At 41.0% G+C, this 60,948-nt stretch overlaps 3 protein-coding genes across 7 annotated transcripts; 1 reads left to right on the top strand and 2 right to left on the bottom strand.

The window, feature by feature from the left end:
• Positions 1 to 671: 671 nt before the first annotated feature.
• Positions 672 to 12,078, bottom strand: GTSE1 (G2 and S-phase expressed 1). 4 transcript variants are annotated; one of them, XM_027793789.2, is made up of 12 exons: positions 12,018 to 12,078; positions 11,019 to 11,088; positions 10,216 to 10,273; positions 9,520 to 10,135; positions 8,134 to 8,304; positions 6,600 to 6,747; positions 5,015 to 5,392; positions 4,770 to 4,827; positions 4,107 to 4,355; positions 2,724 to 2,904; positions 1,978 to 2,118; positions 672 to 1,084 (listed from the first exon to the last, which is right to left on the bottom strand). In XM_027793789.2, exons 2-12 carry the CDS (start codon positions 11,077 to 11,079, stop codon positions 1,001 to 1,003), a joined length of 2,145 nt encoding a protein of 714 aa, XP_027649590.2. In that variant the 5' UTR covers positions 11,080 to 11,088; positions 12,018 to 12,078; the 3' UTR covers positions 672 to 1,000. The 4 variants fall into 4 exon arrangements, with proteins under 4 accessions (XP_027649590.2, XP_027649587.2, XP_027649591.2 ...); XM_027793786.2 differs by having other exon boundaries at positions 11,001 to 11,088; positions 12,018 to 12,039; XM_027793790.2 differs by lacking the exon at positions 12,018 to 12,078 and adding an exon at positions 11,856 to 11,878.
• An 11,031-nt stretch (positions 12,079 to 23,109) lies between these two features.
• Positions 23,110 to 25,959, bottom strand: TPRKB (TP53RK binding protein). Its single transcript, XM_055808320.1, has 5 exons — positions 25,848 to 25,959; positions 25,400 to 25,630; positions 24,554 to 24,676; positions 24,093 to 24,269; positions 23,110 to 23,253 (listed from the first exon to the last, which is right to left on the bottom strand). Exons 2-5 carry the CDS (start codon positions 25,538 to 25,540, stop codon positions 23,167 to 23,169), a joined length of 528 nt encoding a protein of 175 aa, XP_055664295.1. The 5' UTR covers positions 25,541 to 25,630; positions 25,848 to 25,959; the 3' UTR covers positions 23,110 to 23,166.
• On the top strand, positions 25,903 to 31,280 carry ALG10 (ALG10 alpha-1,2-glucosyltransferase). 2 transcript variants are annotated; one of them, XM_055808319.1, is made up of 4 exons: positions 25,903 to 26,123; positions 26,970 to 27,167; positions 28,650 to 28,762; positions 29,594 to 29,696. In XM_055808319.1, the coding sequence occupies exons 1-3, from the start codon at positions 25,959 to 25,961 to the stop codon at positions 28,665 to 28,667; spliced, it is 381 nt and encodes a 126-aa protein (XP_055664294.1). In that variant the 5' UTR covers positions 25,903 to 25,958; the 3' UTR covers positions 28,668 to 28,762; positions 29,594 to 29,696. The 2 variants fall into 2 exon arrangements, with proteins under 2 accessions (XP_055664294.1, XP_055664293.1); XM_055808318.1 differs by lacking the exon at positions 28,650 to 28,762 and having other exon boundaries at positions 25,920 to 26,123; positions 29,594 to 31,280.
• The last annotated feature ends 29,668 nt before the right edge of the window (positions 31,281 to 60,948 follow it).

The raw sequence follows: 60,948 nt of genomic DNA, 5'->3' as shown, positions 1-60,948 counted from the left end.
CAGAACAGTCTGACACTGCAGTAAACTACAGAAAAGGCAACTGTGCTGGCAAAGAAAGCAAGTGCCTTCAGATAAAGCCAAGGCAGCAGCCTTGTTCAGCATCAAAATGTTTGACAAACTCATCTGAACACTTCTTCCTACTTAACACCAACAACCAAGCATCTCCAACAACCACCACTTTTTGAATTAAACAGCTGAAAATCCATTTCCCTTTCTTGATAAACTTTCATAAATATATTATGCTAGAAGTCTCTGCTCTCCAAGACATGCTTGTTGCTTCCACATTTATGGACTACTACTGTGTGCCTTTTCATTTCCATTAACTTCCATGTATTATCTATGCGTGGCAGTCAGGTAAGAAAGTGGTTTTCTGTTCTTTGACAGTGAGAAAGGATGAATCTAACCTTCAAATATCAACACTAACAAGCTGTTTCTCCTTTGAATCACATGTTCAGCTCTTGCTGTTAAGTGTGTTCCACTAGCATTCAACAATGGAACGTTATTATTCCAACAATGGAATAAAACATTTATTTCCAAACTTGCTACATTTTTACGTACCAAAACTAGCCCAAAAGTCTACCAGCCTTTACCTGCATCTTAACATTTGGAAGTGAAATGCTAAAATAGGCTAACCAAAGCCTGTAAAAAAAAGTTGCTATTTTGTACAACAGTTTGTTAAACAACTAATTTATTTTAAATTAAATCTTTGTTGCACACAGGGGATACAGAATCAAAACACAATTGGTAGGAAGGTTCCATTACAGAGAACATACCTTTCTGCCCTAGAGCAACACAGTTTAAGTACATCCATTGCAGCACATCCATAGACAGAACCATTAATCAGACTCTGCTTGACTATATCAAGACTTAGAATTCTATTGTATTAATGCAGCTCATCAGATAATGAATAGCCATCTTAAAAAAAACTGTATGCGAGAAGAGTAGCACCTAAACACTTTACAGATCACAGATGCCAAGCATTCTTCATTTCATCTCTAGTTCAGAACTTGAGTAGAGGGGAATCCTGATTTTCTTTGTTCACATCAGGACTCAGAGTGATAAGAGGCGAACTGAAATCGATCAGCTGAAAGAAAAACATTAAAATTTAGGTATTGTAGCCAGCCATTGTACATAACTACTATAATAACATATTACCACTGCTAGCCTTCAAGTACCTTTTTTGTTTAGGATTCCTATTAGTATCCAGAAGACAGATACAAGCACCACACTCAAACTTTTAGTTTCAGGTTTTTAAACATTTAGCTCATTCTTAGACAAGCGCAAGCTTCTCACAAGGTATCGCCCGTACCCACCTTAAAAGCCTAAAAGCCTTTTCTAAATTTCACTACTATGCATATTCAAGTGACAGTGTCATCCAGGCAGAGCAGAGTACTTCTGAACATCTCTGAACATGCCCCCACAAGCCAGACTTCTGTGATCCTCTTTTGAGGAACTTTGAAGGACCCGATACTAAATTGATCCCAGCTACACCTAATGTCATCAAAGGCTACATCCTCATCATTATCACCATTCATCTGACAACATCTAAAGGCATCTACCTTCAACCCACTAGTGTACAAAAAACACTTGCCCAGAAATGCTTGTCAAACTTAGAACTGAAAATTTGCAAGAAAACAAAAACAAGAGTCAGCATGCCTACTCTACCGAAGACAGCATTCGCTTCCTTCTTCAGAAGAGTTTCATTCTTTAAGAACTGCTTTAAACATTAGGTTCTTTCTTCATCCTCCTCCTCTTCCTATTTGCAGATTCACTGAGCTCCAGTTTAGAACACACTGATTTGAAACATCATGTTCTCTTTCCTTACAAGCACCTTAGTATGTAGTATCATACTGAACATATTGAGCTAATAGTAAATAATTCTCACAGCATTGGGAGCTGCTTTGCAGGCAAGTTATGTGGAGCCAGTTGACTTTTTCTGCTAGCCTATTTGCACCAGAAGATTTGAATATAACTTACCTTTACTTGCCCTGAGAGTGTAGGCTTTAAAGGAGTAATCTTATTCACTTCGGGAGTATTGGAAAGGTCAATCAGAGGTCTACATTCACATTCTAGAGCATGTGGGAGAGATTTGTCTACTCCAATATCTACCAGTAAGGCCTCAAAAAAAAAACAACATAGTTACGGTTTTCCCCCCTGTTCTCCATGTTTCCTTCATAAACATTTAGGCAGTCAGTCAGTTTAGCTTATACAGCTGTAATAACTACAGGAAAGGCTTAATGTATAGGTTGGGTATTTTTCATGCAGGATTGTTTGCAAACAGTGTAAAAACCTCAGCTCTTGCTCTGCCAATGGAGAACATCACAAATAGGGAAAATATAGCAAGACAAAGAAAAAAGCTCCTTGAGGCATAAAACAATTTTTCACTTAAAGTAAAATTTAAAAACCTTTAATATTTAAATGACTACAGTTATTATGTCATGTTACTTTTCTAATCAAATCCACAAGGATTTCACAGCACTTACCCAGAAGTGGAAATTTAATATGAAATCTGCAAATACTTGACCATTCATCTTTGATATAGGAACAAACTTAATGGAAACAGTTCAGTGCTAAAAAAGACACTAGAGGGTGCCCATGCTTAATCCATTTTTAACTTCAGGTGTACTGAACTGGTCTTCCTACTTCCCCCTCATCTTGAAATAATTCTGTTTTCAAACAGTTTACACTTTTCTACAGAACTACTAAGTAATGTTAGCTCTTACCTCAGTCTGTTTCTCTTCAGCCAGCTGCTTTTGTATTTCAACCTCTTTTAATTCATTTTCTACTAGTTCTGTAGCAGTTTTGTCTGGTGAGAAGTTAAGCACAAGAGGTAGCACAGGTGGAGGAGATACATCATCTTCTGAAGACAACATCTGTGTCTTACTCTCCTTTGTCTGTTTAGAGCTAGGGAAAAGAGCATTGGCAATGGTAGTTCACACTGATTAAAGAACTCTGTTAGAAGACACACAAGCTAATACCCTAGCATCATTTTCTCCTTTTTACCCTAAGTTTTAGTGACCAAAAGGCTTCCCATATTTTCATCCCAAAGTATACTAGTTACCTACAAAATACAAGATATTTTATGCTGCAATAAATTTATAGCCCACTCATGCAAAAAAACCCAAGAGCTAATGATTTCGGGATGACGAAGATTTTAATCTTAAGTGAAATATGCATGCAGCCCAAGGTTCACACACAGGATTTTGGATTTTTTTAGACTTTTAAGGAACAAATAGCAAACAAGTACTGATACTGCATATCACTGAGCAACCCACTTGAGTCCCTGCGGAGAGGAAATACTGACGCTGGCTGGAGGACCAGGCATTGTAATGTGATATATGATAAATCATTGTAAAGTTGAGTCTTTCCTTGGCAGAAAACACTATGTTGGATACTTAGCCTAAGTAACATGACATACAGGAAGAGCTTTCTAGCCATGAATCATTCCTACTTTCATATTGTTGTTCTTCACCAACCATGAAGCAAGCCTGCATACATATATATGGTACCTGTGAGAAGCTGTTGTGCTGATGATATGAAGGCAACATTATTTTCACAGAAAACAAATGTAACTAACAGTGTAGGATTCACCCATTCTGCAAGCAATTAATTCAAATGAAATGTAGGTAAGCCTGCTGAGAAACTAAACTTCAGTTGACTATCCTTAGCTTTTTGACTGATGCTTTAAAGCATAATTTTGCAGAAGCATTGGCAACAGTCTAAGACAAAGTTAACAGTAATACGTATTTTAACCAGTTACTTCCTTCATCAGGAGGCAATAGCAAAACAACACAAACACCAAATCTGATTTCAGTCAGAGCAACAGATACAAGTTTTAGGCTGTCTGCTAGCTCAATAAATACAAATAACATCCCGTTAGAGGTTATAATTCTTTAATGTTAGATATCAACTTATCTCAGTAAGGCTTACAGTATTTTACTAGTCATAAAAATATAAATATTTATTAGTCCTATACAACATCTATGTTCAAATGCTGTATTCTAACATTTAGCAGAGGTCCTTGAAACCTGAAAGCCATCATTAAAACTCATTTAGAAGTAGTTGGCCTACAATACTAATTTCATATATGAAGGTTTCTGTCTTACCCAGCCATAAGCATCTTTTTGGTAGAAAAGCTGCTACTTCGGTGAACAGATACAGTATGTGGAGAAAACACCATTCTTGGTGCAGTTTTAGGAGTCACTGCTGGAAATCCTGAGATACGATGAACAGGTGTAGGTAAGCCAGACTGTTTCAGACTGGCAGGAGTCACAGAGGCAGAACTCTCCAGAAAACAAGAATTCTGAAAGATGTCATCTCCTGAGGCTTTCACAGGAGTGCTAACTGCCATGGCACTAAGAAAGGAACATGCATTAGCCAAAAGCTTCTAGAAACAGTTCTATTCAAACTATTCTAATAAAAAAAAAGAGATCAGTTTCCCTTTGGTCAGTAAGAGAACTGTAATCATCATAAAGTTTTAAACACAGCATAGCAAGAGCTTTTATTTCACAATAATTCTTTTATGAATGGCTCTAGTCTATTTAGCACTGCAAAGAAACCCCTCTTCTTCTGAAGAGAGTTGGGGTGTTGTGTGTTCCATTTACTTTTGAGGTTTTGTTTTAAATCCATTCCAATAAGCATTAACGCAGCTCACCTGGAGAGACTCAAGGGACTAGATAATGAAGTTAGAACTTCTAAAAACTGTTACAACACCCAACCACATTGCATTCAAAGAAGTATGCCATGTTCAATTTTCAGTTAAGCCCTACCTTCCAAGTGTGCCACAAAATGTTAATCCAAGAGATGATGTTGCTTTTGGTGCTGTATCTAAAGAGAAGAGTTTTGTTAATTGCTAGCCAGATTATATTTTTTTTAGTAACATACCTTGCACTTACAATACTAATTCTTTTCAAGAGATGGAAAAGAGTGTAATGAAACAAATAAAAAGCATTCAAAGTAACATTTACTTTTAACAGCCAGGCTAGAACACAGGTCATGCAAAGTATGCACCTACCTCCAGTCTTCACTGGAACCTTAGTCTGACTTGTAGGAAAGGACAAAACTGTAGCCTTGGCCTTTGGACATTGACTTCCTTTTGCTGCACTTCCATCTTTATTCTGCAGACGTAACTTCTGCAGACTGGGAACAGAGCTTAGCCTCTGAGTTCCACTGCCTACAGCCTCAGATGATATTGCAGAAGCTGAAGATTTAGACAAGCTTACAGGTCTAGATATTCTGGGAGCACTAACAGATCTTGCTTGCTTCCTGGATTTCTCAGTGTTGGCAGCCTGCAGAGATGACACGCTGGTAGGTCTGACAAGGGCCAGCCTGTTTGTACTGGATGAAATCTTAGAACCATTCACACTAGCTTTTGAAGACGTGCTTGATTTTCCTGAAATAGAAAGTTAAGTTTTATTTCCGAATCATCACTTATTGCTAAGGTTTTGACTAGAGGAATTATGCTCACATAGGAAAAAAACCCAGCAAATTACAGCATTTAAATTCTTGTTCAAACAAAAAATTTAAGAACACAAATAACTACTGAAAACTTAGTCCCTGAATTGCCCACCAGTTTTGTCTGTTTTAGAAAGCCTCCTCACCAAATTTCTGAATCACTGCAATCAGTGAAAAGAATATTCTTCAAGGAATGCCAGAACAGCTTGCAGATTCAAGTTACATTTTCAACATTTTCCCCCAGCATAGTTTCACTCTGTTCCCTTAAAAAGGCATTCAAGAAGGTAATAGTTCAAGTTATGGGGATTAACACCACGGGCTGAAATACTCCACGCATGCTTTTCTGTTTTCTGTATGGTTCTTGCTTTTATTCTGTATGTTACTTCCATTAATAGGATGAATCCTGATGCTTCTAATCATATAAAATAATTCTTATTAAGCTTTAACTTTTACTAATACATTATCCATCCAGAAACAAAGCACAAAATAAAAGTTTGTATCAACTTGGTATCTTGATACATCTACAAGAACTGTGATGCTTACATCTCTCAGTATTTTTAGGAGACTATTTTTCTGATCCTTTCATGCTTACTGAGAGGGTCAAATTGATGTCCTCCTCATAGTATAAGCCTCTTGGTTGTATTCAGTTATTTCCCCAGAGGTTTTTTCCAGTCTGCTTGAGTAAGTCACATAATTTTATTAGGCTTACAGAAACTTCAGACTAGGACTTCCACCTCCCTTCTCCATTTCAGTTGTTTTGGTGGTGGTCGTTTGTTGTGGGTTTTTTTTTAATTCAAGTTAGACAAGTTTGCAGCACTCAGCTCACACGCTTGGCTATAACAGAGATCATGTGCAAGAAGAACAGGTTTCATGAGGCATTGCTTACTTTCTAGTTGTGTCAGACCCTCCCACACAGGCATCAGGCTTACAGGAATCTAGTTTCTACAAATCATAGAATTCTAAGATTTATCTTTAGTCCACAGGGGTTTATTGGGCTAGCCTACAAAATCTTACTCCCCATACAAAGCATTTCTTACTGCTTCTATATACTGGACACCATTAAAACATATCCAAACCCACAGTCCAAGATATGCTTAGCAATTCAAAATGGATTTGTGGCACAAATCGGTATTAAGAGTGGTTACCATTTTTTCCTATGGGAGAAAAGGGTAAACTTGAATCCAGACTCGAGTTCATGCTGAAAACTGATGATGAAGAAGATGAAGTAGTCTTTGTTGTGAGACCACTGGCAACACCAGGAAGTTTCATATGTGTTATCTTCTTCAAGCCAGGCTGAGTCAGAGAATATAGTTTATTCAAAAGCAAAAGCACTATTTAACATAATACTTTGATATGCTTTTTCTTGATATTTTAGCTTTTTATTTGTGAATTTTAGAGAATCTCCCTCCTCAGATTAAAGTTTAAAAAGTAGATTTTCTTAGTTCCATTACATCTGGGTTATTATACAGACTGGAACATCAGATCTAAGAGGTAGACTGTTATTTTTATTCTTGCCACAAACTTGAGTATGGACTTAAAAGATTAAAGAATAAAAGGAGTAACCCCAGGCACCTGTGTACACTAGGCACTAACCAGCTGGAAACCAGCTTTGCAGAAAAGGCCCTTGAGAGTGCTGGCGGACAAGCTGGACCTGAGGCAGCAATGTGCTCTTGCAGCAAAGAATGCTAACAGTATCCTGGGCTGCATTAGGAAGAGTGTTGCCAGCAGGCTGAGGGAGGTGACCCTTCCCCTCTGCTCAGCACTGGGGAGGCCACACATGAAGATGTGTCTACCTTTCAGGCACCCCAGTATAAGAACTATTTGGAGCTACTGGAAAGAGTCCAGCAAAGGGCCACTAAGATGATAATGATTAAGGGACCAAAGCATCTGCCATTTGAGGAAATGGTTTAGAGCGCTGGGACTGTTCAGCCTAAAGAAAAGAAGGCTCAAGGTGAGTCTCATCAATATAAACAAGTATCTGAAAGGGCAGTGCCCGGTGGCACCCAGTGACAGAACCAGAGGTAACTGGTACAGACTGAGACACAGAAAGTTCTGCCTCTGAACATCAAGAAACACTTTTTACTGTGAGGGTCACCAAGCACTGTGCACAGGTTGCCCAGAGAGGTTGAGCCGCCTCATCCTTAGATATATTCAGGGTCTGTCTGGACATGATCCTGGGCAACCAACACTAGGTGGCTGTGCTTGAGCAGAGGGTTGGACCAAACCAAGAGGTTCCTTCCAACCAGTCACCATCCTGTGGTTCACTGAAGTGGCACGCAGCATGGAAGCAGGTTTCTAATGCTTCAAAACAACTCCTGACAGCTACAGGTATTCTACCTTCATACAAGTTATGGCAGCTTTTTCATATGCTTTAGTTACCTACACACATCAAAAGCTTTGTTCCCCACAGAAAACTGCTGATCACTGACCTTCAGCTAGCGCTTTAAAAACAAAGGTAATGCTTATTAATCCAGTACATTTATAGTTGCTCTTAATTATGTTCATTCTATTATAGACGTGGAACACATTCAAGAACAGCAATTATAGAACAGAAACTACTTTTTCTTAAAACCATTATACACAGAGATATAGCTTTAAATTATAAGGTAAACTATATTCAGTTTCTTTTTATTGGAACACCACAACAATTATTTCCCTATTAATAATGCTTGCCATTACCTTACTTGGTGCAGGAAGGGCTTTTTTGCCTTGCACTGAGGAACTGCCACTGAATGAAGACTCAAAGACATCTGAAGCAGCACTAGATTTATCAGAAATTAGATCTTCAGATGATCCCATGCTGTTCAAGTCTCTTTTTGTAGAAATACTACTATGTTTCCCTGGTTTGGGCTGCAAATTTCAACGCAACAGTTTAAAAATTACTAGTGTTTCTAGAAAATGCTATCAAGCTTTTTTACACAAGTTAATTTTGTTAAGAAACAACAGTCAATGAAGAAGCCTTTGAACCCAGACAAGTCCTTAGTCTTTACACTAATATAGTTTAAGGTTAGTCTAGCGAGTATATTTGTGAAGTACTAGAACATACTTGAACCCAGATATTGAGCATCAACCTAAGGACAGCACTGCAACAATTCATCAGCACAGATTTCATACAATCATGTTTATCTACATACTGTAACCGCTGTTCCTTACAACTATGAGATCATAGTTTAATTCATATTCTTCTGCTTCACTTTAGCTTTCCAAACTATGAGATGTTACAATAGCAGACTGAATCATCCAAGCTGTCTATTTAGACAGTGGGCTACAATTTGTCTAGTTAAAACATTAAGACTGCCTTTTCTTATAGCACCCAAAAAATCAGGAGATTTATGTCATACAGGAATCAGAGGGTCCTCTATTTTCTGTAGGTGATAAGTTTCCAAGGAGCTAATATCACATTTCCAGTAACGCCTGCAGTACATACTGGACCCTAAGCCATAAGATGTAGAGCAACAAAATCCAGAAGATATCTAGAGACTGGGATTTGAGTACACAAGGTCACTAACAACCGTGTCCTTGCTATCCTAGGATAACATTTCCAGCTGGTCACATAGCCACATCTTAAATGTAACACCATTAATCAGTGCTTTTCATGATTGAGACAAGTCACAGACAGAACTAGAGTTAAAAGATTCTCCTGTCCTATTGAAATAATTGTGGGTTTCCCCCCACCACCACCTCCATTGACAAGGGTTAACAGTAAACAAAGCCATTTTTGCACATGAAGTCACTAAGAATAGTGCAGTAATTTTAGCAGCAACAAATCAGTGTTTAAACTGAAGCCGGAATGATGGTATTCGCAAAACCAGAATGCAGTGGAAAAGAAATTTGCCTGCAGATGCTCTTCATTGTCTTAACAGTTAAACAAGTTGGCTACTATACCATAGTATCTACCCTGTCTTTTCTTTTTTATATACAATAATGTTTGCTGCCTAAGGATCTTATGACACAGATAAGCATCAGAAGATTAAGTTCACTTTTAAAAATAAAAGCATGTAGACAGTTTAAAACACACAAAGGCCATGTTTAAAGAAAACACTGTTGCCCAGAAGCTATCTTTACCTTTCCAATAGTCAAATTGCTTTTGTCAAGAGTAGATGAAGGTTTTGCCATTGACAGTTCACCAGTTGTCTTCATATTTCTTTCCTTAGTTTTCTGTTCGTGTGTCAGAGGTGAATCAGTTATTTTTATAGGAGATACACAATTTTTAACAGGGCTTCTGTTTGGAGGAGTATAAGGAACATATGTATTGTCACCTGACAAAAGTTTATCTGATTCCTTCTGAAAACAAGGTGGCAGCTGACATGCTGGGCTATCCTGCACACAGTATGTCTCCCTTTTAACAGCCCTGGGACTTTTCGCTATATTTTGATTTCTCAGCATTTTCAATTTTGACTTTGAGTCCTCCACAAATTTTTCTATAATCTTGTTTTCTCGTTCTTCTGACTGGCTTATTTTAGTCTGTTCATTCTTGCTTCCAGTCTCTATTTGCAGTGCTAATAAATGAGCTTCTTTGAAAATTTCCACAAATTTCTCGCCTGTAAGTGGGCTCCACGCGAGTTTATCATCAGAAGCAGACGCATTCTCTTTTTTAGCAATTTGATTTGCTTCAATATTGACAGCAACACATTTTTCTTTGTGTCTCAAAGGTCCAAAAAAAACTTCATCTTCACTTCCACTAAAAAGAAAAACATGTCAGCCCAGCACCTTACATGTGTCCATTTTAAAGGTAGGTTTACCTGTAAACCCTTCACTTACCTTGCTGGAGACAGTGAAAGGTCAAAATCAAACTTTTCATCAGACAGAAGAGGAAAATCTGAAATTGTAACAAGGATTTTGTCACAGCAGGGATTTGCAATAAAAACAACTGCACTATACTTTGACAATTTGGTGAAGCTAACGTCAGATGGCAAAAAAAGTTTAACTAATTAGTTTAAATAATTAAAGCAATAAAAACATGTCTTAGGTCAAGCAAATTGAAGGTAAACTATGACTGACCATAATTTTGATAGATGCTCAAATATCATGAAAGATCTTAATGCTAATTTCTATGCATCTGTAATAGGAACATGGGATCTGACTGTGGGAAAGCCTCCAATGAAGAAAAGTGAGACTATATAATCTAGACCTATATGACAATGCAGCTGTCCTATAAGTCAGTTCTTTTCTGGTTCAGATTACCAGAGGACAGTAACAGGAGTCAGTGAGAAAGGTTAGTTTTCCTGTTAACCAATGTATACACCAAATATTAATCAAATCTGCAGCAGACAAATAAGGAAAAGGGATGAGCTCAGATTAGATATACAGAAGAGAGGCTGATGACATCATGATGCTGCTAGGCATGCTCTCTAACACCAGTGCTCCACAAGCACTCGAGGAGGCTAGGCTTGTAAGTCTGAGAGTGGCAACATCAGCCCATCCAAGGAAACCAGTACACAGAACAAGATATAAAGCAGATACAGAATGCCTACTGATCTGAACTGTCTTAACATTTAATAAGGGATACACCAGGTAGAGAGTATCCCAGCATGTTCTCCACCTACCATTGCTCACGCAAATACCTGTTTTTTCTTCAATCACATGACTCAGAGAATGTGTTGCCATTTCTTTCCCTTCCTCCATCTGGAGTGTCTGGAAAATATATTATTAGCTATGCAGTAGGTTTAAAATACAACAATAAGGTCAGAGTTTTCAGATACTGCCAAATTAGCAAGGTGGTAAACATTGCCTTTGAAGGCTTACATTTAGGGACAGCTATGCAAACATGGTCTATGGGATGTCACGCATCTCACCATCCTTTCTCGAAACATGCCATCAAATTACCTGAGATTATGTATATGTGAGGCATTACAACCTCTGTAAAAAGCCTTCAAATAAAACAGTGATGCCTAGGATTTCTTAAATTCCTTAACACAAACTCTGTGTTCAGCAACTAAATTCATCATATGAGCATAGCTGCAATGGGCAACACAGCTAGCCATTTGCAGCAGAACACTGCCACCCCCAACTTTTCACAGCTCTAATTCGAGACTGGCGTCCTCCGGCAGAGCAAATACGCACCGTGCTTAAAGGCAGGGCCTTTCACTTGCGGACAGAAACCCATCACACCCGATCTTCTGTACCTTAACACGACCCGCCCAGGCTTTGCCATGAGGTTGCCAGCAGACCCTCAGTAGCGCCTGCGGGGCCGCTAGGCTAGAAAGATTATTAATGCGGAGCACGGGCCCACCAGAACTGGTCCCTCGCGGGACAGCTCAGCAGAGCCCACCGGGGCCAAAAGGGCCGCTCCCCACCCCCCCCCAGACTCCCGGGGGAGAGGCGGCCCGGCGTGCGCGGAACCGCCCACAAACCACCCAGAGCCCCGCGAGCAGCCGCCCGCCGACCTCCCGCTAACCCACCTCAGGCGGGTTCGCCTAGACCTCCCCCGACCGCCACGGCCCCCCTGCAGCCGGACCTTGAGGGAAGGCCTCCGAACACCACACCGCAGCGCGGGGGAAGCGGCTGGGACCACCAGAGGCCCAGGCCAGTAGCCACCACCCCACGCCGCTTACCTGCATTACCTGCACGGGGCCGCAGAGCGCAGAGCCGCGCGGTGATGCCGCCGGGACGTTTGAAATCGCGCCCCGCTCACGTGACGCACCCCGCACGCCCTCATTGGCAGGTTCGAACGATACCCCTCACGCGCCTGCCCCGGGGCATGCTGGGGCTTGTAGTGGGCCGGGTCTCCCCAAGGGCCGCCGGGTGAGGCTGGGTCTCCCCAAGGACCGCCGGCCCCAAGAGGCCTCACTCGCGAACCGTGGCCGGTTTTTTGATATATTAAATATATGTGGTTACTCGCGGTCTGGTAGGAGCTGAGCCTCCGGAGCATCGCAGCACCCAGGGCCATCGGAGGCTGCCGCAGGCGGCCTGGGTGGCTGCCGGTGGCCGTGGGGGGGGTCACGGCCCTCCCGCGCCCTCGGGTTCCTCCGGCGCTTTCCGCGCCTCAAGGGAGGGTTCCAGCCTGGCTGTTTCATTCCCCGCTGCTTGGCGCCGCGGAGCCGGGATTGCCTGGCAGACCTGGGTGCCGCGGTGGGGGCAGCAGTGGAAGGGAAAGGCAGCTGGAGCGCCTGGACATTGCCCTGGGGTTCGGGGCCCTGCCAGTGTGCAGGCCCCGCGGGGACTGCTGGCACGGCTCCGTTTGGTTCCTCCACTCCTTCTCTGGGTGTGATTGTCAATAGTAACTCAGCTGCACCGAAAGGGGTATGTAGTGGTTCCTCAGCTGACACATTTAATAGCAAGATTCTTGGATGTCAGTCCCAGCTACTGATATTGTATGAATTCACTTTTGGATGGAATAAACCTTATAGTTCAAATATAATGAATATAAGAAATATCTTCAAATGAAACTAGTAGTTGCACAACAAAAGCTACTATGAAATTCTCCGTACAGCCCTGTACCAAGGCTAGGAACTTATATTTACTCAAAGGATGTAGGTATAGTAATTGGGTTATGTGACCATAGTTTGAAAGAAATAATTAATGAAATAACTGATGAAAGAAGGAGTCTGTTTCTCTTTCTTTAACTTTCTCTAACAAGGGGCCTGTTTATAAGTTATCCAGAGGGAGCGACTAAAAGAAACAAGCAGAAGAAACAGATGGTCGACAAGGTCATAAATTAGCTCAGACTGATAAGAACACTGCAAACTTGCAAGATCATCACATACCAGACAAAAGGTGAAAAGTACACCATGACATGGAAGACCTACGGCCTTCCTCCCAGAGACCACGGCCCACGTGTCCCCCACTGCCCACGTCCTGAAGACCCCTGCCCACAATTCTTGGAGGAATTTGCGCAAGCACAAAGGACTGAAAAGTTAATTAACATATGAAGCGAGAGTAGGCGGGGTTGTGTAATGAATATGTATAGGCATTAATTGAATATTAATTGTTTCATTGTATAAATATAAGATAATTAGTTACTTTAGACATGCACGTTAGGTGGAAGGATCCCCCGTGCATCCAGCGCTGCCAATAAAGGATACTCAGTCACTAAGAAATTTTGACTACGTTCTTTAAATCACTACTGTGAATTAATAAGGACTGACTGATAGATATTAAAGTAGACCCATGGCAGTAAGCAACAACAGCAAAACACTACTCCTCTACGTTTCTTCTGACATTTAATGCTGGGCAGTGCTTAGGTTTCCATTTAATTGATGCGTGGCCTTAGAAACTGCAGTTGAGTGATGTATTGTGGGTATTTTGGGATGATTTAACAATCACTGGATTGGAATTTAGCCACTGGATAAGAATCGTTAAAAATGACCTGTCTATTTTCGTATAGACAAAATATTTTGTAACCCTTTCTCTACTTGGCCACATATTATGGTACCTGTCATGGGGCTATGCAAGCAGTATATATGCAACTTGAGTATATAGCAGGTATCCCATTTATTGGCTAATATGCACAGTAAATGGCTGGGACAAATAGGCTACTAGGCTGAATATTAACATGCTCACCTCCCACCTTTCCTCCCTCACCATCACGCCAGGTGTCCCTCCTGGCTGGAAGTGGTCAGTCCAGTGGGGAAGCGTCAGACTTCATTGCTGGAAAAACAGGCCAACTGTCATTGTTACAGGGTGTCTATCTTCCAGCTTTTTATCTCAGGATTTTAAAGCTGTTCTCTTCTGTGTTTTTCTCATGGATCCTTCAATTACTATTACTGATGTAAAAATTTCAATTCTATACTTTTACTGCTCTTTTCTAGCATGGCTTTATCCTATAGAATGTCCCACTAATAGCTCAACAGCAATTTTTTTTCAGTAAGATGAGCAAGGGTCCATGTGCATGATAAAGGATCATATTCCACAAAGAAAATAATGCTAGAAGAATAAAAGTTGGGAGATCTCAAGAGTGTATTATATGACCAAAAATCTACAATCTCATACTTTTGAGATCAGGCTTGCACATACCTCCTTTTGCTTAGTTCAGTCAAAAAGTAAAAGTGTCTGTAAGAAACAGAAAAACAAGATGAAACTAATGGGGAAAGGAGCAAACAGGCCGTAAGTGCTACAGATCCTAGGACTGAAACAGAAGAGTTGTATAAAGAAAACTAAAAAAATACAGGAAAAAGACACTGGACAGCTTTTATTGCACCACCTACCACTCTGTAGATGTTATTTAAGAAAACAGAATCCAAAAGTTGTAGCTGCCTATATTCTAAGGATTAGGTCTGAAAAAGCTAGAAGTGATTCAAGTCAGTAATTCTTTACTGATGTCCAAATTTCTTCCTCCAGGTCATTGTAATATTTCTATTATTCTTTACTGATGTCCAAATTTCTTCCTCCAGGTCATTGTAATATTTCTATTTTTCTATATTTAATATATTACTAATAATGAAGAATGGTATCACGTCCTCAGTAGCTCCACTGATTTCATTGACACAGTTTTACTTAGCCATTAGAAGTAAACAGCAAGTGCAGTTCTACTGAAATGCATACTGACGTACTAGACTTAGAACCAGTTTGCTTAATGGAAATGGAGACTCAAATCAGTTTCTGTAAAACAGTCATGATGTTGATGAAATTAAAAGACTGCTGAGAGTATAAGTAAACAAGCTTAGTCTTCAGTCTTAATTTTCCGGAGTGTAAGTGATATCCCAAGGCACATTTGGAAATTGCTAATTGTTTTACTAAACTAAAGGAACCAAATGTATTTATATAAAAACATAATGGTATGTGAAGAAAAGGCAAAATGCACCAGGACTACAAGTTCAGGTTTATCTTAACAGCAATTATATGTGACAATAACTTTAAAGTAACAATTAAATGAGAAATAATGTTGGGTTTGGGGTTAGGTTTTTTGACAGTTTAAAGATGATGCAAGTATGTTTTTGTTTTGGGAAAGAAGGGCTTTGGCCTGTTTTTCTAAACTACAAATATGTTTATTTACGAGCCCTACAAATAGTTACTGGACCATTGAAATTATTATACTAAAACCACCATTAACCCAGCTAATCATGCAATGCCCAACTTGTGAGAGAACTTCTGCATTGGCACAACCTCTTGTTAATTAATGGCTCCAGATGGTCAGGGAAGAATAGGATAGATGTGACTTTCTTACTAACCCTAAATGTCCAAATGCTTTCTTTTGTGCTGATATACTGCTTATTGAATATGATTTATGTTATAAAATTCAACATATTATTGCAGAAGTCATCTACTTTTTCATAGAAATGTTGGAACATTAGAGCTCGTTTAAGTGATGGTGGCTTGAAATTTCACTCCAGGCAAGTTAAACGAATTTCAATTGTAGAAAGGAACTAAGTTTTATGCCAAAATAGCCTGTGATCTAATAGAAAGTAGTTCTGAGTTACAGCTCATCCTGCATTTTTCATCACTAGCACCCTCCATCTGTGCATTACTTGTGTTGCTATGAATTTGGCAACACTTTAGCAGTGAGCTACTGTTTATAAGAAGGGATCCCAGCATCTAAAAGAAGCCAGTCATTGGGATTACTCATTACTTGCCTTGTGAGCTGCTCCAGGGAATTTCTTGAAGAACTACGTCAAAATCAGCTTTAGAAAACCAGTAATTTGAGAACTTTGATTGACACATATCAAGTGCTGCCAGATAGCGTTGGTCAAGTTGGTGGGCTTGGAAGAAAGATGATTTTTGTTGGTACTGAGTGAAGATTTTCCTCTTTTGTGCACAGAAACGAGGATAAAAAAGGAGTTTTTCCTCTCTGCAAGAAGAAATTTGACGCATTGGGAACCCAATCACCAAAACACCATGAATGCTTCCAGGAGGTAAGCTGCACATACTGCATTCCCCTCAGGTAGCAACAGGAAAGGAAACTACTGACAGAATATTCCTGTCATGGTCTTCACATGGTGCTGCCAGATGACCATGAACTGCATTACTTGATTTGCAGTTACACTAGATAGAAGGTAGCCCTTGTCCTGATACGAATGTTAAATGTGTATTTGTAATTCTGCAACTACTTTCTGTAAAATCTCAGCTGCAGAACTTCTGTTTTATTAATTCCCTTTTGCAGAGTGCACTTCGTAGTCTTTCATTTTTAATGAATTGGTTTTGACAGCTCTATTCCAAATGTTCATAAGTATATAAATATAATTTGTGTTTAAAAGCTCTTTACTTCTAAGCTGTATCTGTGGTAACATTTTTGGTAACTCTTACTCTTCTGTGATAATAACAGCAGGAATATGTATGAACCAGGCTGTAATACATCTAATACTTCTCAGACCTTTTCCTAAGCTACATGAAAATCACAAGCTGATTGATTTCCTTTTGGCATTCCAGTCCAGATGAAATTGTGGACATTCAACAATTTTTTCTCTTCAAAAAAAAAAGCAGCAGGCCCAGTGGGGCTTAGGAGGCAATTTTCAGTGGAGCTAACAGTAACTGGAGGTCAGTTACCACAGGCTTACACTTCTACTCTCAAACCATTTGGGAAAGGTGGCAAAGCAATGTAAAATGTTACTCCAGAGAATTCTGCAGATACACTTTGTGTAGTTACTCCTGATTGTTATCTTTGGATAATGAATTTCACCTTGACACAGAATGCCGAGGGAAGTCCCCTCTGAAGAGCAGAGATATAAACACATTATCGGAGCAGGATGCGAAGTTCATATAGCATATACTGTGCTTATTCCCATGGGTTAAAGCTTTGGAAACTACTAATTTTTTTAAAACCCTGCCACTTTCATAATATGTGAAATGAAAGGGTATGTTTTTTCTCATACAACTGATCTGTATCAACAGTGAAGAGTAAGAGCACTGTGCGTCCTCTAACAAGCCCATACCCAGTCTCTCTGCCTGTCAGTGGGAGAGAAATACCAAATGGCTGGTAGATGTTTTGCATTTCCAATTATGGAAATTACTTGATTAGCCCCATCCAGTTTGAAGAGCTTTTTCCCAAATCTAGTCAATGGTACAAGGCACACTCAGGACTTCATTATAAACACTATTGAAATGTTAATAAAAAAGAATAAATTTTAATCTTGATCTTGCTTGTTGTTATGGCAGGATACATTCTCTCCGTGCTCACAGACAGAAAACCCATGGGAACAAAAGTGAGAACTGGCACAGCACCTCTGCGTTCAAGCACCAGCACGGAGATGATCTTGCTACAGTCCATACCCTTTACACAGTGATTGTCATGATCCTTCTAACGGCAATTTGGGGAGCCTGGTCAAGAAAGGATTTGTCCTTCTAGCAGCAACGTGCTTTCTTTGTCAAATATTTAAAGGAATATTTGTGTCGATTATCTATACTCAGGAGGTAAAAAAAATAATGGTCTCAGCATATTGCAGTGTCCTTAACTGCTTAAACTATTGCTACTTGTGGAACTGAATCTGTGAAGTAATTTAATAGGGAATGTACAGAACATGAATATACCTGTTTGCACTGTACACGTGTTTAGATTACCCTTCGCATGTATATGAAACTTTAAGCACAATATGCTAGTAAGAAGAGTTCAACTTATGTTTTTATTGGTCAGTGTTTTGTATATCCACCCCAGCTTTCCATTTTTGAACTGAAGTTGTCCAGTCTCTACCTCTGCTAAGATCACCTGTCCGTGGTAAAACACACACTGTAAGCAGGCAAATAATCTGCCATGTCACAACAACATAGGAAGAAGAAAGTCAATAAAAGCAGCTGTCCTTCAGGCAAAGGAAGACCTCCGAACAAGTCAAATTCTCATCTCTGTTGCTGAAGAGAGTTTATGTGGGACTGGCATCTGTGTATTTTTAACTTACAGTAATGCTTTTATAAACTCAGGAATAAAACCATGAAATAAACTGTATTTGTAAGCATCCTTTGTTGCAGAACCACCTGGCTCAGTCTTCAATCTTGTACCAATATATTTAATTCATCCTCAAGTGCTGCTTGCTTTTCCGTAATTCATTAATACCTCATGGCAGTAACAACCTCTACATACACCAGCCCAACCTTGATGGGCGACATTCCATACTCTCACTTTTTCAGGGAAGTAACTCCAATCAGAAAACCTGCAAACTTGCTGGAAATACTGCCAGTTGGCAGTCTCTGTTAAACTCTTTGTTAATTATATGGTTGTCTACTCCTGATGAGCTTGGGTTAATGGACTGGCAACTCTTGAGGGGCAGTGGCCATTGGGAAGAGTCGTCCAAGCCTTTGGAGCTTAAACTCAGCTTAAACCCAAATTTCATCATTGCCTAAACTAAAACCCAATGTCCAACAGAGAAGAGCTGCAAGACATTTTGAACACTTAGGAACAGACAGATATATGTTTGTAGTTACAAAGTACCTGTGGGCAACACAATCCTTGTAAGTGTCGTGTACCCCATTTTGGTATCCATCCATAATCAGGAGGGCTACATAAACGGAAATGTTTCTGGAAAGACCTACGTGGCATACCTCAAGGAGTGTTTACAAAGCACAGGGTAGCACCAGAGATGCCTGTGTCAGCTCTCCATGGGCAGGTGTGGGTGCTGGAATCAGCGTTCCGGTACCTGTGCAGCACTCTGCCAGTGTTACCTGACTTGGGCAAACACCCTTGCTAAGATACCTCCTCGTCATGCTTTAACATGGGAGCAAAGCTTTGATGATGCTCTCTGAAGAACAGCATACAAAGGAATAATAATTAAAAAATGGATGATTAGCACATTAAATACGTTGTCATAGGAGGTAGGGACCCCAGTCATAAACCATATAGCATGAACTAATACTGCAAGTGAAAGCAAAAGGATGGTCCCTCCCTTGTAACGTATCATTGAAGTGCACAACAAGAGAAAGGGATTTAGACATTCTGACAGTAGTACGAAAAACCCCAGGCAATTGGGGCTGCATGATAGGCAATGTCCTCAGCATGCTGGAAACTTACAGTCATCAAAACTTTTGCAGGAGAGAGGGAATTTTGACAATGGATCAAAGAGCGGTACTGAATAATCACTCATTTTGAAAAGGGTAAAGGGAGATTGCCCTAGCTGAAGTAGGCACAGAAGGAGGCCTGCAGGTGCTGCTCTGAAAACACAAGGCAAAAGGGTAAGCTGAGGCTATAGGAGACCAATGTGAACTGTGAAGGGCTTTGGAAGTAAAAGCAGACAGGTAAAAGCATCTCAGGATGACAGAAGGAAGGAAGCCAGTGAACAGAGCTGGGGAGGGAGGCACACTTAACAGTGAGGGGAATTCACTCCTGCAACAGGTGCTAACGTGGACTTTGCCTTTGCTTAAGATTTTGTAGATCGGACTGGCTCTTGTTCTAACGTACATAGCTTTTAGAAACACATATTTCACTAATACTAAACACACAGCTCAGAGATGCACAGGCTACAGCTCATAAATTGAGCTGCCAGATCAGTGAACTTGCATCGCTTCTGCTGCCACCTTCGTCATGGTGGCCTGCAGATGTGGCAGCAGAGCACTCAGGACTCATCCTGATGCCAGGCAGCCTACCCTCTGCTTCTCTTTTTCCCTGCAGAACCTCTGACTGTCCCTTTCACATCACCATAGAGATTTGCCATGTGCCAAACATATACTCCCCCAACCGGGAGACACGCACCAGCCCGCAGTTGAGGGCTGCTGGCAAATCCTGGTGTGCTACTGGATGTCCACCCCGAGGGAAGGATGACTGCCTCCATCATGACAGGGTGGGCAAGTTTTCCTTGAGTACATTTCCCCATTCCTGCGGCACGCCCAGAGGGATACCTGTTCTGTGATGGACAGGCCAGCAGTTTGGACATGCATCAGAACTACCTGAGCTGAAAGCTTGCAGACTGTCTTTGACTCAAACAGCAACAGCCTGCTGGCTTTACTCCATATTACAAAGTCCATTGTAAAAGATAGCTTTGTACAGTCTCTTCCTTGCTGACCTGGTCTCTTTTTTTTTGGAGTGTTTTTTTTGTTTGTTTGTTTGTGGCTTTTTTCATAAGAAACTAATGTACTGCAAACTATTCAAGCAGGAGAGCGAGTTCTGTGGTGGACGAGGTTTTTGTCATTGGCTTTCAGAAGCACAGGCTGCTGGTTTTGCTCAATTTTTGTCATATACACAATGTTAAAAAGGCATCACAGGCAAAAAACCCCCAAATATATGACCCCATCTAAAAATAAAAAAAACCCCAACAACCAAAAAAGAGCTAGAACAACTGACCACACATCATACTTTTGGACTTGGTTGTTAAATTTATAAATCCTGCAGGTATAATCAAGCCTCTGAAGCACTGGAGATCCAAATAAGGTATTGAAAATGCTTCAGCTTCCACTCTTCCACCTTGTGATAGAGGAGATGAGGTATGAAAGCTCAGAGGAGACAGCAGCAGAACAAATTTATTGAAAAACCTGTCTTTTTGCCCTAAACTTTTGCTTTGCTGGGAAACAATGGTGGTTGATTTAACAGTAACCTTGTAGGTCCACATTTACTATTTTTTAATGTGTTCAGAAAGACAAGCATAACTTTGGAGGGTCAAAAAAATCTACATTTATTACCATTTTTTTGTAAATAATTTGTTTAACTTAAGATGATGCAACTAGGACTATGGGAAAACTGTGGTCTGGCAGGGCAATGGCATAGTCTTCACTGTCAACGGACCCAAATCATCTGCCTGACTGAATGATACTATGGAGGCTTCAGCTCCCGAAACAATTTCCAGTAACAGTACCCATGAAAACAGCTCATTTGGGTGGCACAGTAAATCACAATTTCATAATTTAACTCCTGTCAACAGTAACAAACTATTTACTGTCTCTACACTGATGAAACAGACTATTTCTGTTTGTAACTTCTGTACCAACTGTTACACAGTGATCTTTTTATTATTCTCCTATATTAAACAGAACAGACTGATGTTTTACTCATGTTCAAAAAAGGCTGTGGTTTAAGCATACCCGTCTGCTGTTATTTTAAGCTACCAAAACTAACGTCAGCAGTTCAGCCAACAAATCTGATGATATTCTCCATGTACCGAATGGACTATCAGAAAAGGAAAGCAAGTCTTTTATTTTCCATGGTCATTCTCACATGTTGATGTTACACATTATATTTCAAAAGGCTCACGCCCTTCCAAGCTCCATTTTTTACTACTGCTTCATGTTTCCCTTCGGAGAGGATGATACATTCTGTAAAACCACCTTTAAAACAAGAAATCAGCACAGCCATTTCTCCTGAACAATTTCTTTTGATAAACCTTGTAAATGCCTTTGGTACTTGGCAAGTATTTTGCCATTGATTTGGTTGTTTAGAAAAGGACGGTATTTGTACTACTATGCTTTAATGAAGGGAAAGGACGGTATTTGTACTACTGTGTTTTAATCAAGGGAAAATACAACCAAAATCAAAATGCAAAACAAAAGCTAGGGATTTCCATATTAAACACAGAAACACAGACAATACTAGGTCTATGTATCAGTTTGCTGGTCTGTTTGCTGTAGCGGAGAACATTTCAACTCTAACTCAGACTTGCCTCTCCCCCAAAATCTATTTTGTGTTCCCAAACACTATGTGTAAGAATCTGGGGCGTACTCTTCCAAATATCTTTTAAGTACACAAATCGTAATAGCTCAGAGAACATTAGGGAAAAAACCACCAAAAATGGGCACAGATACACAGTTTTACACAAGTACCAGAAAAACAATACCGCATAACAGTAACAATCAGTATGGATTTCTACCTAATTAGGACAGTAATTTTTCTTAAACAAGATGCCTGCATGTGATTAAATGATACTCACGCAGGGCTGTTGGACCTGGTGACTATTAGAAATCAATATTCTTTTTAGTTCCCTTTGATGGCCTTTCCTGACACTGCTTTAACGACTGCAATGATCCTTTCAGAATGCTATGTAAGCTTTATCAACAATTTAAGCGAACAGATCTATGGTGCAAATTTCTCTGTGAATTTTGTACCTGGAACACGGTCCTAGGAAGTCAACATCATCATGCATAACTCAGTGTTACAAAGTAAAAGCACTTCTCATTATCCCTTAATGCCAATACTGAAGCACCACAACAAAACACCAGTACCCCAGCAGTACACTGTACTGATGATATCGGACTGTCAGGTGCTACCACCACCAGAGCATCGTCTCATACACGCTGACCTTGTTCATTGTTCTACACATCCCAGCTCCACTCTGCCTGCACCTGGCTGTCATGGTGACCCTCCCGCCCCTCCCAGTTCCCAAAGGGTGGGCAGTGACTATCCCATTGGCAGGAAGAGGGAGGCACTGCTGATAGTTTATGGAAACTTTCCTTTTTGTAGTCCATCAGCAATACTTCATGCCACAGAGACACCTTTTTCGGCAGTAGTATCGTCAGTAGTATTCATCAGGGGTGCCAAACAAAACAAATCAAGGCAAGGTTAGTAAAAATGACTTACAATGTTTGAATCCTGTCTGGGACTAGCAAGACATGGGATGCAGGAGCAACATAAGTACACATTTCCAAGCCTTCTGTTTATGGTCAACTTAAGGTACTGGCAAAAGTTCTTGTTAAGAAATTGGACAGAAATTCCAATGGCAAATTCTGCTTTGCACAGCAGAGTTGCTCTCTTGTGCTTAGAACACTGCTCAGATTGCCCCCATATCAAAGCCTGCTCATTTATGGTTAAAGCTCAGATGTCATCAAACTACTCAGTACCACTTTCTCTGAAACACAAGACGAACTGCAATGAAGTGTTTTTACATCTTAAAAAGCCCTCTTTTTCCTTTAAAAGAATTTATTTCCACATTTTCATAAAACATCTTTAGTTGACATTCTGCAAACAATACTATCCAATAAGGTGCCAATTTTTTCTTCTTGTGGAGTAATTTTGTACATCTGCAGAAAAAAAGAACAAGAAAAAAATAAAAGCTATATAAGGAAGAAAAAAGTGATCACGTATCTTCCAAAATCGTGTACACAAGAAAAGATTTCCCCCTCTCCCCCACTTTTTAAATTGGAAATTCCTGTCTTGGCATGACTGCAAGAGAAAATTGGGACTAAGGAACGAAGCAAGTTCTGAAACTGCAAGACATAAAGGAAAGCTAAGAAACTGAATGAAAGCAGCCTTTTTAGCTCCACATGTAATATGCTATGATTTGTCCAATTTGATTGTCTCCCATCATTACTTTGAAGGACATGATCAAGATGACTGAAGTTACTTGAACTTTACCAAGTGAAACACATATGCTTCAAGATACCTAACTAGCATATGGTAATCTATTAAAAGCACACATTCCCTAACACACTCCTAGCAGCTAATCAACACATTTTTATTTTAGCCACCCATGCTGGGACTATTTCTGTGCTTAAGATTATGAAACTGTTCAGGACTAAAAATGTTATTTTTAATTAAATTGATATTCACTTGAGAAAACAGGAAGCAGAAGTGCCTGAATGGCAGGCAGCAATCTGGAATTTATTTTGATGCTCTGACTTCCTGACAATGTTAAGAATTTGAAGACTTAAAATTTGTGATGTCAGGGTGTGGCAACTAGAACTTTTTTCAAGTAAAAAAAAATATTTAAGAAAGAAATAATCAAGGTTCACTTAAAACAAGTTTCCGGTTGTATTAAAGAAATACAGACCCTAAGTTTCTTATGTCCATTGATATTTCATCAGACAACTAAATAAACTATCTGTTTTCTCTACGCCAGTCATTTCTTTTGGCTACATACCTTTTTAACTTTGGCAGTGTCTGTTAGCTGGGGGAGTTCATCTAGAGAAACCTGTTGGCCTTCTACCTGAGATGCAATATCTTCCAGATTTACAGGTTTTTCTCTGTCCACAACCAGAACAATGAGTACTGCTGTGTCACTGTCTGAAATGCCAAACTTTTTAAATGCATCTGAAATCTAATAAAAGATGGAAAACATCAGAATATTACAAAACACTTTCTCACTACATATAAGCAACCTTTTCAGTTACTGGATCAAAATAAAGCAGGAGTATAAACTGACACATGTTCTACATTAATGGAATTCTGACAAGCTACAAGAGAGAACAGCATGTTAGTGCTATTAAACTAACAGTAGCTTCTGTTAGTAGCCACGTAAAGTGAATGCATGTATTTAGTTTGGCTGCATGGATGTTAATAAGCTTCTCTGGCAAAAAAAGACATTTAATCAGTAAATCTTACATTGTTGTTTGGTGAAAGGCTGAAAATAATTTCTGCATAGAGAGTTCTGGTCTTCATTTTACCTATCTTGTATAGATGAACTGCTTTGTTGGCCGCCACAAGAACTTGAAAAGGATCTACAACCTGTAAAACACAACAGAGTAAGTTAAATGGAAATTTAACATACTATTTTGAACTCTGAAAAAATTGTGACCCCATAATTTTGATAGCCCAAGTCTGCAATCGTAGAAGTGAGCAAAACAGTATTCTGCTAGCTATTCTAGCAATTCTTGCTCTTCCAAAGTCAATGTGATTATTTCCTGCATGGGGTAAAACGTGACATAAAGATTACACTCTCTCAATCAGGTTACTGAAATCTTTGAAAAAAGAATCATTTTAATGAATCCTCTGTCTGATCAGATTATTTTCCCCCCTCTTCCTGCATTACCGCTTTGCTGATTCTAACAAAATAAGACTACATTCAAAAACTAGTTACGGGTTTAAACCAGAACAAAGGCTCCAAATAGTATATTTTGGACAGCATTAAGCAATTAGTACTACGTTTTACAGGTGGAAGCTCCAAACAGCTCCACCAAGTAGGGCGTGAAGGCAATCAAGGTGACAGTTGTTCTGGCCAACCTTGCCAAGGCTCCTTCCCTTGCATAGAGGAAGGAGCCCTCGCCTTGTGGACACCGTAATGCAGTCGAAGCAGGGGCATTTGTGCAGAGAAAGCGAAGCAGGTGTATGGCAGCTGCTGTGAGGGGATTGCGCGCCGTTTTTCGCAGGGTCCCTCAGCGGAGGATTTCCACGCCGCCTCCGCCGCGGTACCGCAGCACCGCAGACCGGCCGGCACAGGCACTCGCTCACCATGGCGGGGTTTATTAACGCGCCTTCAATGGACCCGTCCATGGCTCCTTTCCTCAGCGCAGCGGCGTTTTTCACGTGGTTGAAGAGGAGGAGGGTCACGCTGCAGCCCGGGAACAGCTCCAGCCGGTGCGTGAGGTCCATGGCGCCGCGCCGGGCCCGCGGCCTCCGCCGCAGCGGCGCTCACACAGGCGCACCCGCCCCTCGCCCGCACAAGGCACGACCGCGGTGACCCTGCACAGGGGGATTTCAACGCCTCCTGAGGGGGAACCCGCACACGGCGGCCCCAGGCAGCCCGGCCCTCCGCCCGCGCCGCCGCGCCGCTCGCCCCTCCGCGCCGCCAGGAGCCACCGCCGCCGCCTGGCTCCTCCCGCCCGGCCCGGCCCGGCCCTCACCGCCGCCGCGCCCCCCCCCGGCCCTCACCGCCGCCGCGCCCCCCCCCGGCCCTCACCGCCGCCGCTCGGCGAGCGCCTCCGCCGCGGCCCCGCGCTGCCAGGCCCCGCCTCCCTGCGCCCAGCCTTTCCCGGAAGGGCGGGCCCTTCCCGGCCGGCGCGGCGGCGGCATGGATCGCTCCGAGGCCTACGGCTTCTCCGCCGCCATGAGCGGCGCCTTCCTGCTTTCGTGTCTGCTCTTCGCGGCCATCAACCGCCGCCAGCGCGGGCCCTACATGGACGAGGCCTTCCACGTCCCCCAGGCGCAGGCCTACTGCCACGGCCGCTTCCTCCAGGTGCTGCGCGGGAGCCGGCCCGGCTCGCGTTTGCCGGTCAGGGTCGGCGATTTCTGTGAACGGCCTGGGCGCTTTGGAAAGATAACTCAGTTTTGGGCCCCTCAGTGCAAGACAGACATTGAGGCACTGGAGTGTGTCCAGAGAGGGGCAGCAAGGCTGGTGAAGGTTCTGGGGCACAAGCCCTGTGAGGAGCAGCTGAGGGAGCTGGGGTGGTTCAGCCTGGAGAGGAGGAGGCTCAGGGGGGACCTCACTGCTCTCTGCAACTCCCTGACAGGGGCTGTAGGCAGGGGGGGTCGGTCTCTTCTCCCAGATAACAAGCAACAGGACAAGAGGACACTGCCTCAAGCTGTGCCACAGGAGGTTTATGTTGGATATTAGGAAAAATTTCTTCCCTGAAAGGGTGGTCAGGTATTGGAACAGGCTGCCCGGGGAGGTGGTGGAATCACCATCCTTGGAGGTGCTTAAAAAATGTGTAGATGCAGTGCTTGGCAATATGGTTTAGTGTTGGACTTGGCAGTCCTGGGTTAGCAGTTGGACTTGATAATCTTAAAGTCCTTTCTAACCTAAATGATTCTATGGTTTGTGGTTCTTGTTGTACAAAGTGCTTTCTTTGAAAACACCTTGTACACTGAAAGCAGTGGTTTCTGCTTTCCATTACTTGGTGGCTCAGGGGTGCACTGGGCAGATTGCAAAGTGTTCAAAATCTTCCGCCAAAGGCCAGAAATTCGCTAAACATCCAAGCTAACAAAAAGGGGCATGGATAGGGATGGTGTATTGTAACCCACTGCTGGTCCCTTTTTTGTGTGGTAGGACCTCCATAACCTTGTTTCTCTCTCCGTTTTCCAGTGGGACCCCATGATCACCACGCTCCCGGGCTTGTACCTGGTCTCAGTGGGAGTAGTGAAGCCCGCGGCATGGCTCTTCGGGTGGACGGGAAGCGTGGTGTGCTCTGCGGGGATGCTTAGGTTTATTAACCTCCTTTTCAGTGCTGGGAACTTCTATTTACTGTATTTACTTCTGTTCAAGATCCATCAGAGAAATAAGGTACGATAAAAGGAGAATAATTGTATGTGCTTGTACAAGCAATTTTGATGGCTCAGTGTATGTTCACTTCACTACATATGTGATCTGTCCGCAGTTTTATTTAGCTGCAAGTACTACTCCCAGTTTGTCCAAGGAGTCGCGTTCCTTTTCTCTAAATTTTTTTTATGTCTTTTTTTTTTTTTCTCAGGGTGCAATTATCTAAAAACACTCTTGTTCACAGCTATAACTAGTCCCATTGAAAATTAGTACGCATATAGACTTACTGTCCAAAGGTCTGAATGCTCATCTTGTTGGAATTGCTTAACACTCTCCACAGAATTTCAACCACTGAATCCTGAGTGAAGCCCTGTGAGCAGTGTTTAAACTAAAATCTGTTCTTTGGAAATGTACCAGGTTTGATGTCAATATTTAGAACTGGAGAGTAATTCAAGCTGGAAAGAATTGGAGAATGGTTCAGGCTGGAAGGGACCTTAGGAGGTCCACCTTCCAACCCAGGCCAGCCTGGATGTCAGATCAGGTTGGTCAGGGTTGGGGCCACCTATTGGGGGTTGGCCCCTTCAAGCCATCCATTTTCCAGACGGAACAAGGCCAGCTCCCTCAGCCTCTCAGGGCATGCGCTTCAGCCCCCAGCTCTCTTGGTGGCCCTCTGCCATTGCTCCAGTTGACTAATGCTTTTTTTTGTATCACAGGGCACAAAATTGGACGTGCTATTCTAGGTGCAGCCTAACAAATAGAGTTAACAGGGATAATAACTTGCCTTGATCTGCTGCTGTGCTGTTAATACAGCCCAGGGGGGCATTGCTGTTTCTTAGTCACAGGGCATGCTGCTGTCTCATGTTCACCTCGCCATCTGCCAAGATCCCCAGGTCCTTTTTTCCACAGAGCAGCAACTCCTCATCTACTCCCATGTTCAGCCTGTATCAACGTGGGGAATTCTTCCATTCCAGGTGCAGGCATTTGCATTTGTCCTGTTGAATTTCTTAGTATTTCTGTTGCCCCATTCCTCCAGTTTGTCTAGGTCACTCTGGATGGCAGCTCTGCTCTTCAGCATATTGCCTGGTTCCCGCAGTGTAGTGTCACCTGCAGTCTTGAGTGTGTACTCTCGCTGCCTTCAAGTCATTGATGAAGATGTTAAACAGGACAGGTCCCAGTATAGATCCCTGTGATACTCTGGTTGTTACTTTCATTTGGGTAGAGTGTGACAAGTTAACCATCCAGCCAGTTTTGACCTGTCTAGCTCTCCACCTATCCAGTCCTTAACTGTTCAACTTGGATGCAAGACTACTGTATATTTAAAGCGGTGGAGAATCCACCACTGTGGTCGGTAAATTGTTTCAGTGGTTAATGGCCTATTCAAAATCTTTCAGTTTAGTAAATTTCTTTACTTTTACTTTTAACCATAACAACGTATTTTCCTGTTCCCTGATAACGGAAGGATTCCTTTACTATAAAGAAAATTTTTTCTGATGTGTTTTCTTACAGGAGGATTTTCATGTTTAAGCACATGATAAGACTATACAGAATTGGGTCGAATTCCATAAATTGTTTCCAGTTTTGGAACACTTAATTTTATGCTTGGAGGTGGAAATAAAAATGTAAGAAAACAAAAGGTTTCATGACTATAGTCTAAGCATTAGAAAATGTAGTTGTATTGTTGGTACTTCTTTGAATTCAGCATTTTCTCTATTCCTTTTTTCTGTAAGCTGGTGGCTGGAGGTTTCACCCCATGCTACATCATTCAGAAACATCATGCAATATTTTTTAATGTTGTGAATTGCATTGTATCGTGTAGTGGGTGGGATGATTGGGAGGAGTTACTAACTGCATTGTTTCCTACAGTCTTTAACGTTTTTTTTTTCTAACTCATGAATTATAATGTAGATAAACTAAAGAGTAAAAGCTGCACCAAAGATTAGAAAATTGGAACTGGTTGCTCTGTGGACTGTGTTCAAAAGAGGCAAGAATAGAAGCACAGAATGATGTGTTCTGCTGTCTCACAAATAAAAGAGAATCTGATGATGAGATTGCAGGGCTATAAAACATTGATTTATTTTTTTTCTTTGCCCATTAGTGCAGCTCTCATCCTAGGTACGGAAGCAATTATACTCCCACAATGATTTTAATTCCACAAATATGTGAACACCTGACATATGGAAGAAGTTGGTGTATTTTCATTGCCATATTTTTAACTTGCCTGTAATAATGTTCCATACTTTTGTTTGCATTTTAACATTGTGTAGTCGGACACTCTGCATTATTGTAGCCGGAGGCTGTCAAAAATATAGCATGCATGCTTGTGCAGAATGCAGCCAAAGAACATAAGAAATGTTATATTGTCTTAATGGAATTCTCAAAATGATACTTTTTGAGTTTTTATTTATTTTGTATTGAACATTGCTAACCACATTTTTCTGCTTCTTCTCTAGGCAGTGTCTGGTTTCCTGAGAATCTTGTCTGCATTAACTCTTGCAATGTTTCCCACCCTTTACTTCTTTACGTTCCTTTATTATACGGACCCAGGATCAGTATTTTTTACTCTCTTTGCCTATTTAATGTGCCTTTATGGTAACCATAAAACTTCAGCTCTCCTTGGATTTTGTGGCTTCATGTTTCGTCAGACAAATATTGTGTGGACAGTGTTTTGTGCTGGAAACGTTGTTGCAGAGAAGCTAAATGAAGCCTGGAAGACGGAGTTACAGAAAAAGAAAGATGAAAAGATTTCTTCCCGGAAAGGATCATTTTCAGATTTTATCAGACTGTTGCAGTTTCTTATCGCATATCTCATATCACCTAAAAACTTAATTACACTTACTGGTTTAACATGGCCATACATCATATTAGTAACTGTTTTCTTTGGTTTTGTCTTCATCAATGGTGGAATAGTTGTTGGTGACAGAAGTAGCCACGAAGCCTGTTTGCACGTTCCTCAGCTGTTCTATTTTCTGTCCTTTACTGTCTTTTTTTCATTCCCTCATTTATTGACACCTACTAAAATCAGGAAATTCTTTCTGTCATTAAGAAAGCACCCTGTGCATTACTGTTTAATGGCTGTCATCTCTTTATTCCTGATCTGGAAATTTACCTATGTTCATAAGTATTTACTAGCAGATAACAGACATTATACATTTTACGTCTGGAGAAAAGTCTTCCAAAGACACGAGGTTGTAAAATATGTACTAGTTCCAGTCTACATATTTGCGGGCTGGAGTTTTGTTGATATGCTAAAATCAAAATCAATCTTCTGGATCTTAATGTATTTTACATGTTTATTAGCAGTCACAGTTCCTCAAAAATTGCTAGAATTTCGTTACTTTATTTTGCCATTCTTAATATACAGGCTTAATATTCCATTTCCATCTCTATATAGACAACTTCTGGAGTTGTCTTTTTATATTGTTGTGAATGCTGTAACTTTTTATCTTTTTCTAAACAGAACATTCCAATGGCCAAATAGTGATGAAATCCAGAGGTTTATGTGGTGATGTTTGGTTTTTTGTGGGTTTTTTTTGTTTTGTTTTGTTGGGGTTTTTTTTTTTTTGTTTTTTAATCTTTCATACCCTTAGGAAAACCCAGTTCCGTTTAAGGACTGTGAACTCTGGAGTGAAGCAATATGTTTTGCATTATTTAAGGACTTTTTTTTTCCCCAGCTGTGATTGGGGAAGTAAGCTGTTTGCTTATATTCTTGCAACTGAATGTCAGTTCTGATATGTTGTAACATGAAGATCCTCCACATATTGAATTTATGAGCTCCTGGAATTAACAAATTCAATATGAGGGGAACTCTGAGAACACCTTTCTGTAATTGATGTGAAATAAGGGAGATGTTTACAGTCATTTTTCATTATAATAAAATATCAAATAAAATGCCCTTGAAGGTTTGACAGTTTGTAAGTATGTTTAAGGGGTTTCTCTTTAAAACAAAGTATTTCAGTGTTTAACCTTTTTTTTTACCTCTGGGTACATATTTAGTACTCGGATCAAGCCACTTCCATGTAGATTTGCTAGTGGTCAGGGTGTGAACCACTACTAACATGCAATGTTTTCAAAATCACCTATATCCCACCGAATTTTCATGGTTTTTTTGTCAATAAATGCTTATGTTAGTTTTGCAAATAGAGTGTAGGCTCTTAAACCATTAGAGCCTTTTGAAAATTTTATTTCAAACTGATATTTAGAAAATACAGTGGGGGCTGTGTGCATGTACCTTCTTTGAGGGAGTAAATGTTACTGTACAACAAAAGATAAATTGCAGTTGATAATGTGACCTATTAGAAAGGGAGTAATTTTTCTGTGTCAGACTGAAAGGTGTCGTTACACAGTGGAATGCAGTCTGATGAATATCCTTTTAAATAATCAGGCTTTTATGTCCTGAGGGTTCTGTGTTCACAGGTTTGTATTGAGGTAGGATATGAGTGCACTCCCAAGTTGCACTGAGTGTTTCTAAGATCTTTGACATGTAATCTTAAAGAAATACAAATGGCATTACTGAATTGTTCTTAAAAATGTTTTTCACATATCTACAAATCTAATGGAACTAGGAAGTATATATTTTGTTTTACAAAGGTAAAATACAATGTGTATATATATAATTTTTTTTTAAAGCATCTAGTGCGTTGTTATCAGAATAAAAGAAAACTGTAATGGTTCCTGTCAGTAAATGACTTTAATTAGACTCAAAAATATTTGATCGCTTAAAGTTAACCATTAAGCAGATTTATAAATATAACTAAATTATGGGGGGGGTGGGGGGTGGGAATCCAAAACTTCACATACTGTGTAGCACCTTTAAGTTCTTTCTTGTTCTGTAGTGAAAATGCTGCAGCCAAACCTGTGCAAACACGTATGATTGCCACTCCAGTCACTCTGAAATGGAATTGTTTCACAAAAGGTCAGTACTGTGAAGTTATTTACTCACATCGGTACTGTGTTGATTTTTTTTCTTTTACAGTATGCAGATCAATGTCCTGGCTCTGATTCCTTCTCTGTACTAACACTATGAAGAGTGTGGTTAACTCAGATTTTCCTGTCCAATGTCTTTGCAACCCTGTTTCTTCTAAGGAAATTGTAAAGCCACTCTTCAGTGAGCAGGTTTATTTGTATTGAATTCCAGATGTTTGCAAGGTCACTGTTTGCTTCTTGGCCTGTTGCCAGCATGGTAATTTGTTAATAATGTGTGTACCACAGGGAGAGCCATTTTCGAGCACTCTCTATTTGCTTTATCAAGTTGAAGAGACAAGAGAAACCTGAAAAGGGCTGCTTTTTCAAAAGTCCAGCATGGTTCTCTCAGTCCAGGATATTGTCTTGTTTTGTGATTTTTTTTTTTAGTATGACAGATTTGGGAGAGGAAGTCCTGCATGCCTTCTGCTTCCAATTTTGTTTTTGTATACTATGCCTGTAAAAAAGTAAACAAGGTAAAGAGCATATGTGTTTTAGCACAACTTCATTTGTGTCCTGAAACATCAGTACTTGAGTGAGTTGGAATGATAATATGGGAAGGGATGGGTCTCTGGCTAGAATTCCAAATTATCTTCTAGATCTGTTTTTTTCTTCTGGCTTTATGTAGGGGAGCAGGTGTTCACTTGCTTGACAAGATGCCAGAATGCTTGTGCTTACATAGTCCACAGATACTTTCATTTTGTCCATCATGTCTATTGCTACTGGTATCCAAATGCCTTCAGTTATCAATGCTGTTAAGAGACAGTGTTTATGCTTCGTACTTACTCTTAACGGAGTTAGCAGCCATGTTTCAGGTGAAAAGAACAGAGTTTAAATATATACAATTTTAATGCATTTTTCTTAAAAAGAAAGGTGTGTGCAAAAAGTCCCCCCAAACTTAGAACACAGTACCTTTCTAATGAGCTCCACATCACAAGACACTAGAACAATTACATGTAGAGAGATGTCTGTGAACTGTTGGGGTTTTTTTAACCAGTATTATAAGATGTCATAATATTTTATCATGGGATTTATCAGTATAATAATGTATTTTAATTTATGAGTACAATTATTCTCAACATACTTTGCTAATTTAAAAGTAGGCTGAGTTGATATGTTTAATTTAAAGAGGAAAGTCCATGAATTACTAAAACAGGAAAGAAGAATTAATTTTTAGAGTAAGGCGATGTTTTCACTTTTGCTGATGAACCACAGGGAGTTTGCAGGTAATATTCAATGTTAGCCTGATTCAGTCTTAGAAATCAAGGTGGTTGTAATTGTATCATAGTCTTGACGAAAGGTCTCCAAATTCCATCAACATCTTAGAAATTTGACAAATATCAGTAGCAGTTGCATTGTTTAAATCTAGATATAAGAATTAAAACATACTTTATAATCTTGGAACTCAAGTATCTTTTGGTAGGTGGATTTTAGTATTTTGCTCTTGAAATATTTCCATTGTAGTTGTTAGTAATTTATTACCTATTTGTCTTAAAGACCTGCAGAAAAGTCTGTATTTACCCTGGTTTATGTTGCCAACACCTAGTTTCAGTAGAACTATAATTGCTTACTTTAGGTTAATTCATCAGCAGGTGTCATTTGGCAATGAAATTATTTACAAGAGCATTGAAATGATAATTTATTGTAAATTTTATTAATCAGCTATTCATTTAGAAAAAAACCCACTAATTTGTTGAAATGTCCAAGATGAAAACAAAAATAGTGTAACTGGCATATTTATAGTCACTGTTTAAAAAAAAAGGCTCAGGTTCAGTTTCTCTTAGACAGAAAGATTATTTTTCAATAGCTGTCAGAATAATAAAAATAGAGAGCTGAACAACCACAGCATGGCTGAATTGTTTTGAGGTGGTTGTGGGGAAAGACAAATAATTGACACTGGTTTTTTTCTTAGTTAAAAATAAGTTGTTTGGGAAGATAGGAAGTTTGATAATCCTATATGCTGTGAACTGTATTTTCTGTTATTCATGAGCATTCTGTATTTCATTCCTTTTCAGTTCTTTGACAACACATGTTCGTGTTCAAAATTAGGATGAATGTTATACCATAAGCAATATGTGCATGCTGAAATATGTTTTTATCTGTTACTTTTTCCTACAAAAAAAGTATTCCATAGTCTCTGGGCACTGACAGTTGATTTTTGTACTGTTCATGCAGATCTGCTGCTGCTTCTCCCCCACCCCTCCCCACAAGGTGGTAGTCTTATGCCATCTTCTTGAGGTGGCCAGCTGCTCGATGCGGTGTTTAGCAAGGCTATTTCTGAATTAGAAAACTTCAGTTTCTCTTATAACTGATTCCTTGTTTTAGTAACTGGTTTAGCTAAAACATCCTTGTATGTAATTTTATTGTATGTTAAGTTTTAGAAGAAGAGCAAGTTTTGCTCATATTTGAAGGGTCTCATTTTGACATTTTTTGGTATTGTGGAATTCTCAGATCTGGTCTGAGAACAAAATGAAACTTGAAAGCTTACTGTTGAAATGATGTCATTGTTTTAAACAGCGATGTTGCTTAGTGAGTTAGCAGATTTCCTTCTGTTTTATTAGTAAATTTCACATAATTCTCATTTTCTTCACATATTCATTCTACTCATTGCTCTCTAAAAAGAAATTAAAAAAGGACAAACTGAGGAAGCCAAAGTAATTATACTTTTGAGACTGACACATGGTGATTTTCTGAAATAGTCACTCTTTTTAGTTGGATGATGCACGTATGAAATTTAAATGCTCAGATGGCTGTTAGCCCTGTAGTAGTTGACATACTGCACTCTAAATGCATCATCTAGTTTTTGTGTGATGAAAAAGTGTAAAGCCAGAGTCCGTGAAAATTACTGCTTCCAATTATCTCAAATCCATTGTCTATATTCATTGTCCTATGTTTGTTTTTTTTTTCCCCCTGAAAAGCTTTGCTTTCCTGGCTTCTCTTGTTAGATAGGATATGTTTTCATTTTCTATTCGGTGACATTAGTATTACAGCTGAGACATCTTTTGCAGAAAAACATCCTTCTTAAAAGTATGCTTTAGATGGATGCAGGTAACTCGGTTTACTAACAAACAGCATTTTGCAATCAAAAAGTCTCTCTGCATGAGACAGAAATGCTAGCCTAGCTAGCAACATGTAGCTAAAATGCCCATAATTTGCGAGTCTTTTGTGCTCGATCTGAATATGCTGAGGATCTCATGCTGTTCCTTCAGCTTCAGGGATAGTTGGGGTATGAGGAGCTTGAAGCAAGAGGAAAAATATTTGTACAGATACTGCAGTGCTGCCATATTTAGGAGTGTGCAATGCTACCAGGAGCAGAAATGAGTGGGGTGCTTTGGGGGGTTTTTTGGGCATGGCTGTATTTAGCAGTGCACCATGGCTTGCTAAAGCATGTGGTGATGTGAGAGAGTTCTTTGTCATAGACAGAATCATTAAGTTTGGAAAATACCTTTAAGATCGTAAGAGTCCAACCATAAACCCACACTGTGAAATCCACCACTAAACCATGTCCCTAAAGCACCGCATCTACATGTCTTCTAAATACCTCCAGGGATGGTGACCCCACCACTTCCCTGAGCAGCCTGTTCTGGTGCTTGACAACCCTTTTGGTGAAGAATTTTTTTCCTAACATCCAACCTTTTTCATAATATGCAATCTAAACCTCCACTGCCACAGCCTGGCCACTTCTTTTTGTCCTGTTGCTTGTTCATTGAGAGAAGAGATCGACACCCATCTCGCTCCAGCCTCCTGCCAGGGGGCTGTAGAGAACGATAAGGTCCCCCCAGAGCCTCCTTTTGAGTGGGAATGTCTTTGGCTGGAAGGAGAAAGCTGCTTGTTGCTAGAGCTGGGCCAATCACTGTGTGAATGATCTTGCTGATACTTGTGAGCTAATTGGTTTATTGAAAGATGTTTTAGTACTTAGCTGTGGATCTGTAAATAAAAACTCTTCTGTGTTCAAGAAATGTTATGAGCTTACTTGAATTGCAGCTGTGTCGGTAATAGGGAAGGAGTTGCTTTCATTTTCAGACTGTTAGTTGCCCAGATACTCTAGTGTTTTTATAAATCAAAAATTGTCTTATCTTAAAAAATAAACACTTTTAAAGCAATGTCTTCCAATGCGCTTTATATCCTGGTTTTAAGTAGATGTAAATTAATATCCAATGCATTTTGATTCAAATTGATATGAACTTGTATTAATAGTAGCAGTGTATGCCTTTTCAAAGATGTAATTGCAAAAATTCATGTCCTTAGCTACCTTCAGATCTATTCTAATGAGATCAGGTTTCCGTGTTTTCATATCAGCCCTCCTAAAAGTATTGTCATATAAATAATCTTGTGAATGTACAATGCAAAAGGAATAGTTACAGAGATTATCGCTGACAAGAGTCTCTAATTTTAGGGCACTGCTTCAGACCTACAAGTCTAATACACGTAAATCATGCTGCATTTTTCTGTTGCCATCAAATCTCAAGCAAAACGTTGCCTGGCTGAACTGTAATTTTAATGACAAGCTTCAAAAGAACAAAGGAGGTGCAGTCAGGACATATCACCAATTTCAGAGATACCGCTTCACCTTCTGTGTCAGTGCTGAGCAAATGCTACGACATTGTTAGTAGGTGGGAGTAAGCACATCATAACTGTAGTCTTGGTGAAGAGCAGTGTGGGTGTTTTATACCTAGTATTTTCTTTGTTGTGTGTAGGATTCCTTGCTTGCTGTTCTGTGTGCTCCTGTGCACGCTCTCTCTATATATATGTAGCACTATATACTTTTCATTAGAGAGAGGATTATTTAAAATATTAGGAGTCCATTGAGATTGTTGTGAAGGTGGGAATTCAACTGCCAGACATTTTGTCAAAACTACCTTCTAGGGTCATCTGCTGGCTGGAGCACAGCCTGTTTGAGCAGGACACTCAGGTGAGCTGGGGAAGCATCATCTGAAACTAAGGCCAAAATGACCAGTGTTTGAGCTGATTTTCCTGGCAGCCACTCTGCTAGCTAAATTTGAAAAGTTTCAGCCCGATACAACGTGTTAACCTGCTTTGAGACTCAATAAGCCTTGTGGAATAACCTTTCCCGCCCAGGTCCAGTCCCTCAGGAAAAGAACCAGGAACATGTCAAAGGAAAAGGAGTTTATTTGCTGGCTATAGTAATGACTTGTGTGCATCCTTGCTAAAAAGGTACCGATGCATGTTTGCCTCAAAAAAAAAAAAAAAAAAAAAAAAGTGAGTTTTGTTCAGTTAATTATTACTAAGATGAAATTTTCTGCATTCTTTTCTGAAACAGGGAGGAATGATAGTTCACTTAAAACCAAAACGAAATTAGGTGCTTGCACTTAAGAAAAAAAAATATTTTTGGGATTTTGGATCCATCTGTTATCTGAGAGGAGCTTTAAGTTTGCCTTCAAGACTAGTAGCTTCCCTCCACCCTCCTTTAGTGCTTATAAAATATACACTGCTTAAGTTTTGGTGGGGGTGGAGGAGGGGGTAGCATTGCAATGTCCTGATCTGGCTGTTTGCCTGGTGGGAGGCCACAAAACTTATCTGGGAACTTCCACCGAGGAGGGAATTTGTTTTGACGTTATGTAAGTGAATCCTGTAGGTTTTAGTATTTTGTAGGTTAAATGGAGCACATCATCTGAAAATACACTCTGTTTAAAGCCATCAAGTAGTGATGAATTTGCCGTATTCTTTGACAAGCTTTTTCAGAGATTAATTACATTTAGGAAACTTTTTTTTCTCTCGTTATGAGCTTTACGCTTCATCTGCACAAAGATGATTCTCCCCGTTTTCTTCTACGTGTGCAGATACACACCATTTGTATTGGTATGTGCAGATCAGAACCCAACAGGCTTTCAACCTACCGACCTACAGAGACATGAGGGCTCTTGTGCTCTGCAGTTTTTCTTTGGCCTTTTTTTCAGCATGTAAAGTAGTATGATCACCGGCACTGAAGACTGCTGAACACTTTTCAGCTCTTCTATGTTTTTTTTTAATAGGGAAGACGTATCATTTACCGAGACCTATGTGCCTTTCTCTGTTGTGGCAAAACAAGCTCTGTGGCACCTTTTATGGATACCCTTTATTTGAAGAGCATGCTGGCTACCTTGTAGGTGAAGCATCACTTTTTGACTTATTATATATATATATATTCTATATAGGGAAGCAACACTATTGGAAAAATCAGTCAAAAATAAATGTTAACAAGTCCCATAACAACTGCTTTCATCTTTGTCAGTGAAGTGGCTAAAGATACACACATCAGTTTGTAGGAATAACCAGGGAGAAGCAAGCAGCCTCAAGGTATGTCAAGTTTCAGTTTGGCCGAGCAGTTTATGATTTTTACTGTTTCCTGTAGTGCTCCTTGAAGTTAAATGCTTATGGAGGTAGATTTGGTTGATTGACTACTGTCTTGGTCTGTAAAGTCAGGGCTACCTTCAGTAGCTTGCTTTTGTATTGAGTGGTTGGCACTGTTTGCCTTGAGACATGATTTCTTTGTGGAGTTTGAGCACAAGAATTTTCCTTTTCTGTCCGATTTGAAGTAGAGGTATCCAGATAGTGAAAATGGGGTGGCTGTGCAAGGAGGCCTTCTTTCATTTTCCTCAAACTGACTAAGCCAAATTGCAGTTGCCCTGATGGGGCTCCAGGTACTCTCTAATCTATGGAATCCGTCTGCTTGAGGACTTGGAAGGCTTTAGACTTTGTTTTAGTAAGCTATCAGATCAGCTAACTTTGCAGGAAGCCTTTAGTTGCTAAAAACGAATCACCAACACCGCCACAAAAATTGGTGGGCGCGTTCCTCTTGCATTTTCAAATCCTAGCTTTATAATTAAAACTAATCTGTGAATAAAGAGCCTTTCTGGAAAACAAATGTCAATCCTACTAGCAATTAAGGCTTCTATAAACCTTAGCATACAATTATGACAATGGTCAGTTAATGTAAGTTGTGATTGAATCTGAGTCAAAGATGTTACGCACCTGCAAAGGTTCCACCTTGCTCTTTAAGTCACATGTAACAGAGTACATGATGCTCTTGAATTTTCTTGCCCACCGTTTTATCAGAGAACAAGCAAACAAACGAGAAAAGCCTTTAAGGTCAGTTATAACATCTTGATAGTCTGCAGTTACTTGGCAAAACACAAGCATATCAAAATCAGCTTGTAGTCAACACCGTTCCTTTACTAAAAGAGATTTACAAGTTTTTTGGTAATTTTTGCTGTGATGGATCTCATGTTCTTCAGCCCTTTTTGTGTTTTCTTTCACAATGCAAGATCCTCTTTTCTGGACTTGGCTCTGAGATGAAAAATTGATTTGGATATCTTTTTTGTTAAGTTAAAGTGTATACATTTACATGAGTAGTGAGTGGTACTAGGACCAAATAGACATATTCTGCAGTCAAAATGCAGAAAACTGTACGTGTTGATGGAATACATTCAATACTTTATTTTCTCATTAAATCTGGCATAAACAGGATAATTTGGTATCGGATTTAACCTTTCGTGTTACTCTGCAAGTATATAGATATTGACAATTTCTTCGGTGCTTTGAACATCTACTTCCAAGGCAGACTTGAAGAAAGTAATTACAATCTCTCTTTTCCATTACCCACACACTAAGTTAATTGAAAATGTAGTAGGGACAACTTCATGAGATGGATCTATTTTCATTTCAATCCTGCATTCTCCAAGACACTATCTAGAGGATCTAAATCAACAGGAACTACACACTAAAGAAGTAATGCCCTCTTGAAACACTTCAGCTGCATGCTTTCAATCTTACAACCTGAAAGAACAGACACAAAGACCTCACAGATTTTTGGATTTGGTATATTCAGTAGAATTCATAATGATAAAAAAACCACCAAAAACCCCTCACACCAGTGACTACTTTTTTGCCAAGCTACCATTTCATATTTGCAACAGTGAAACAATATAGGGAAATACAAAGCTGAAAAAGTTTTTTTGTAACACATTTTCTGTTGCCAGCTTGTATAAGGTAGAAAGCAGCTATGCACCAAATCTGAAAAGGTAAAATTTCGTCGTGCAGGTGCTCATCTGCATTTTTATGGTCCTAAATACTGTTATAAATCTGATCTTTTTGTTTGAACCTTTGGTAGGACTTCTGTATTTTGATTAAAAAATAAGAGAACAAAGTGAGGGTTGTGCCTGACGGGTCGCATGGAGGAGAGTAAAGATTAAGAGTAATGCTGTGTGCATTTTCAGAGAGCTTGGGCCAGGAATAAATTCCTTGGTGATGGCAACGCTACTTCAGCCTGGCCCCTCAGCCTCCCCTTTCATCCCTCTCTAAGGTGGATGAACCCATCCCTCCCACTCTAGACTGTTCCTCTTCTTGCTTAGCTGTTCTTCCTTTGGTGCCATCCTCTCTTCTTCACATAAGCACATGCCAGACTACCTACAGTTGTAACTGCCTTTGTCCTGGCTACCCTGGGAAGCTGAGACTCGTCGTTTGCCTCATTCTTGCTGCTGAAAACCAAAACTCAGTGCTCGTTCAGGCAAGGATTTAAGAATTCTAAATGTAGGCTGTACTTATCATCAGCTTGGTATGATGGCACCAAAAAGACTTGCCTGGGGAAAGGAGGAGTGTGTGATAATCCTACCCTGCCTGTCAGATGCAAAATTTGCAGAGGGGGACTTTTGCTTGTCCTGATTTTCATAGCCATAGTAGGGCCTCTTCAGATGATGATCCTTTTCGGATAGGATGAGCTAATGACCTTTTTGCCTTGTCCTGAGGTCAGGATTACAAAGCCACTAAGCTCAGCAGACTATTGCTCCACGCTCAAGAAGTGTTAAAAAGAGCACTAAAATTACGTGTCAGTTGTTAGCCCAGCCTGGCTTCCTCGTCTGAGATGTTGCAGTATCAGCATCTGCTCAACCTGGGAACGGGTGGCTCTTTAGCAACCCAAAAGCCAAAGGTTGCTTTTTGATGTTTTCTGAACTTATAAACTATTTGACTATTATTCGAGCTAATATAAAATCTGTCGCTAAATCACCTGTGGAAGATGTTTTCAAAGCCACAAATACAGACCTGCCAGTCACTAGCACTTAAGTATTATGATTCAGGCTCCAGAAGTTCTGAGATTTAAAGTCAAGGGAAGGGACAAGTTCTGTCATGCTTTCCTAATTTCTCGTACTCAGAGGTGCACTAAATGTAGTTTTGTTAGAAGTGAAATGGATATGGAAAAACCAGAGTGTCCCGGCTGACCTTGTAACGCTCTTGCTCTGCTCCGTTGTTTTTGTCATGTAGTTTCCCACTGAAGGTAGTGGAGACTGGTTGAGATAATGTGCAAATAGATAGTCTTTGCTAGACATGTGGCAACAGAATAAAATTCACTTTTTGCTGCTTTCCATGTACATGTATCCCTGTAAAAGATTACAAGACCTTACACTGGTTTCTGCTGGTGAGACAGGTTCTCTGGTGGCTTATGATGTCCTTCAAAATGGATGAGTGCAGCTGGCATTAGTGATGAAGTGGCACTGGTGAGCGGCTTTTTTCTTTCATTTCCAATTGCTTTCTTCTTATTGTACTGAATCTGTGGTATGTGGCAAACTAGTCTCATTGGCTTTCCTCTTGTTGAATAAGGATATTTTTCCAATTTTGCGTGTGTTGTCTTTATTTTTTCCCTGCATCTTGTGTCAAAAAAGCATTTTTATGAAGAGATGATAAGAATTAATTATGTGGAAACAGCCTTGTTCTCCCATTTTATACTTCAAATAATTTGCAATACTTAAAAATTGTTTTGGATAAATATATTTTGAATCCACATAACCCAACAAAGTATTATAACCAGTGTTTCCTGAAGAAATTGTGTTGGATAGTCTTTGTTCTTTGCAGGTTTTTAAAAAAAATAGAAGTCCTCATGGAAGGAAATACATTAAACTGAAAATTAATCTTTTATCATTAGTGATGTAAAAATTGTAAAATCTTTGTTGTAAAAATTAACCTTTACATTTTGGCTCCCCTTACAAAGCACAGATCGGTATTACTCCCATTTTGGACAGCAAGAGTCAATGTCCTCTAATCCCTGCTGCTGCTGCTATTAAACCTCCCCTTTATTGTTCAATTTAAATAAATAATTTGAAAATAAAACATGAATAAAAGTAACTTTTCTAGAATATGAAAAACCCAAAGAGGGTAAACGAAATGGAGAAGCCAGGGTACTAAGTGTTTATCAACAGCAATCTTTAAGTTTCCAAATTATTAGTGAGGTGGTTGCTTCCTTCTCTCTGAAGAGGTCCTTCACAGAGTGGTGGTGGTGCCGTGACGGTGCTCAAGAAGTCAAGGCATCCATTTCCATACTGCCTGTGTTTCCTGAAGAGCTGAGCTCCCATCAGCTGAGCCCAGACTTTGGCTTTTCTGGCCATATGCCCAATTTGCTTCCCGCTCACCCCAATTCCAGAAGGTTACCCATCTGGCTTTTTTATAGTAGCCCCTGCTCTGCTCTGGCATGCTGCGCCATTGTAGCGAAGCACTGGTCAATAACATAATCTGCTGCTGGAACTGGGGCAAAACCAGCACCTGGAAACAAGTCACTTGGTGGTGGGGTCTCATACATGACTCTGGGGCTCATACCAGGGCTCTACAACAGCTGAGGATGGTACGGAGTGCAGCAAACCATTGGAAAGGTTCAGGCAAGTATTTGGTCCCATTTATGGGTGAATGAAGCTACTGAAAAGGAGCAGCTTCTGGTGGGAATTCCAGATTTATCAGAAATGAAGCTGTCATGGATTTTTTTAACAGAAAAATAGTTATTCTGGATTGGTTTTCCTACTTTTCAGAAATAACTGCTGGAAAGTACTCTAGTAAATAAGCAATTTCAAGAATGAGATCTGTATTTACTAACATGGCACACCCATTGCAGTGATGGCAGACAGTAAATCATGATTTGGCTGTTAGAAGTTAAAGTAACGAATGAGCACCCAGGCTATCCAGACTTGTTAAAAGAAAAACTATAAAAAGGGTTAAAAAAATGTTAAAACGCCTGAAGAACATTGCTAGGAGGACAGCACTTTCAAGGCTTGGATTTGGACTTGTTGAAATGATGGCAAAAATGAGCAATGACAATTCTTACTAATGATGTAATGAATTATAAATTCATTACGCTTCGCTGTAATGAAATATAAAATGTACCATGTAAATATCCATGTGAATGAAAGACCTTGCAACTGGAGGCAATGCATTTTTATAATAAGGCAAAAGATAGGCGCAAAAGGCTGCCATAGGTAGTAAAGTTGCTCTTTGCACCTTTGATGTTGCTGAAGAACATCAGAGCATCCCAGAAACGGGTGTTGCCTTCAGTATCCTGCAGCCCAGGGAGGAGCAGAAGATCCAAGTTCCAAACCACACCAGCCTGCTGCAGAGCGAGGGGACCGTGTAGCAGCAATTAGAAAGACTGGGGGAATAAGTTGGTAACTAGAACTCATCAGACCCCGAATATTCACAAGAAAAGAAGACCGACCTAGACTGACGTTTGCTAATAACTATACGTAGAAGTGGGAGATACAACAGGAGAAGAAATGGGAGCCTGGCAGTTGCTGTGGTTTGAACTAGATGTTGGAGCTGCTGGTGGCAGCCTGAGGGGAGGAATGTATTCTGCTCCCTCCTGTGCTCCTCCTCTCTAGGAGGACTTGTTACCCAGCCTTTCCCTGTTAAAACCCCATCATTATTACAAGCTCTGGCATGGATTTCTTACAATGGTCACCTAAAAATGCTGCAATAGCTCCCGAGCTGCTGCTTTGATGGCACACTAGCTGCCTGCCGATAAAAGCACATAGCTACTCCATAGGGTACAGGAGCTACCCCTGTTGCTGCTGTATGGGTAGCTGCATCTACCTGTTATCACCGCTCACCTCACACAAGTCAAGTTGTAGATAAGAAATTTAAAATGTTTTCAGAAGGGGCTGTTGTTCATGCAGGAGCCCAGACGAATGAGGAGACAGAGCACGCCTGAATTTTCCTAGGAATGTCGTCTTTCCTCAGTTGAAAGTCTGCCTTACATAGGTTAGAGGATTTGGAAGAATGAGATGGGATTTCCAGGTGCTTTACAGCCCACTTGGTAAACCAGCTGGAAACCAGCTGGAAACCTCCATACACTGCAGAGATCATCCCCACAGACCACAGGCAGCCAGCTGGGAGCACGCCAGGCACGCCGGGTCTGCAGCTCTGTGCAGCGAGGTACAACCGCAGTTGCTTCAGCTCGGGGAGGCAGCGTGGAGATGTGGCAAGGTGGCACGGAGGGGTGGAGGTGGCTCTGCTGCTGCTCACAAGGGCTGTGGCCGAGGCTGAGGGGCAACAGGCTGTCATGGGGTGGAAATGAGGAGTTCTAGCGCAGGGCAGTAAGAGGGGTGGTGTTCCTTGATAATATGGCAGCGGTACAAACCTCAGTGAGAAATTTCATGTGTAAGTGAAGATTTCATTTAGGCCAGAATGCAACCACCAGTGAAAAAGAGGATTCCCGTCCGGTTGTTTTTTTTAATGGCCATACAGGGATAACCTAAATCTGATGTGAGTCAAAGCAAATACAAGAAACTCACCAAACCGTACAATGCAGTGTTAGCAAACGTAAAGTTTTCCTTTTCCATAATTACCTGGGGCAATCTTCCTTCACGGAAAAGTAAAATAATTACTGACAATTTAAAACCTGAAAGCAGGTAGTGACCTACTGATGAAAACCACAGCTCTGAGAGCTCCTGATTCAAACAATGACATTTTTCATTGTTCACCTCACCTGTTACTGTACAACACAAATAACAAGGAAAAAGCTGAGACCTTAGCACTGACTCTGTCATTTCAGTTTTTCACTTCATTGCAAATAGGGGCTGTGTTGCTCTTAAATACCCAGCATTTCTATGGTATATTACTATTAGAAACACTGTGTTTTATTATAGCGTTTCTCCAACAATTGTGGAGATCAAATTGAGCAATTGTGCCTCAAAAAGTAATAATTTCCTGTCTGAATGAAAATAAAATGCTGGTATGCTTGGAATTAGGTATTGCCTAAGCAGAACATCTTGAAAGATGTTCCTTTATAAAGCTGTTGCTTGTTTCTTCTTTATTTGCCTCTCCTGCAGAGTATGGGATTTTCATTACAAGTGGCACATGTTGTAATAAGTCATATCTGCTCTACAAGTATCTATGCTAACCATAAACATGACCCAAGGCGCATTAGTCAGCCAGAAAGAGCTTGTCAAATAAAGCCTGTCTGCAGGAGGACAGAAGATGCTTATTAGAATTCAGTGAGTGTCAGGGGTGGTCCCTACTGCCACTGCCACTGCTCCTCCGAAGACATGTTAATTAAACAAAATGCACAGGAAAATCTGTCATATTCTTGTGGTCAGAATCAGGGAGAGATAACAGCCGATGACTTAAGTGGTTTCCAAAAGCTTTGGTTTGGTTTTGATTTTGTTTTTAAATAAGTTGTTCAATCGATATTAGGTTCCTTGAAATTAATCTTAAAGGATAATTTAACTTTCTCCTTCCTCCCTGTGTTTATTTGGTTCCTCCTTTGATACATTAGACATACCAATGGATCAGAAGCTGTTCCAAGTATATCCATCTCTCACAAATAATTGTGATTATCCAGCTCCGGGAGAAAGAGCTTTCTGATCCCATGGGATTTAAAACAAAAGAGTATACTTGTACTCAAGCTTTCATTAGAATTTCAATTACAGCTGGTTGAATGTATGCACATTTTTCATAGCTAAAATTGCTCAGATTTTGATCCACCCAAACAGAGACAAATTGTTGTAAATTAAGCTGATGGTGACACAGTGATCAACAAAGTCCTAGAGTTTCACTGTTTATGTTATGAGCATCCATCAGAATCAATTCACTGAAGGCTTACCTGTAAGGATTCAGAGGATATTGCCGTATCTGGCTCAATCTGTATCTAATTCTAATTTATCTATTTTATCTCAAGTCCTTATGGGACCCTTAAATCTAGTACCAATCGTAGTGCAAAGAGAAACTCTACGTTCTATAATTAAAAAATAATTGTATTTTCATTTTTGTTTCTCTTTCAAAACTATAACTTCTCTTTACTAAAAAACAGATTTATTTTTTTTACCAAAACTTTGCCAAAGTATTCCTTTTCTACAGGGCACACCTTCCCCAAAATAATAAAGAATTTGCCTATAGCATCAGGATCCCAAAGGAAGACTTGGATAAGTCTAAAAATTTTATTCTAATATGAAATAACAAAGATTTGCAAGAAATATGAATTCATGTATTAATGCTGCTTAGTAACCAGGAGCCTATATATACACACCAAATAAACCTAACTGGGTTAGAAGATTGTGAAGTTATCAGTGACTCTGGTATAGCTACAAATTGATTCACTATTTTAGTAACAAAGCCTGTAATTTACTTTGGGGGAAGAGAGGCAAATATTCTTCGAGTGGGAGATTAAAATTATAGTAAGTAGCACTCTGTATCTTCTATTTTAATCATCCACAGAACAGTGGAAAAAGCGCCCTGTGTTGTATCCTGTCACCAACTCTACAACACTTAAAAGCCACATTCCCAGAGCTATTTTTCAAAGCATGAAGTGGAGGAAAATAGAATTGGGTTTGGTTGGAATGTGTGAATAAGGTGGGCAGCTGTATCAGAGAGACCTGATTTTATATCTCTGTTTCCTAATCTTTGCAATAAGGATGGAGGGAAGAGTTTGCTTTTCATTTTAGCATTCTTGCTAATGTGTTTACCAGCTGAGCATCCCAGTTCCTCTCACGGTCCAGGAGGTGCTGCCTGTCGCCCCTGTACCAGGGCTCCTGCCCTGGGGGTATCTCCTGTGAGGTCCTGGCTGGGATGGGAGAAGGCACTGTCCTCTCCCCAGGCCATGGGGGCTGAAAGTCCCTCCTGGCCTTCATCCCAGTGCTCTGAGGACCACCTTGGCTTTGCCACGCAGGGACAGGGGAGAGAGGCAGGGGCTTTCCTGGTGCAGGATTGCTGGGTGAAAGAGGGAGTGCAGGGAAGGTGTATTTTTAAATTACCTCCCCTTGCAAGCGTGCCTGTTGTCTGTACATCTTGCCAAAATTAGCTTGAAATAGCATCATGCAGCTTGTACAGGCTAATGGAATAAGCCTGTGTTGATGTTGGCACTTTAGTGGCTTCATTTCTAAAGGCCGCTTCGTGTTCTCTGCTGGCTGAGACAGGAATAACGCAGCCATGACCCCGAGCACTGGCTTGAAAATATGATGATAGTGAACTGAGAGCAGAAATAGATCAGGAAAAACATCTACTTGCACAGATAGCCTTCATTTTGGGAAAATGAGTCAATACCTTGTGTGAGGCTACAGCACAGTTAGGCGGGGTTTCATGCTTTCTGTCTTTAGGGTCCCAAATCAGGAAAAGAGATGGAAAAATGGTCTTGGTGGGCTCTGGTGTGGTCACCAGGGACAGGGCGATCCTTCCTTGGGGCCATTGAGCACACTTGAGTCAGTGAGTGCATTTCTGGATTATTAAAAAGTTTGAAAGTGGCATTTTACTGTGAAGAGTTGGATGGAAAAGGGGAGAGAGAGGGCAACCTGCATTTGGGAACGGTGATCTCTCTCCTGCAAACCTGGGAAAGCAGATCCGCTTTAGGCAGGAACCTAGTGGCCCTTGTTTATGTGACTACAGAAAATTCTGAATGTTTGAAAGTGTCTTCAAACATACACATGTTGTTTCTAAGACCGTCTGTCTGTGTCACCCTGAACATCTAGCTGCTTTTATTCTAGGGATGGTATGCGTTGCCTGATTATGATGCTCAGCTGAATACTGTGGATGAGGTACCTACTCAAGGCCAGCTAAAAGCCATTCCTCCTGCTTTTGGGTTTTGCTAGTTGAGCCTGGAGTCACAAATCTAAAATAAGCACTCCAAAAACAGCTTTTCTTTTCTCTGTAGTGAAGGGCATCTCTTCCAGTTAGAGTCAAAGGCTACATGTCAAAATTTTGTAAAACATAAACAAATTGAAGAGTGGCATCAGATTTCTAAGTAATATGGGGGATGGAAGGCTGAATATACCAAGAGGCCACTTGTTATTGTTCTAGTGAAGATCCTCCATTAAGATGACCAGGGAAACAAACTTATTCCTGCTGATGTTGGTACTTGGTGTTGTTTATTTGCAGGCAGTGGCAGCGGGATTGTAGAGCCATCCATTTACAAATCACAGTTTTTAACATGGTTTAATCACTCACCTCAAGATAACTATAACGAACAATTTGAGCCTTTGTGTTTGACACGAATGTGTGCTCCTTTCATTCCCTCATATTCCCTCCCTACTTGCTCAGCATCTCCTCCTAAGAGCGTGTTCTACTACAAATGCTTTAAGACAGATCACTTAGTAATTGAGTTGGTGACTCGGAGCTGGGTGTTTTGTCCTAAAAGGACATCATTTGTCACTGGCATCTCCTAGGTTTACCAGATCCTACTAAAATTCGGTTTCTAAGCTGACTCCAGTATTCTGCAGAGCACACTAAGATGCTGCCCCCGCCTCCTCTTTCCCATGCAGTGCTCATTGTTTCACCTTGATCACAATGCTTTGAAAACCTGGGTGTCCTTCATTTTGCGTTTTTCCCTGCATAGCTGCACATGGTGCGTATTTGTACAAGTATTTGGCTGCCTCTGGGTGTATAAGAGAAGAAGGTCACCCTGATTACTGTGTTCTGGTCCCTTTTTCTCCCAAAGAGCCACAGGTGCTTGGGCCACTTGGGGCTCTCAGTGACCGCTAACACGACAACCTGAGTAGCTACTGGCTTTCAAACTTTTCACATCCTGTGCTTGACTAGCTCCAAGGTTTTATGAATTTTGATTTTACAAGTACTTTTTGGACAAGCCAGTGTGCATCTGAGACTATAAGCATGCTTCTGTGGAAGAGTTCCTTTAAGCATGTTTGTACACAATGCGAAGATTTCATAGACCTTACAGTAAGCGCCTTGTGTTAAAACAAATTCAAAAACTGTCTATGGGGTCTGTCCAAGAAATCTTAAAATTATCTTTGAGTTCTGGGACATGCAGAAAAGTGGAATAATTTAATTTGTTTTGACCCATTGGCCTAAAAATTCAACAATTGGACTCATATTGATGCACTTGCATGGACTGAAAATCAGCATTTTGTTCATCAGCCCTTTCCTTGTATTGCCTTTCCTCCTCTGCTTTTATTGCCTTTAATTTCCTTCTCCTCTACCTAAACTCTGAAAGCAATCTTTTGTTAAAATAGGTAGTGTCCAGATGACCAGGAAGATGTGTCTGAGAACTCTGACGGAGTCATCTAGTCCGAGGGCACTCTAGTCTGGCTGCCCCTGAAACCTAATTAAATCCCTTGGTACTAGTAGTACTACAGTCTAGTCACACCTGTATCTGGTAATACTACCATTTAAATTATTTTATGTTAACAGTAGTATTATACACTATTTTTACTGGAGCTATAACACCTCTCTGCAATTTAACGAAAAACAAGTTTGAAGTTTCAACAATCACCATTTTGAGAGAAATCACCATATTTCTGAGAAAATAAAATACTTTGTTGACAGCTTTGTCCATCAACTCAGCCTGTGCAAGACACTTCAAAGCTCCCTTTTGTGTTTCTTGTGACAGTAACTGCTGGTGAGAACAGTGTGACTTGTGCAAGCAGTTGTGGTGTGATGGCACCGATGCGCCACAGTTGACTTGGCTGGGTGGGTGAGCAGTGACGTCGGCTTGGAGGGAAAATATGCCTGTGCTTTCACAGCTGCTAGTCAAAATGGCATTCAGTTGAACAAGTCATAGAAAAAAAGAGAAAAGCAAAAAAAAAAAAAAAAAAAAAAAAGCAGGTGGAATGAAACCTAATGCAAAAAGTAAGCTGGCGTTATTTCTGTGACAGAATCCATGTAGAAGCTGAGGAGGTGAAAAGACCAGAAAATATATACTGTATGTCTATGTTTGCACCATTCAGTGTCCTTCCACTATGATAGACATAGTAATTGGCAGTATGTTTATGTCCTCCATAGCTCTGCTCCCCGCAAAATAAATGCCATCATTTAAGTAATTAGAATATTTATACTGTAGGTCCTTGGTAAGGATACAACAGGAGTTTGGCCCCTCAATCAACGTTTGAGCTTTTGAGTGCAGTATTTTTTTAAACCTTTTAAAGTAATATGAATTGTTTTCTTATGCCTCAGACCATTAGTTGGTTTTGTAAAAAAAATCATCTCCTCTAGATTAATTTATGTCACATTGGACAAAATGTGGGAAATGTCACCAAGGAAAATACCTGTTAATGAAACCAGTGATTTCATTACATCAAGAATCCCCTGCTTTCTCTGCTGTTTATTAATGCCTTTCTTTTCTAAGCTTTGGCTTTTCCCAGAGTTGTCATCAATTTATTGAGAAACTGTCTTGTAGCAGAGGGACCCACCTGCCTGGGCTCTTTAATCTCCCCGCAAATGCTGTGGAAGCAACTTGTGGCTTTTAAGTCTTGTTGTTTTTCCAGGTAGGAAATGGGTTAGGATTAGTAACTATTATGCAGATGAAAGTCGTTCTTACACAGACTAGCAAGCAGAAAAAAACCCCAGCCAGCTTATAGGGATGGATGAAGCCTGGCAAAGACTTTTTCTGTGAGCAGACACATTTTTGACTCGGATGCTACAAAGGACCCTCTAGTTTGAACTGTCAGAATAATGGATCAAACAGTTGAGCCAGAAGGAAGAAAGGAAACAGTGGGACACACATGAGAGAATTGTGAAGATGCATCAATGAAATGTAGGAACTTACGAAGGGATCAGTTGGTGAAGGAAAACAGAGGTAACCAGGTAGGGTAGCATCACTGCAAAATCCTCCATAACCCTCTGTGCTTCCTCCTGTCCTGGAAGTACGGGCAGGCACTGCTTATATGGTAAAGGCAGAAGATCATGCTTTCTATCCTGTTTTCATAATCTTGTGGTGACAGGCAGGGACTTTGAGTATGTGTCACAGTCCCAAGGGCACTCATGTCTTTGCCTATCCCTCTGGGGCCTCCTGACATGCTGCCCATGGCTCAGGACCCTATTCAGCCCAGCCTGGGGCCACCAGCCCCTGCCCCAGCAATGCTGTTGGGTGCTGCTCTCCAGTCATGCCACCGCTCTGCTGCAACAAGAAAATGAGAGCTTGTCCCGGTTCACTGAATGAATTGCAAAACTCCCCTAAGCTTTGAGGGTGCCAGGATGTGATCCATGGCATAGTTCCAGTCAGCTACTCTATGGTGTAGCAGGTGATCAATTTATCTCAAAACTAATGAGTTTTTTGAGCATCTTGTTTCCATAACGCATCCTCATTTTTTTTAAAGTTGTTCTCTTGAAACAGACACAGCCTCTAGTATTTACCAAATAATTTTTTTCCATTTATTCTCCAGTCTATAACATTGCCAATACCCTCAAAGATGATCCAATATATATTAGTTGTCTTCTTGGTATGACATGGTAGAGGAGTTTTGTAATCTCTCCTGTAATATACCCAAAAGGGTCATGTTTTTCATGCCTGATTGAAATGCTCCCCGAATGCCAGAAATGCACTCATCAGCATTTGAAGTGATGTATTTAGCTGAAGTAGTTTCCTTCTGATAATTTATTTGATGAATAGAAAATGCAGCTTTCAAATCGCTGTGAATCAAGACAAGAATTTTTGGAGAACATTTATAAAAGCAAGACTGGGTCAGATATACTAGCCTTGGTTGCTAGTGGATGTTTTATTTTCCTGTGATGTTGCCACCTTACAGCAGCCCATTCAAATGCAACATCAACTTATTACAGTTCACTTCTCAGCAAAAGATACAGCTGTGTTGCTCGTGTGGGATTATGGCCATATAATTCAGCTGGTTTCAGCACCCAGGGACCTACATCAAGACTGCATGAAGGCACAACTCACTCTCTCCCAGCTTTTACCACTAAATTGTCAGCAAGAGTGTTCTGTTTTGGGTGGTTTTTGTAATTTTTTTGCTACTGGGAGCCAGTTATTTGAATGAAGCTCAGTCTCTCTTCCTCCCTGTGCTCTCAGTGTTTTACTTTCTCTACCCCCTACTGCTTCTGCTCTGCTGCATCTCAAAAAACAGCTTCCAGTAGTCCCCACAGACTTTAATATCCTAAAAGGAAGGAAAATAAACATTTTAACTAATGTATTTGATATATGCGGATCGATCTGTGAACTTAAAGTTTCCAGCAAAAAGAAAATGCTTAGGATGGATAACGAGCAACCAAAAACAGTAATCTTAAAATATTAAGCTAGAAATCTGAATTTACAGCTTTCTGTAAACTCAATTACTGAGACATGCAGGTTGATTTTATTAACTTCCAAACACCCCAAGGCAGATGAAAACAAAAAGTGCCATAAATTATTCTAGGAATTTTTTTCATTTAAAATGACATAAAACTCCAAGGAGGGCCCAGCAAATACTGATAAACTAAACTGTACTTAGAAAATTTTACAATACTCCTGGTATTTGCTCTGTCAAAATGAATTTTAAGTTGCCAGGAAAGACAGCCGTCACCCTTCCCAAGCACTCTGATATGTCTTCATGTGCTGAAAACCAAAGGGAAAGGTTTCCTAAATTTTCCTCGAATAGAAAGATCTTCAATAGCAACACTGCAGAGAAATCGGAGGAACCCACTGAACTGCTTTTTGTTATGGGTTCTTCTCTCTCCAGCCTAGCCCTGTGCTAAAATTGTGTCATTTGTTTTCAGCCAGCTCGCCCACGGACAGGACACTGTGCACACAGTCTGTCTGCGGTGAGGCATGTTTCTGTGGTGCTTTTAGGTACAGCATTTCAACACTGCCTTACCACAGGCTGCTAGATGCAGCTGCAATGCCAGCCCAAGGGTTTGCATTTCTCTCCCTGCTTCTGCCAGTTCTCCTGGGGCCCTCCCACAGCCGATCGGAGAAGGGAGGATGTTGCCTGCACCTCTTCATGGTCAGTGGCTGGTTGGACCTCGGGGCAGGTTGGACTCCTGGCAGTTTCTGCCATCCCATCAGCCTTTCCAGCCCATCTCCACGTACATGCAATGCAACATCAGCTGAATGGGCCTGTTGCACTTCAGGATGGAACTCATTCCAAAAATGCAACCATTCCCTCCTGGAGAACCAGGCAAGGGCTTGGCCATCCCACCGGTGCCATTAGTGCCTCTAGTTAGCGATGGATGCCAGCACCGTGCGTCTGCCACCATGAGCTGCCCAGGCACACTGCCAGCTCCTATCCCACCTCCCACCGTGGAGCAGAGCAGCGGTGGTGACTGCAGCAAATTAGGGATGCCAGAAAGGCATATTTAGTTAGAGAAGCATCTGGTAATTCACTAGGAACATTCACACACACGAAAAAGCATTGTTTACCACTACAAACCCTTCTGTGGGTCTGCCTTCTTGCTATGCACTGGCGGTTCCTTCATGAGGCTGGAAATAATTTGTGGGTTATTTTTGGTAATGTCCCATTGTCTTATTATGCCAAGATTGAGTGGGATAATATGCAGTAATTAAAAATGAAAAAGTGACAGTTATTTTTGGCCCAAATAGTTACTATTAACTGACATGGTAGATGGATTTTTAAAGCCAAAAATATATACAATAGCAGTCAGAATAGCTGTTATTTCCCTGCTGTTTATGAGAGGCTTGTGAATCATGACCTACACCCCGCCAATTGCACACCTTTATTCCAGATGCTATTTAAATTACGTTCCATTTAAAAGAAGAGATTGAACTAAGGAAATATCTGAGGGTTTTTTCAGGCTTTGTCTGACGACTGTTCATCTTGATTTTCAGAAGAACACATGAGACTAATTAATAAAATAAACAGGAGACATACCCCATGGTGACCTGTAAAAAGACCATGTTGAACAATTCTGCATATTGAAAGGCAAATGAAATCTGTATGAATACATCCTTTGCTTATTTGTTTCTAAAGCGTGGCACTCATTTTGAAGTCTTAGTTACTGTTCGGAAAATCGTGTCCGAGAAACTAGCTGTGAAGAACAGGTGAATAGTAACCAGGAAACACAGAAAACAAGAAACAATGATGTCTAGCACTCCCCATATTAAAAAAAAAAATAAAAATATCACAGTCAAAGTGGTGTCTTACTACTAGTTAGCCCTGTGACTTATTTCTTATACTGAGATCTGGTCACAGTCCTTCATTGGTAAGATGTTTGTTTTCAGAGATGAGCACGCTGTCAGTACTCAACATATTGGAAGTAAGAAAATCTGTTGTTTCTTTCAGCGCATAGAGCTGCTTTGTCTTCTTCTTTGTGTATGATCTAATAGGACCTGGAAGACATTCAGACATTTTGGTAGATCACACGCTTGCCAGTTGGGTATCCTACAATCTGCTTTATCACTGCTTACTCAGACACTTACTTACCTACAGCAACAACAACATTGCGTGTGTGTGCATATAAGTGTAAAATATTTGTAATTATGTACCTCTCTCTATATGCACATATACATAGTTAATCATTTTGCAACTTCAAAAGGAATTGCAAACTTAAAAACTATTAAAAATGTAACATTTTAAACTTAATAACTTAAATATATTAGACATTAAACACAATTATTTAGAATTCCTATTATTTATAAGTGTAGGGCCAGGTTTATGCCATTTAGTTGCCTGAAATTTGATGAAGAATGTCTTCCTTTGGAGGCTAGCAAGGAGTTAGGTACTTGCTTGATAAGGACTGATTCACTTGAGAATGAATCGTGGTAGCAAATGAAATGTGCTTAGAATCATCCTCTGCCTTTGATGCCAACTGATTGGCATAAAGAGACGATCACTGACTCTCCATCAGGAACATTCCTTAACCTTCTGGCTCACTCCCTGGCTCTGCTTTGGGCTACTCTGTCAGGTCTTTCCTGGACAGGCCAGACATGGATGCTGGATAATTCCCTGCAGGAGCAGCTTCCTAGTGGCAAACTGAACAAGACTGCAGAAGGCCTGACTCCCACTACCCTCCACTCTTCTCCAGTGCTAGCTGTGTGGAATTTGCAACCTCAAATACCCTGCATGTCTTACGGCATCCCCAGAGCATGCAGTATGTATTGATGGTGCTGGAATAGAGCAACTAGGGTGTACCAGGCAGCAGTACAATCCTCACATTATTTCAGAGCCTTTGAACTGAAAAAACCACAGACACAAGAGTAACGATGTCTTAGGTCCACAGGTGCGTGACACTGGGTCCAGCAGAGACTTGGGGCTTGGAGTGACGTGGAGCTGATGTGGAGCAGAAGGACCTGGCCCAAAGCAAACTAATTGAGATAATCTGTGTTGCTTGGCTTTGGAGCCAGGAACCAGACCCACTTCTATTTAGCAATACAAACATGCCCTGGCAGCTTTGGAAGCTTGAATGGTGTGGGATGAATCCCACCTCATGCCTCTAAATGTTATTGACAACCTTCTCTCTTCCCAGCCCCAGACGTTTGCCAGCCAGTCTGAACCCACCCAGAAGAATCTTCATGCTGAGACTGACTGTCACTCATCATTTTAACTTACCTAATATCAACTTAAAGTCATCAGGATCAGCCCCAGTACTGATGAGGTCCAAATGTGGCTGCTAGTTGGTAAAACAGGTAGGCAACGACCAATAACTTTAACTTTTACCTTAATCCTCCCTTGGAAAAATGGATAACCTCTAGTATATAGTGCTATTCCTGCACCTAGAAAAATATCACGAGTCTTTAATCATTTACCATCTTGTAGCATATAATAGCCCTTAAACTTCTCTCTGTTTCCTTGAACTGCCTTTAAAAAGTTGTCAAAATGTGTGGTGGAAACCACCTCAGAATTTGTAGCTGCAGCGTCAGAGTTAATTTGTATTCCCATGAGATCAGTACTGAGAATGCACTTGTTTTGCTTGTTGATATTATGTGGGAGAAACCTGTCTCTTCTTATCGACCCATCATTTCCAGAGCCTTGTATTATCATATACCAGTAGTAACTGCATCAGATTTGTTCTTAGTTAAAGTGAGAGCAAGAGAATTCAGTTCTGCTTCTTACATACTCCTAAATATAGCCCTAGAAAGAAAAATAATGGAAAAAACCCTAAACATGTTAAGCCGTATCCTATGACTAGGGACGTTCCTTTGCTATAAGAACTGGGTCAGGGACTGTATATCTCCGAGCTCATTTGCACTGACTGTGCGTAAACAAAACCTTATCACAAGCCCTGGATAATTTATTAGCTTTAAAAAAAAATAATAATTGTATTAATTTATCCCCTTTGTCTATAATGCCAGGTAATGTATTTTGGCAAGCGTTACTTATAGCTAGAATTATTCTCCCCTAGGTAGCTGTAAATGACTTCACTTCATCCAAATATGTCTTGGCTGTATGCACGAAGAATCCTGCACAGGCTATCTTCCAACTTTAATCAATATTATGGTCAACACTGAATCGAATTAAAGCAGATTTGTTCAGCATTTCACATGAAAGTGATGCTCTTCCCCAACTCCAGCAAGACACCAGGGAGTTGCAGCAGGTAGCTGGGACGATCAAATCACACAACCCCTCACCAGAGCTGCTGGGGTCCTGCAGAGGAATGAAGCTGGGTTAATTATCATTGATAATATCCAGCTGTGGGCTGGCTTCAGGGGCAGCGGGCTGGCTGATGTGGGTAATGTGCAGCTGTGGCTGGTTCTGTTAAGTGGTTGAGAGCCGATGGAGACGGCTGAGGAAGAAGCAGAGAGATGAAGAAGCAAGAGGGGTGAGAACATGTGCCCTGGATGAGGAGAGATGGGGAGAAGGCAGCAGAGGGACTGGCATGAAGAGTGTGCTGGTATGAGATGGTAAAAGACCTTGTTGCAGCTTGATAGTCTGGAGAGTGCTGCGACAAGGTCCCTTTGTCATGCATTTGGGTGCAGTGGTGTTCGGCCACGGTGGCTGGCAGAGGGCCCGAGGATGTGAGTGAAAGCCTTCCTGGCATCAACATGGGGAATTGTGCACTACAGATTTCTCCTTGGGGAGAGATGCAGGCAAGCAACAGAAATCTGTTGCAGCACCTTTGCAGTCTCTGCTGGGGGAGGTTTGCTGCAGATGAAGGAAGCCCCTTGACCCCCCTGGTTGTCCTCTGTCCTTGCGGCTCTGCTGGGATAGAGATGCTGCCGCCGCTCCTGTGGCGGCTGCTTCTTCTACCCACGCTTTTGCAGGGCTGCTTGACTTAATTTGAAATATTTATTAGACATTTGGTCTAAGGCCCGTTACTTGTAAAATGCCTTCTATGATGGGTATAAAAGCAAAGGCCAGGTTTTTTATAAGAGGCTGGCCGACAAAAAAGCAGTCTCTGGCTGTTTGTTGCTGGGAACACACATCTCCAGCTGTACTTCAGGCGTTCCCCTCGGAGTGACATTCTGTGGTGTTCTTTACTGTAAGTGAGGTTTATTCTTCAGAACCCGCAGGGCAGCTCCACTAATTAGCCTTGAAAAGTAGGCAGTAAATGAGAATTTATTCTTAATAAACATTTGAAAATTTTATATCTGGAGTGAACACTTGTGATGCAAGAACAAATATTCGATACCTCCTTCAGGACCAATTAGAGAAGCCCAGTTAAAAAGTTTGCATAGAAATCAATCATTTCCAATTCTAGATGAACACTCACATACATTCTGTGCTCTACAAAATCAGGGGAGTGAGCACATTTGTTACCATTAGTCAAACACATGGCGCTCTGCAATATTAGCTAGAGAAGCTCGAATGATCCTTTGTGCCAGAGTAATAGCTTCCAGCTCAAAATGCAGATCACGCACCATGGACCTTATTTATGGTCTTTATCCCTGCTTCCTCGCAAACAGCAGGGCTGGACAGACAAAATGTTAAAAAGAAGTATCAGAAATCTCTGGAAGGTTTAGGAGAGCAGCTAGTGTCTTTTATCTGGAAAGCCTCTCATGCTTATGTTTAAGCATTTGAATATTATTTTTTTTTATGTGCCTGAAGTCCAGTTTTCAGGTCTCAAAGGCTGAAGTAGGTTACTATACAGCTGTACTAACAGCATGCACCGAACAAGTACCAATGTGCGAGCAGCAAAAGGGAGTAGAGAAGCAGTTTGGTGTGTCATACAGTGAAGGACTGTCTGGCACCTGACATTTTTATTTCAACTATCTGTCCCACACTCTACAGCTCACTTTCAACACCCACCTTACAGAGGAAAAAATGTGACCCTGAGTATCTAAACAAAACAGCCAAAGCTTGATTCTATGCTGGTTTTTATGCCTTACAATGATTTATGGCTCTCTAGAAGGAGGGCAAAGTTGCTCTGAAATGTGACCTGCCTCGAGAAGAAGCAGTTCTCACCAGTTTTGTTTCCCCGGTGTAGAACGTAAATCATCGCATGACCTGCGAGGTGAGCCCTCCAAGCAGACTTGTCCTCACTTTCTGCTGTTCTGTTTCAAGCCCATTTCACAGCGTGATTTCCAGCCAGTGCCACTGGGAAGAGCAGAAGGGGAGGTGGCTCATGGGTGCTTCCCCGTGCTCTGCTGGGTTGGGGCTGGGTAGCTGCTCGGGGTTACATCAGGGGCAGGACTGGTGGAGAAGGTGGGTGTCACAGGGAGCTGAACCACAGTCGTGTGCCACGGGCCATCCCCTGCTCCTGACGGGCACACAGTGCTTTGCCAGGCACTCAAAGGTCCACGTTTCAGCTGTCTGTGCCCCTTGAGAGCACAAATTATAATGATGTTTTTGAAGATGTCTGTGTCTCTAGACATTGCCTACGTAGCTTTTCCTATAATTATAGATTTCTAATTATGTACTTAATGATGACACCCCTTCTGTCTGATGATAAATATATTTTTACATAATAGCACTTAAGCATTACATGTTTACTAATCAAAAAAGAGATAAATGCACTGCAAGTGAAGAATTACAAATTAATAATACCATACCTTTAATTATACCATAAATAATCTGGATCATTTCCCAAAAAAGCATATTAGAGCTCTGGTAAGGCACTTACCCTCGGTGCCTGCAATGGTCTGCATCTCATGTTTACCATGCCAGTGTAAGGAATCCAAAATGTTAAGTTTTCATTACCACTGCCTCTGAAGTAACTGCAATGCACTTAAAATAGATGCACAATTCATGAAAATGAATCATTAAAAAGGATTGAGTTGAATTGTGCCTGGCAGATGTTGTCACAAACTTTGCTGAAATACTTAAACACTTCTTCCAGCAAGCGATGATAGGATGCTTGGCAGCGTAATTATCCCGTAGCCAGAGAAGTAATGCTTTTCATGCTAATGCAAGAAGGGCTTCATAAGAAACCTTGTAGAGCAATCCAAAACAGTTATGATGATGTTCCTTCCTCATCTGTTGGATAGCACTTGGACAAGGGCACAGCACCCTACCCATAGCTGTCCCACACCTCAGCCCTGGCAACATGGGAAGTTGCAGGCAGAAGGATGCCGAGGTCCTGCTTGGAGGCTGCCTGGCTGGGCTGGGCTGTGCTCCTTCCCCAGGGCTCTGTGTGCAGCCGTCCCTGCTCGCCCGGCTGAGCTGGTGCATGAGCCTCATCTGCCGCCTTGAGCTAGCAGGGGTTTGGCAGGGCTAAGTTTTAGCCGCGCAAACCGGAGTGGGGCAGAGAAGCAGGAAATCCTGGATAGCAGTCAAGCACCGGGTTGGTTCAAGCTGGCCAGTGCCCTGGAAATAAGATTTTGAAACGCGTTATCTTTCTGTGCCTTTCCTGCTGAAGAGCTGGGTCAGCCTCAAAAGGGCTTTGGGAAGTATTGTATTTTCATGACCTGCAATGGCTGCTTTGCGTCGTCTCTTTGGGTGCAGATATTTTTAAGAGGACTTGATTGTAGGCGGGTCTACAGGGCGTCCAAGATACTGCTGTGAGTTTGATTGAACCCCATCTTGTGTGAGTTTGTTTTGGTGTTTAAATATGGCGGGTCCACACCAGAGTCTTCTTCATGTCACACATGGTAGATGCCCAGCCATCTCCCTGTGATCCAGGGAAAGCAGACTGGTGGGTAATACCACCCACATGCAACAAAAAGTCTTTTTCTACTTGTCTGTTAATGTTTCCCCAAATAAGACTAGTGCGTGTAGGAGTGAATCTTTACTGGCCGGAAACATGGTGGTTTGAGGTTCATTTTAACTTCTGGAGGAAAAGGGCCTTATGAGTTTCTTCAGCAACTGAACAAAGTATGCAGTCTCCCAGCTTCTCTAGAATTCGAATGGGATCCACGCTAACTGCTCATGACTTCAAAGCACAGGGCACCTGAACATACTTGGACAGATTTATTATTTTTTTTTTTTTTCTTACGTGTGTAACCGAAAAGACTACATCCCGGCAGAGGAGTTTATCAGTTGTTCCAGCCTAGCTAATGAGCTCAGTCTTCTTTCTGTACAGCTGAAATCATACAGAAGTGTCTGCCTGAAGGAGGCATATTGATCAAACCTTGCTGCAGCTCTGGGCGCCGAGGCGCTAACTCACGGCGATCCCGTACGTGGAGGTTTCCTCACCCGCTGCGGGGGCTGCCTGGAGGCTGGGCTGTTTGCTGCCCTTGGTTCAGCTGTCAGCACCTGGCGATCTACAGCAGGCTGGCCGGTTAGCTAGAGGAATAGTAAGTGGCTGGCATACCCGAAACATTTTTCCTAGCATCATCCATGTGTGGTGGGGAGCAGGCCTCCAAACTGAGCATCTGCCTTACGATAGATATCCCTCGTGACTGAATCGCACTGTGTTCATGTAATTTCAAAGGTGCAACTATTAGTCTTGCAAGGTCTATCATTCCTTCTGCCTCTGGGTTAGTAAGCTTTCTGATGACTAGGAACTACTCCTTGTTTGGCATTTTCTATTTCAGCATATTCAGAGTATGGACAATCTGTTTTGCAGTATTTTACACCATTAATTTTGTCCCCTTCATTTCTGGTGC

The sequence above is a fragment of the Falco peregrinus genome, chromosome 6, assembly GCF_023634155.1.
Source record: "Falco peregrinus isolate bFalPer1 chromosome 6, bFalPer1.pri, whole genome shotgun sequence".
Lineage (NCBI taxonomy): Eukaryota > Metazoa > Chordata > Aves > Falconiformes > Falconidae > Falco > Falco peregrinus.
This window is presented reverse-complemented; position numbering and strand designations above follow the sequence as displayed.

Bases quoted from the DNA above. Each gene is read 5' to 3' on its own strand.
- GTSE1 (XM_027793786.2), bottom strand. From the start codon at position 11,079: ATGGAGGAAGGGAAAGAAATGGCAACACATTCTCTGAGTCATGTGATT. The intron at 8,305-9,519 runs GTAAAGATAGCT...TGAAATTTGCAG, and splicing joins GCAATTTGACTATTGGAAAG to CCCAAACCAGGGAAACATAG. The intron at 5,393-6,599 runs GTAACCACTCTT...TTTCTATTTCAG, and splicing joins TTCTCCCATAGGAAAAAATG to GAAAATCAAGCACGTCTTCA.
- TPRKB (XM_055808320.1), bottom strand. From the start codon at position 25,540: ATGGACCTCACGCACCGGCTGGAGCTGTTCCCGGGCTGCAGCGTGACC. The intron at 24,270-24,553 runs GTAAGATTTACT...ATCTTTTATTAG, and splicing joins GCCTTTCACCAAACAACAAT to ATTTCAGATGCATTTAAAAA. The intron at 23,254-24,092 runs GTATGTAGCCAA...TTTTTTCTGCAG, and splicing joins ACACTGCCAAAGTTAAAAAG to ATGTACAAAATTACTCCACA.
- ALG10 (XM_055808318.1), top strand. From the start codon at position 25,959: ATGGATCGCTCCGAGGCCTACGGCTTCTCCGCCGCCATGAGCGGCGCC. The intron at 26,124-26,969 runs GTGCTGCGCGGG...TCCGTTTTCCAG, and splicing joins GCCACGGCCGCTTCCTCCAG to TGGGACCCCATGATCACCAC. The intron at 27,168-29,593 runs GTACGATAAAAG...CTTCTTCTCTAG, and splicing joins AGATCCATCAGAGAAATAAG to GCAGTGTCTGGTTTCCTGAG.